The sequence below is a fragment of the Ixodes scapularis genome, unplaced genomic scaffold (genome assembly GCF_016920785.2).
Source record: "Ixodes scapularis isolate PalLabHiFi unplaced genomic scaffold, ASM1692078v2 PGA_scaffold7__128_contigs__length_106722199, whole genome shotgun sequence".
Taxonomy (NCBI): domain Eukaryota; kingdom Metazoa; phylum Arthropoda; class Arachnida; order Ixodida; family Ixodidae; genus Ixodes; species Ixodes scapularis.
Window position 1 is genome coordinate 31420630 of NW_024609882.1, and position 72089 is coordinate 31492718.

The window sequence follows — 72089 nt, forward strand, 5'->3', positions numbered from 1 at the left end:
CTCCGGGCGTTCGCCGCTAGTCGCCAAAAAACGGCGTTCCAGATTTAATGCTCTAGGACGAACCGCGGACGTGTCGTCACGTGATCAATCCGTCCGCGGATCAGTCCGTCGTTTGAATCGGCCATAAAGGGCGGCGCTGTTATCGTATTTAGTTTGGTCTCGGTGGACGGGAGTGGACCGGGTTTTCCAACTGAGCGTTTTAGTGCCGTTGACTCAAGCTGAAGGCGCCGCGTGAGCACCGGAAGACTGGGTCAAGCCGCGGGGCCCTGGCTAGTGGCTAGGCTTTGTGACTAGGACAAAAGATGCCGGCAGGTGGTGTTAGCGGTGAACCTTTAGTACAGAGAGTTCCCAAGAAAAGAGCCGTGTTTTTCGGCCCGGGTAAATAAAATATTCATGGCAAAAACCTCGAACTCGATGAGAATGTGATCGCTAGCGGTCGGGATAGAACGGTAAAGTTTGAGTACACGACGCTAGCTGCATCAAAAGAAAATTGAGAAGAACGAAATTTCTGTATAAGCCGACGTCCACCAAAGCCTAATATCATCAAAACAATAAATGACAATGCGGGCGCTAAAAAAAAAAAAAAAAAAAAAAAAAAACTTTTTTTTAGCGAGAAAGCAATATTACCTTTTTGCTGACAAGCTATTTTTCAAATTAAAATATGTGCTACAGGCGCCCACAGTGTCATTTCTTATTTTGACGATATTAGGCTTCGGTGGACGTCGGCAGGAAACGTCCTGTTCTCAAACTTTGGCGTTCTATCCCAACCGCTAGTGGCACATTCTCAGAGTTTGAGCTATCTGCGATGCCGTGTTGATTAAACCGTGCCGAGGTTTTCCTTTCTCGGAAACTCCCCTTATTACCGAGCGCTCGTCAGCAAATACGATACGCACGCAAGGAACGCAACCGAAACCTTCACTTGGAGCAAAATCGTTGCCACATATCAGTAGCATAGCATCCGTAAACATCGGAAGCGATTTGAGCGCCGAACCAAATGCTACGGCAGTGAGACAAAGCTTCGCCACGAAGCCAACGAAGCCCCGAAAGCCTGGTTTGAGGCTATGTCGTTCTCAACATGGCGGCTGAAAATCTGTTCGATCCAAGATGGCGCACGTGCGCGACAGCGACACATCTCTGTGGCTACATAATAAGCTTGGGACAAGCAACGACTTATGGTCCGGCTATTCCATATGTTCCCAGTTGAACCAAGACGTCCTGAAAAACATACGAGAGTGTTTCATCGACCTGCAGTCCCAGGTTAAGCTGAAATTGCTCCTGTCCTTTTTGCACATTCCGCGGCGCAATGTCGAAGAGGTAAGCTGGATTTATCGTTCCGTGATCTCGGACTCCGCGGCGCATTCCCCGCTCGTGCCGTCGCGTAACGGCGCCCTGGCGCTCCGGCAACGACGCTTTCGGCTATAAAACCTATTTTGGTGACACGGTTATCCATTTGCGGCTTGTAAACATACCAGCTGTGTCTTGTGTACGATCACATTACAAGCTTGCGGACAGCCCAGCCGACTGTTGCATCTTGCACACGGCCACACGGCCCCGACGGTCCTACACCGCGGCGACCGCAGCGATGCTTGCGCCTGTAATTTCTGCAGCTTGCTCTTTATTTTCCAGCTTGCGTTTTTTGGTGATCAGTGATTGCCTAATACGCATCACAAACTGTTGTTTTCGCTGCTAAAGTCGAAAGAAATCGCCAGCTTTTGTCAACTTCGGGTATGTGATTTTGTTCAGCGCGCAGCGCGCGGTCGCTTTGCGATCCTGACAAGCGAGAACGTGAGCTCCCGTCTCCGCTTGCTGTTGTGTGCATCCCCACCGTACAACTAATTTCTACGAAGCGTTGACACGAATAATTTGTGCAAAATTCAAATTATATATAAAAAAAAAAAAAGACTGCGATTGGCGATTGCCGTCTGTGTGTGTATGTGTGTATTCGACGGCTGAATCGCGTTATGGCGCTCGGTTTAAATCGTTTAAATCCGCCTATTTCGACCACCAAGCATTTAGCACATAGGGAGCGGGGACCAGCACATTTGGCGTGCTGTGCAAATTTTTAATTCCGAACGTACATACCTAAAATTTTTAACTTAAACGTCTTTTCGTAATAAATTTTATGGCTATTTTTTTTTCTGAGCTTAACTTAGAGGTGTTGAAATATTAAAAAGAAAGCAAAAACAGCGGCGGTGCATTTTCCATGTTTTAACCAGCCTGTTCGTCGTCTGCACACTGGTTTGCGTGCTTACTCCCGGGTGGCTTGCTGAATGCGCTAACGCTAAGAACGACATAGAATCTGGTGACGAGCGGGATAATCGCGATAAGTAATAATTGTAACGAAATAAATGAACGATTCCCACCTAGGAGCAAGCTCACTAACCAGTGTGCAGACGACGGACATCAGGTATAGGACAGTGGAAATACATGGCCGCTATCTTTGTTCAAGTTTTCATATTTCACCACCTCTGAGTTGAGCTCTAAAAGAAATAGACGTATCAAACCTTTTTGAAATGGCGTTTGCTTTCCCAACTTAAGGAGCGTATGTTAAAATTTGATTTTGGCAAGGTGTGCCAAATGTGCAGTTCCTTACGGCCACTCCCGGTATATACACTTTTTTTCTCCTGTAAAGAAAGTGACGTGGTTTGAAGGATTGTGCTCTGCTACCGACTGACATGTCCCTGTGTTTTCTGGCACGGCAGTGGAAAGTCGAGCTGGAAGAGATACTTGAGGTGGCCTCGGCGGACAGCGACCAGTGGGTCAGCATGCTGGCCGAACTGTTGCGTTCTTTTCCAAGCACCGGCACGCTCAACTTCAACATCGAGGAGAACTCTGGCGTCTTCGTGGACCTCTGCAATGACCTGAGAAAGTTTGGTGAGTTATTGACGCCCGCGGGAAGCGCACTACTCTTGCGACCAAGATCCGCTTATTTGGTATTGGCCGGTTGGTTCAGACTGCATGATATTTTAACGGCAGTTGCTTGCTTGCTTGCGTCACGTGGGATGGCCTAATTTTTTGCGCCGTGTGACCAGTTGTGTATTTTTCTGGGGCTGCTAAATGGAACACTGGCTAATCGTCTCAGTCATTCCTAGTTGGTTTTTTTTTGTGGAAATGTGACCTATAAGATCACGATGGTGACCTATCAATAGTACTATCGATAGTACCATCTATAGTATTATCGATGGTTGACTATCAATAGTGTTAGTGCAATCAATAGTATGATTAAGAGTTGGCTTTTAGTCAACTGTAGATAAATATAAATTTTCCTAGCACTGTCAAGTGCTAGGAAAATTTAAGAAGCATTACCCAAAATAGGAATGATGACAGATTTGTACCGGCAGACAGCGCATGGTTTTGGGAAAAAATGAAAGACGTTTACAATCCCCTGTAATGCCGAATTAGAGTGCAGCTCTTGAGGAGGGTAAGGGAAGGGTACTGAGGGGAGGAAGGGGAAACTCCCCCACTACTAACATGGGTGTGGATCGACGTGTGCTTAATGCAAATCGCAGAAAATGCGCATCTTTGGTGAGAGCATCACGTGTAAATTTGGTGGGAATTTAACGGGGCAATTTTTTTCCCTAACTTTAGCGGGGAATTTTTTCCACTATATTTAGCGAGCAAATTTTTTCCGCTCAATCTAGTGGAAAATTTTTTCCCGCAGCGGGGAAATTTTTTCTGCTAGATTTAGCACGGAAAGTTTTTCCGCTAGATTTAGCCGGGAAATTTTTTCCTACAAATCTAGCGGGGAATTCAGCATCATGGTTACCGTCATTGCGCGATTACGTCAACGGCGACGCCGCTCAAGCCGGAAACGGGCACCTAAGAGCTGCGCTCTAAAACATAAAATTGAAAGGAAACAAACCAAAACATGGAGTTGCATTCTCATACAATTAATAGAGGTAAAACAAAAATGGCGGTTTGCTAGTTTTTCTATGCACATATTTTCTATATTCATTGGGTCCAGATATCAAGCTTCACACTTTTGTATGCCCACATTTATAAAACTATTCAGTATATTCAGTATTTCTTTATTTGTCTTGGAACTAGAAAAAACACTTGCTGAAGATATTTAGCATCAGTGTTTTCACAAGTTTGTTTCACATTTGTGTTTCCTTTATGATTCAATTGACACATCTTCCTTTTCATAGCCTTAACCCCTGACAGGTAAAAATAAGCAGTCTGCTGGGGATCATAATTTGTTTTTCTCCTGATGGCCATTTAGATTATTAATTGAGAATATTAATAGCAGATCTTTCATCTGCTATTAATATCCATGTTCCGAGTCGAGTTTTGCGGGTTTCTCCGACTTTCCATATTAATCACATCATCCCAACCAGTTCCACGACCCGTATTCAACACTTCTACAGTACCCTCAGTGGAGCAGATATTAACGTTTTTAACCCAAATTTCCTAGCTTTTAATACTTTTTGTGACTAACCTCTGAACATTTTGTTGTGCATCAGGGCGTCAAGCTGTTTATGAGCAGAGAAAATAAACAAATGAATGAATGAATGAATGAATAGCGAATTCCCGAAAATCAAGAATTAGCTGTTGATGAAAGTGCTGAGGCTTGTATGCCATGATATGTTGGCGCTTCTTGTTTGGTTCTATTTCGGCAGATTTAATAATGTGGGCTGGGAAAATATTTACCTGTTGTATAAAAAGCAATTTCAAAATACAGAAGCAGTCACATAATCTATAAATAAATATATATGAATCAGTAAATATAACATATATTTTGTTGTGCAGACTTCGAATTGAACATTACCAGATAAAAAGCTTATACCAAGAAAACATGGTTACTGATACTTTTAGTTTTTCCATTCTTCTAATACAATAAGTTTTGGAAAATAATGTTAACTAGATCAAAAATAAATGATAAAACGAAAATTTCTTGTGGTACAAGTAACATTATTGTTGGCAATGAGGCAATATTTCAGTGAAAAAGGCTTGGGAATTCGAAAGTTAATTTTGTTTCCTTTCTTTTTTGCAACCTGTATGTTTTGAAAAAATGCCACACTTAACTTTTTATCCGGGTAAAGTCATGTCCCCATACCTGCACATTCTATACCATCGCTAGTATTATACTCAAGCAGGGTTTCTAATTTATGCAAGACATATATAGTTTACTTAGCAAAGGGTGCATCCTGGAAAGCGATGTAAAACAGCAAAAAAACGGACAACCTATCAAGTTGATATCTTTTTTTCATAGTGTTTTAATAATACACAAAAGTTGATTTAATAGTTCCTTCTCAATTGTTCAAGGAGGATTTACTGTTTTTTTATAGTTTTTCAATAGTCTTCAGATTGTGCGTCGATAATTACCGTAGAATACTGCGCATCCGCCCATTCCATATTAAGCGCCCATTACCAAATTTGTAAGATCCGACAAAATGTGCACAGTACATTGATATGTAAAATTGATGACCGGACAAGCGCCCATCCCCCATTTTTTTTGCGATTATCTCCAAAGTTTGAGTGGGCGCTTGCTCGGTGTTTTACGGTATGTAGAAGTCTGTAATCGCAGGGTCGTTTTTCTCCCAGCTACACGACATTTCCTGGACGCTCTTTGTCCGTCACCTAATGAAACCCCAACAATAGCATTCCGATAGTTGGATATCAATAGTTTCCTTATATTCAACCATAGACAATTTCACGATAGCCGACTATCGGTAATTTTACAATAGTCTACTATTAGCAGTACACTTTCAATAGTAGTATTGATAGTTTTACGATAGTCTACTATCAATAGCACTATCAATAGTTTTTTCACTATTGATAGTTAAATTTGGCTTCCTCTATCTATAGTGTCGATAGTACCATCAATAGTTTTGCATCACTATATGTGAGTCGTCGTCATTTGTTGGTGCCACATCTGTGCTCTTGAACATACACCGTGCCGCCAAAACTTAGCTTGGCGCATAACGAGAAAAATTGAAAAAAAGAATACACACCGAACAGCTCAATGCTGCAGGCCCTATAAAGAAAAAAAAAAAAAAGAACAACAATCATTAATTCTTGATTTGAGAGTGCTGTGGGAGTTACACATTTGCCGGACCAATAAACTATTTTCCTTTCATCACCTGACCCTGCTCCTTGCGCGTGTGTATGGACGGGAACATAATCGTGTGGCTAGAAATAGATAAAAATAGACATAGGACTGGTCCTACGAGAACTCAGCTTCCACTGTACCGTCAGCTTAGGAATGAAATAAGTACATGGTCCTTCCTAAAAAGAAACTCTCGAGAAGTGAAAAGGAAATTGGAGGCGAAAATTAAAAAAACAAATGAAGAGAAATCTTTTGCCAGGAAGAATTTGTTTTTGTGGGTGGGCTTTAAAGGGACGCCTACAGGCTGTTTATGCTTGGTAAAATTTTTATTGAAACAATATGTGTAAAGCCCCAACTGCTAAAAAGATATTTGTGGTTTGAATTGATTCTGGGTCCCGTGCAGCAGCAACACAAAACCCAAGCTATGTTCGAAGTTCTGAGCTATCTAAGGCACATATTCAGAATTAAGAGTAATGTTTATGACCACTGAAAACACCCTAAACACTATTACTTAAAAAGAAAAAAAAAAGTTGAATGCTTTAGAAAGACAATAAAGACGATTTAGGAGTTTGGTTTATTGATTGATATACAGTCTACGCTCATTACAACAGACCTGATTACAACAGACGTGTGGATATAGCATACCGATTTGTGAATTTAAGTTGGTTTTCCTCTACATTCTATTGACTCAACTTCATATTTTCATACAACATACTCCTGTTACAACAGACCAAAATCTTGGTCAAAATCAAGGTCTGTTATAACGAGCTTAGACTGTATCGATGTCACGTGTGTCCAGGTAATGTCGATGATATTGAGGTATTTAGCGCGCAAGGTAGAGAGAAGAAGGACAGTACAGAAAAGAGAGCTACTCACAACTATGTTTACTGACAAGAAAGGAAGAGAAAAAAACCCAAATAATCCGCCGCGGACTCGTGCATCTACCACAGCCCCGTGAATGATAGCGGCTAGTTTATCCAGGCTCATGTGGGCCCTTCATTGTTTGTTCAAGGAATTCCCTTTCCTTGTTTGATAGTGTTACAGATTCAACGCTAATACAGTTCCTGTCTTCACAAAGGATGTAGAAGGCCTCCAATACCTCGCGGGTCAATTTGTCTTTACTATTGTCTTTGTTCTTCCCCAAGATGTTGGTCTCATGGAATAATGGTCTCTTCCTTTCTTGTCAGTAAATGTAGTTGTGAATAGTGCTCTTTTCTGTCCTGTCATTCTTCTCTCTACCTTGTGTGCTAAATACCTCAATATGTTAGACTACCAACTAGCCCAAATGTCAACTTTACTAATGTCGATGAAGTTGTAGCCCGAAGATACACTTGCACACCGCACAAATTAATTTAACAGATCCAGTAATAATCATGCTGGGATCAATGAACAGCAACACCCGAGACTTCGAGAAAAAGACAGGCTCGTCAGATGATTGGTTGAAGTGAACGGAGTCAGCTCATCCTTGTTTTCAATTAAGAGTTGTTAAGATATTCTTTTTTTTTTAATTCAATAACAACAGGATTTATATACTTTTTAAAGAGGTTTACTGCAATAGAAATACAACACTATTTCAGTCCGTGGAAGCATGGACTGAAATAGTCGAGCACCTATTATATTGACTTAAGAAACATTTAATGTAGAGACAAATTTTTTTTTTTCTGGTGAGAAAAACAAAGTTGGTGCATCATTGTATTTTTCTTGTTTTTTTTTGTCACTCGATTCTTGGTTCATACATGAAGGGAGCTGCACGAACTGTTCCAGGCTGATGCGCTGCAGTTTCCAGTACTCATGTTAAAAAGCTTCCGTCAGACCTCGTCAGCACGCCACAATTTTTCCTGCACATCCATCTAGCCTTTCATCCAACGAGACCTTCCTGTACCTGTGGTGTTCTGAAGTGTTATGAGTGAATATGCAGCTATGAAAACATCGGCATGCGCCGCTGCTCAAGCCCGGGACGCTGCTGCGTTTACACCGAGCCTCCTCAACCAGGGCCGTACTTGTGTGAGGTTTGGGGTGGTAAAGCTAATGGCGTCCTCGTTAAGCCTGTCATGGTATTCTGTCTTACTTGGTATGTAACAGTGACATGCAACAATGATCGTTTTTCGTAATGTAACAGTGCAAGCGATGTCGACAACAAATGAGGTGTGTACGCACAGTGGCGTTTGACGCCGTTGTGTCGACAAATGATTGCGAGTCACCTGGTCATTCATGCTTCGTGTGATGCGTTACAACCATTTCAAGGAGTAGTTTGGCAGGTGGTTTTTACAAGTTTGTGCAGTTGCAAGGAGGTTCAACGCTCTCAAACCGCAAAGCACCGCTACAACTCACTGCGCCAGCCGCGCTCACAACCGCTAAATTCTGCTGAAACAAACGGTTCGTCGTCTACATCACTTCTTCTTTAGGAGAGGTCGTACAGCGGGAAGACTAAACATCAGTTGCTGTTTTGTCAATTTATTTTCAGCAAAATAATAGGCTTTGGAAAATCATATAAAAAGATTGAGCACAGTGCTAGGTCCCTACAGGTATGAAAAACACCCTCTTCTAAAAAAAAAAAAAAAAAAAAAGTTCAAAATTGTTTTTTTGGTCACTTTAAGGTTGGTTCACATGCTTGAGACGGCTTACTACCGAATGCTTACAACCTCTTGTGATCTCTTACAAGGATAGGACACAGTGGGGCCGTGGAACACTCGTGATTTCTGTACATTTCTCACTTTTCTTGCATGCGCCATTTTTTCTTTATTGGCTCGAAAAACTTTTGACAATGGCATTAACGACCCTCTCTCATGGACAGTACTTACTACATTTGGTCTCGTAAAGATTGCAAAACCTTCGTTTCAGTGAAATGCAGTTCTGGGGCCAGCTCATAGACTGTGTCAGTGTGCCAGCGCCCTCTTTGGGCCTAGGAGATCGCAAGAACTCGGCCGTAAGCCAATGCAAGCGTGAGAATCGCCTTTAGTCGTTATGACTCCCGTGGCTGCCGCACATTCCTACGTCACCAAGCCCGTTCTGGTTTCTCAGTTCCAGTTTTGACTTTTGATTATTTCTTTCTTTCGACAAATGTTCAACTGGTGCAGTGAAGAAGCACGCCGACAAGAATATCCTGCCCCTCGAGTGCCTGTACCTGAACAAACATGCCCTCACTGCCCTGGTGGGCCAGCTCCCACAACCCGTCAAGCACTTCGCTCTCAAGCGCAAACCCAAGTCTGCCGCCCTTCGAGCCGAGCTTCTCCAAAAGTGTAAGGTCTCTCTCTGTCCTCTTTTGTCGAAACGGTAGGCCATACAATGACAGCAACCTTAAAGGGGTGCTCCGGCGGCTTTGTGAGCTACCCCGACTGACCATGTTTTCTCGATCCCCGGCCTTTACCCTTTCTGGTATGCCATTTGATATTACAATATTCAGAATAGTTTATTGTGAAGTAGGCAAATGAAGGTGATGCTAAGACCAACTTTCAAGTATACCCACACTTTTCAGTGTCTTGTTGTTATCAGCCGGCAGGAATGCTTGGACGTCGAGCGGGCAGTCTAAAAGGCAAAGGGGTACACCAAGCAGCCATTCCGTGCTTCCACACTGAGTGCTGGAGCGAGCATCCAAAGCGTAATTTGACACCATTAAACTGTTTGTAATCAGTTGGGAACAAATTCTACAGTCGAGAGAGTGAACCCCGGCCTGCCGCTGTTATCACTTTTTCATTGTTGCCACTAGAGACTCTCAGTTAAAAAAAAGAACTGTGAGTACCAAATTTATTACTTCAATAACTTTGTGAAAAAAAAACTTATTTTGGTCTAATATTTGGGTTGCTAATTAAGTGATGCTTGGTAGGGTTGGTTAATTTCGATGCACATCGGGGGCCATGAAAAAAGAAAGGCCGGAGTGCTACTTACAATGCTGGAAACGTCACAACAAGTGCTGTAATACAGGGGCAGTGCAGCATATTCCCAACGGGTTTTAAGAGGTTTGATGGTGTGAAATAAATGCTAGGGAACCTCACGCCGGCAAAACAAGCAAAGTGCTGAGTTTCTTAGACTGCCTGCTCAACTTTCATGTTTTAAAACGCGTGACGTCGCTCCTCTGAAAAGCGTGGGAGAATTTGAATGTTGGTTTTGGCATAACATTCATTTGTCGTTTCCTTTGTACCTATTTAGATTTTACAGGCAATAAACAGCTTGCTGAGAAGTGTAAATCCAAGGTATTCTGAATATGTATCTAATTTGCGTAGCTAAAAAAAAATGCCGCCTGTCCACAATAGATACAGCTTCTGTTACGCAGGGCATTTGCCGGCTACAATTTGATGCAATTCCTCCACTTCGGATTTACTTCGGGACAATAAGAGGTTTTGGGGAGGGGGGAAGGGGGGAATGGGGGGAAGAAGGAAGGCAGGGGGTAGGGAAGCAACCCTCTGCTTGCGTTTTCAAAAGATGCTCATGACTAGGGTTTTGATTTTTGCAGCAATAGCTGCTATGGGCTCCTCCCACCACTCGAAACGACGTCTGTTGTAGTTGGCGATATAGGGCATCCGTCGCCGACGTTGCAAAATCCTGGAAAACGATTGCCTGCCGCCCACAGGGATCGAACCTGGGTGCGCTTCATGTGAAGTGGAGACGTTACCACTGAGCTATGCCACAACGTTAATAACTTGCTCTCTACTCTGGGTTTTTGTACTACCCAAGCCTGCTGACTGTGCTCTCTGGAAACAAAAAATAGCTGATAACAAAATGCTGTTGTAGCACTGTCAATGTCGAGAGCTCGTGCCAGAAGATGCACTTTTATGTGCTCTGGAACAAAAAAAGAAATGAAAACATTCGGAATTTGTAGTACCCGATGCCTAATGCACGCGCTCTTTGGAAAAATACAGAGAAATAGCCGATGACAAAATTCCGTCGTAGTACTACCAATGCCAAGAGCTCGTGCCGAGAGACGTGCATTCACGCTCTCCGGAACAAAGAAGGAACAAAAGGGTTCGGAATGGTGCGGAAAAAAAGGGTTAGTGTCTATTTTGTTTCGAACGCTTTTATTTACGCACTCCACGGTGTGTGAATGTGACGCCGATGCCCAACAATTTAGCCGCGAAATGTCAGAGCTATTGCTGTGACTCTACCATGGATTAAGACTGCCTGTCTGCGGCGTCACGCCAGCGCAAAGTGTGAGGAAATTCTAAATGTTGGTTTTGGCATTGCCTTCATTTGCCATTTCCTTAATAATTACCTGAAATTTTGGAATACTACACAGTATACTGGGAAGGGGAAAGCAAGGGTATTCAGAAAACATTGTTTGTCTAGCTGAAAAAATTGATGGAGTACTATATCCATTACCAAACATGTGAACGACGAAAACGGGCACAGTGCGACACCCGTTTGCATTGCTCGTTGCCTGTTGACAGTTGTTGCTCTTCTTTCTGTTCCTTAGCACAAGATGCCCTCTCCAACGCCAAACGCAACACCTCGTCTTCCTCGGTGCCAATCCGGTGTCGGGGTCTCACCAAGAATCTCAACGACTCCAGTAAGTATAAGGGGAAGTGGTGTGCTCTTTTCCAGAGGGTGACTCGGCCTGATTCCAGCAAAGTTAACTTTACTGGAAGGGCTATATTATTTTGTATAATTAAAATGTTACGTAAAGGGGGATGTGAAGTGTGATCCAAAGGTTGAAGACTAATTTTGCAGCATAAAAAGAGAGCGCAGCACAGTGATGCGTGCACAGCACTCGGAAGGCAGGGACCTTCCTGCAACATTAAGCCAAAGGGCGTCCCTTTATGGACATTTGGAACTGTGCTACACGAGTTTGTTTGACCACAAGCACGAGCACAATGGCGATCTCTCCATAGACTGCAAACCAAAGCGAGAACAAACATAAATTTCAAGTCAAACTCGGCAAGTCTAAGACAGACGTCCGAAAGGATTTAGAAAGCTTATGTAAAAAAGCAGTGAGTGAAGTGTGCGAGGTGTTTTGAGTGGCACTTGCATCTCAAGGATGGCAGAACGTCACTGGACTAAAGGAGAGGTTGGATAAGGTCGCCCCACTGCTCTTCGTCTTTCAGTAATGTTCTGATCGTTCCTGAAGTGTGAGTACAACTTGGAACACTTCACAAAATTCACTGCTTTTTGATGCCAGCCTCCTGAATCATTTCAAAAGTCTCTGTTTCACATTTGCCGAGTTTGATACAGAATTGGTTTTCACTCTCGCTCTGGTTTGCACTCCACGGTGAAATCGCCATTGTGCCCGTCCAAGTGGTCTCAGAAACTCGTGTAGCACAGCTCCAAATGTTCAGAGTGACGCATTTTGGTATAATGAGGCACGAAGGTCCCTATCTTCGACTGCTGCACGTGCATCACTGTGCTACCCTCTCTTTTTACGCTACAAAATTAGTTTCAGAACCATTTGATACCTTGTAAATCTGAAATAATAAAAAAAAAAGAAAATTTTTTAATGTTATTTTTGTTTCCAACATGTGATGTTTTGTCACTTATTTTTTTTTAATTTTTTTTACTCTTGCATGTATCAGTGCTACTTGTGGTGACAACATTTACTAGTGCAAAAACCGCCAAAGTTTACAGACCAGTAAGTGGAGTGTCCGAGGCCGATGGTTTTACTGAAGACGTCATAGTGAGCATGTTGCCAATCGTAGAACCCTTTTGGTGCAGCACCGTCACCACTGGGGGGGGGGCATCAATTAGACTTGTTTGCAGCTTTAAGTCTGGCTCACACACTTGCGTTCGCATGCTGGCGCCACCTGTAAGGTGGCCGTGGAACTGCGTTTCTCTAAAGCGAATGTTTTGGTGCTATTTGCGAGATCAGATGCATGTACCATCCAAGAAATATGGTTATATGTCACTTTGTCGAAAGTTTTTTTTTTTTTTAGCCAGTAAAGAAAGAACAATGTGAGAGAAAAAGAAGAAATACACGGGAATCGCAGGTGCTCGGTGGGTCCCCGCAGATTGCACCAGTGTGTTGTCTCTTCATAAGAGATCCCGAGGGGTTTTAAGGCACTCGGTCGTTAGCTGTCACAAGTCTTTCTGACCGGCCTTTACTCAACTGCTTCGGCTGCCTCCTTTGGAATGGCCGGGGCGCGCGTGTGTGTGGGCCATGGAACTTGGGCTTGATACAGTGCTCTTGCCGTGGCCCCAGGTCCGCTGCGTGGGATCCCGAGCCGCGTTCCCACGGGCGGCTTTAAGACGCCCACCAGCGCAAACAGGATGAATTCGGGAACGCCGCTGAGTCGCTCCCTCACCAAGCCTATGGGGAACAAGAAGGACGGAGGGATTAAGGTTGGTTACGCGCTACGTCGTATCTCTCGCGAAACAAACTGCGGAACGCAAAACAACTGAACTCCTAAAAATATATTTTTTTTCGAATTAGTATATGTCACAAAATGAAAACCTTACCCCCCTCTCCACCGCACTAAAAAAATAAAAAAATATTAGGGCAATGTTTGCCTTGTGAAGCTCTTTTTGAGTTAGGATTGATTCCGAAGCACACGTCAGTTGTGAGACGTCGATGCCAAGGTAGTAGAAGATTGTTTGTAAATTGCTCAAATGATTCCCGCACTGTAAAAAAAAAAGTTGTGTGAGCGTTCAGTGTCTCTTTACAATAAAAATGCTGTAACTATTTTATTTTTAATTTTTTTTTTATTTGAGGACTGAAGTTTGAGTTGTGGGGCTTGAACAGGGTTCTTAAAATTGTCAAACTTCCAAACTGAATATGTTAGTTAGGAAACTTAACGTTTTTCAAGCTTTAGAATTATTTGCACAAAGAAATTTTATTGTTTTCAAACTTTAGAATTTGTTGTGCTAAGAAATTTGACAATTTTCCAACTATCATGTGTATTATTCTGGTAAATTCTGCGGTATTCAAGCTTTTGAACCTGCAAAGTTTAGAGGTTGGACGAACTTTGGACGTTTGAACGAAAGTTTGAAAAACTTCAAACTGACATCACCCCCGAGGATAGAGTTACAAACTAAAGGTTTAAGGTACAGTATAAATAAAACAAAGGTGCAAACGGAAATATGGCACCGAAGATTTACTTTGCCGATCCTAGGTGGTGCCACGGACGACTCCCTCTGAGATGGCCTTGGTCTCTTTAAATTTTTTCCTCCCGGTTTTGCACAGCACCTCTCAGCCTCTCCCAGATAAAGCACCATAGGTTGCCTTGAGGTAACATGTGGGTCAATGGATTTCTGAGCTGCAGGTTTGAAATCCGACCAAGGTCCCATGTTTTCGGTGTGCACCGATAAATCTAAAAAAAATAAACTTCAGAAATGGTTTTATTGAAATTTGGGAAAACCGAAATACCCCGAAATTAATGCCGTCATTGAAGAATAAGATCCCAAGCTTCGTGGAAAGGAATCTCTATCTAGAGCTTCTTTTCTTTTTTGTGGTGACCCAGAACACGGTTCACACTGAACCGTCTGCAAGGCTGTTTCTTTCGTCGAGGGCCACACCCCTTACTTTGTTTTGTTCTTATCGGTACCAGGACGTTTTTCAAGCGATGGAGCCATACCCGCATTCTTCCTAGCTTGAGGAATCGTGTCACCGTGCCCCATTTTCTTTAACATACGTTCCAACAAATGCCGATTTCTTGGTCCGACACTGAAAACAGTCACCCAAAAATATTACATCTTTTTGAAAAAATATATCCCTTGTGCGCCTTGTTGGCACACAAGGGATATATGCACCTTGTTGTGTCCTGTTCTCTTCTTTTGTCCTCGTCCTTGCTGCGCACAAGATTGTATAAGATGTCAAACCAACTCGCCCAAACAACCACTCTTCTTGAATCCCCAAAAAACAACCACCAAATTAAAAAAAAAAAAAAGAAGGAATGCCGTAAACGCAGTATCCTGCTTGGCTATGTCTGTTATTTCCAGGCCGTAGAGTTTCCAGTTTTTATTTATGAGAAAAGAAAAAATTGTTTCTGTGTTTTTTCCTTTTTTTCAATGATATAGCTGGCGTATTTTGGGGATTAGTTTCAGACGAACGCTAAAAACGGCAATTATTGGTGAAAAAATTTAATGAAAAAAAAATACCGAGAGTTTGAGTTTAAGAAGGGATTTGACAAAGACATCCTAACAGGAGCAGACGTTTCCAGAAATGAATGCTTTTCGGTTTTAGCTAATTTTGTATTTTTGACACCTAACGGTTCTTTTTCGGTTTAAACTGATCTTGTATTTTTTGACACCGACGGATGCTTATCGGTGTTTTACGGTTGAAACCGGAAAGTGTACAGCCAATACTCCACTTCATGACACGTCCAGCTGCATCGGAGCCAATCCAAGGCCGTGTGAGTTTCCCGTGAACCTAGAGAGGAAGTGTTGTGACATGCGGAAAGCATAGTCATGTGCTACAAACAGAGCTGGATTGGCTGGGACGGCTTGGAGCATTCACTGCGGCCGGACGTAAGGTGAAACTGAGTATGGTTTGTTTTGTAACACGAGTCCGCCAATCTTCTTCTTGAAACGGCTCACCTGCTCTTATAGAAAAATCACATTTCTCTCAAACCTTTCTGGTTTGAAATATAAAATGTTGTTTCCAAGTACATGTGCTGCACACCATGCCTCTAACGTCTGTTCTTTGCACGCAGCTCCTGGACATCAACGAGCAGCCGCTCGGCTATGGCAGAGACGCAAAAAGAAGGAAAAAGCCAACAGGTGAGTGGTCGCCCATCGCGGACCGTTTGGCTGGGTCGTTCTTGCTACGTCAGCGGTTGCCTAGCATGAGCTTGACAAGGATGCATCTTTGCAGAGGAACTTCCCGACATGCAGAAGAAAGAGAAGGAAGCCCCGGCGGTGCCGACAACTTCCGCCGCTCCTGTCACGCCCGACTATGCGGCTGGCCTTCTCTCTTCGTCCCAAGTGAGTGAAGCCGTGGAGCATTTCAAATGCATCGTCTGGCTAAGTTAGATTGGCACGTGTAGCCACCTGCGTCGGTAACGTCTAAGGCAATGCCAGTTGGAATGCGAATAGATTGGTGCAAGTGTGTCAGTTAGGCTGCCGCCTTGTATAAAAGTCCTGCACTTTCAAGGGCTGGACTTTTATACAGCTTACGTACAGCCTCAGTGAACACCTTTGGCGGCGTGGGATTGAGCCACCTGATCGTGGCATTGGATATTGGCCATTTCCCTCTAGTTCAAGATTATTAACAAAGTAATTCTTGTTACGAAGTTCTTCAAACTTATAGGTTATAAAATGAGTTGTAACAAAAATCTAATTGCGACTGAAGTACTTCTTTTTATGTTTGGCTTCTGCCCATTCTCAAGTTTTTTTTAGCTCCAATTTAACTGACAACAAACTTAACCCTCTAACATCAGTACAAAACAAACCATACCATACAAACCCCCCCCCCCCCCCCACCCCCATCTCCTCTCATGTAAAAACCTGTATAGTTTAACGAATTTGAGCCATGCCTAACTCAAGCATGCTTCACCCATCCCTAGCTGGGGTATAAATAGGGCGACTTAAATCCTGAGCAGGATCCCAAGCTTTTTTTTTTTTGGTGCAGGCATACGGGCCACAATTAATTTCTGCTTTTGCCTTTTGTTAGTACGGAAGTATATTTTGCCCTTGCGTAAGTATTGAAAATGCCAATGCTTTGGCAAGCCGGAGCTCAGCCAAGAAAGTGACGGCTTCTTTTTCTACGTAGATGCATCCATCGTTAGTTTACGCAGGTCACCCGACGCTGCCTTCAAGATGTGGATGGGTTTGTTTGCCATGGTCGTTTGTTTACACCGACTGTCTTTCTGCAGTTCTTCTTGTGTAAAAGTTGTATGGACGACATGCGGGCTATTCTTAGAGCAAGTCATCTGCTTCTTGCGCAGGAGTTGTGGTGGTGTCAGAACGACATTGAGCTTTGATTGGCTTCGATAGAAAGGATAGTGGGTAGACCTCAATGCAAGATGCCTTGAGGTCTACGCACTATTCTTTTCAATCGGTTAATAAGAGCTCTGTGTTTTGACATCATTGCAACTCCTGTGCAAGAAGCAGACAAACTTGCGCTCTGTATAGTCACTGACCAGGTGAGAACGGCAGCAAGGAGCTTCAATTGTCCAGCTTCCAGAGTGAGCCTTTTACCTTCAATAATGCTTCAATGTCTCGTTTACGCTGTGCATGCAAGGCCAAAGCACAGTGGAAGGCATGGAGCACATGCTGGAGGGCAGGCACTTCAAAAGGGTTGCCCTGCCGGTCTCGTTTTGTCGACGACTAAGCATATTTTTTACAAAAGCTATCGTTTCCCATTAAGAGGAGATGAGGCTCGAAGAAACAGAAATATTTTGCAAGAAAAATGTGATGTAGTGTCATCTGTGTTGTCCCTTTTATGTATTTCTTTTGTTACTGCGTAAGTGTTTATACTTGATGTATAAAGATACTAATGTGGTTCCGATCGCAAAATTAAGTCAAATGCGCATTTGAAGACCTCCCGGCAGTTCAGAATGGCATGAATCTGAGCCATTTTTCTCTGTGTGTTTCTTGCGGAAGTTTATTAAGAAAACATTATTGGCTGCATCGTCAAAGGGTATATTATTTACACATCTATGGGAACATTCGAACACGTTTTTGTTTTTATGTAATTTTAAGGCCTCTTTGCAGTTTGTGCACAAGAATTTCTGTTCCTAATATTGTCCTATCACAACCGAATTTGGCATGTGTGTACCTTACAATATGTAGAATGCAACTATCTAGGTTGCATTGCAGTGTACATTTTTATATTTATAAATAATTTAAGAATCATTTGTTAGCCCCTTGAAATGGCATTTTTGTTATTTCTAAAATTTTTAAAATGAAGCTTCACACACATTATTTTTGTGGTTCATTTCACTCGGTTTAAAAGAAGAGAGTTAATTAATTTACTGGGCTTTCTAAGTGTGCTGCCACGTGTCGCATGTGCACAAGAGCACTTTTTTTTTTTCTGGACGTACATTGGATTGAGAACTTAAAAGACAAGCTACTGTAAAAGACTTATTTTTTGCGGGCTCAATATTTCGTGATTTAGGTCAAAGCTGAAGTTTTGGAATAATTCGCGGGTTCTAATTTTCGCGATGCGGTGGAATCTCAATATAAATTCCAATATGTTTGCATTTTACCGGAATTGTTTGCGGGACCTATTCTTCGCAAATTGTACGTGATTCGCGAAATTCGCGAAAATTAAGTCGTTTACAGTATATCAAATCTAACATCAGATTTATAAAGAGGAGATTAAGCACCATAAAGTGTAAAATTTTTATTTCAATATCGTAAATAATAAAAGAACATTTTCCCCCGGCACATGTTTAATGGTACGTTTACACTTGCGGATCCGCCAGCGAATCCGCCCAGCTTTTGCCGCTGGGGCGAAACGCTGGGCGGAAAACGCGGCGGCAAGCCGTTTAGGTCCGGGATCTATTTCTGCCGCCGAACGAGGCGTTTCGCTGACCGGATATGCCATTCTTGCGCTGTGCGACGCTGCCTACGTCACGAGTACGCATTCTTCCAGGAGCAGCAACGCCGGGAGAGAGAGAGCCGAGGCGGGAACTCTCGCGCCTTCTCGTCGTATTTGACGAGACGTTACGGGAACCGCTGCCGCAGCCGGCGCTGCCGCCACTGCTCGAAGGAAACAGATGTAAACGCAACCCGCTCGTCGCCGCCGCCGCCGGGAGCGGATTCGCTCCCGCGGCAGCGGATTTCTTCTCAGGTGTAAACGTACCATAAGAGAGGCTGCCCGAAAAATTGCCTTCAACGAATTGGAGTAGTAGTAATATGCAGTGAGATATTCTTAAGTCATGCAGCTCAACTGTAGCCCTTGCTTATTATAGGACCCTCCCTGACGGTCATACTTAGAGATTTCGCTGTATGCCACTCTATTTAATGTCTTCCCGATCGAGTTGCTGCTCTGGCTTGAAAAGTTGAGACCATGTTGATTTTTTTTTCCTCCAGCTTTCTTCGGTACCGGCATCCCCAGCTGCGGCGTATGGTCTTCCAGCCACCAGCGCAGCTCTGCCCACAATTGCAGCTAAGACGAACCCACCTTTGCAAGGTAGTTGATTTCTGCTCATAATTAATGCACCGTTTCTTACTGCTCCGTAATCAGGAAATAAGTAATTGAAGATATCATCCGAATAATATCTCCAGACAGGTTAGCATAATTAAACCAGTTCTACTTAATTTGAAGATGAACCAAAAAGGACATTTTTGGTTGGGTTTTTTCTTTCTTTTTTTTGCTTTGTGGTATTGTCACGTGAAAGAGGCTGGATGCGGTAGATGTCCGTTCGACCGTAGGTTGCTCTTCGGCTCGACGGTCTAAGTATACTTTTTATATTTTACAGCAGTCAAATATAAAATTTGTGGGGGGATCGGTGGCCAAGTGGGCTAGCGCACACCAGCTTGGAGCACGTAGAGCGAAAGCTGGCGCTGCAGAGCCCAGGAATCCTGGGTTCAGTCCCCACCCCTGCCCGTTTCGATCTGGATGAGCGTTGTACCGGCGTACGGTCGTGTATCAGTACTGCGTGGTGCACGTTAAAGACCCAATGCTAGCGGTTGTACTGCACTGGCTAAATTTCCCATCTACAGCTGGGAGACTCGTTGCCCGTTCAGGCAGACCAAGTTCTAGGCTCTTTAAACATACGCACAACCCAATTCATAAAATGTGTATTTTTTGAGCTGGCATTGGTTCTTGTGTCCCGCAAATGTCAGCTTTCGGTTCGCTCTTGAGCTTCGGCTTGACACTGGCACAATACCATGCGAGTCGAAGGGATCAATGGCTGTTTGAAGGGACCGCATAAATCTTTAATGTATTGCGCTAGGACTTACTACTGAGGTGCCGGAAGGTGGTAGAAGCTTTCGCTAAAATTGTGTAAAGATTAACTCACCTGAGTAAATTACGAAAAAAAAAAAAAATACTATGTTTTTCTTATACACCAACTCATGTTTACAAACAAACCGGAGCGCCCCTAGCGGACGCCGCCGGCGCCGCGCATGCGCGATGGGGGTGTGGGCAAAAAGCTCGCCGTCGCCCATAAACAAACCATTGAAATGCGATGTTGTCGGCGCCGGTGTGAGTCCCCGCGCTCTTTTTCGCGTGGGAACTGTTGATTCTACGTCCTCCTAACGATGTCTGACTACTTGAGCAGCGTCAGCGAAATTAACGAGGCTCGTTACACCGCAAAACTTTGCGTGAATGATCTGACATGCGGCGATTCATTCCGTGTGGACGCCGCAGAACGTGCGCTAAAGCCTGATTCACGTGATGAGATTTTGCTCGCAATTTTCAGTAGCGACGTCGCTTGGACTGCAAAAGCGTGAACCGTAGCTGAGATGGTCGACGTCGATACTGAAAATCGCAAGCAGAATCTAACCAAGTGTATCAGGCATAACAAGTCGGTGATGGCCACTGGTAACAATGATCAACATCTCCTTGTATCTACTGTTTACGTCGAGCCCGCTTACCAACCTTCAAACTTAAGTCTTTTAAGGCCTGCACTTAATTCTTATCGCAAGTACCAGGCCCACGTTTGGTCTACGGGCCGGTGTCCTCTAAAAAGAGCAGACGACAAGCAGAAACGTTAGAAAGAGCAGACGACAGTTCGAACGATCAGGCGACCGTTTGAACTTGAAGACGCACTAAACGTAGTCCGCAGGTGGTCCGTACAACTTGACGGTTTTACGGCGTTCATTTTGGAATCAAACAAATAAATTTGATGGCCAGTAGTATCCGTGAATTTAACCCAAAATGCTTCCCGCCCAAGCAATCGTGGTCCGACGGCGTCTGGTTTTCCCTTTTCACGGCACATATCCGCGTTCTCGGACGAACCGAGCGCATGAAAACTGACCTTCAAACCTTTCTCGACTCTCTTGGTACAGCCCCAGTCGCAGCATTTTGACGACAAGGCAGGTTTTTGTCTGGTTCCTTTCAAAACAACGCAGGAATACACGTCTCAAACGGGCACTTCCGCCCACAGCCCCAGACCGACAGTGCGTCCGACGCGCCACCACCGCGCCGTGACGTAACAGAGATGAGTTTGTGTATACATTGCGTGTAGACTTTAAAAATATTTTGTATCACTGTGGCACTTATTTGAGCCAAATGAGGTGAAGAATAGGTAAGCCAATTGCGTTTTCTTTTCATTTCACCAGTTTTTCAGTCGTAATAAATATCAGGATAGCCGAAAATGATTTTCTGATTTTGAGAAAAAAAGGCTTGGCAATAATTTTTTCAATAACAATACCAAGTATTAACATTGTAAAACCCGAGACTTAGGACAAAAGGAGAAGAAAAAAGGGCACAACACAGACACAGGTCTCAAACTCAGCTGAACATTTATTTCCCCTGCCTCGCTTATGAGGACACCTAACCACCATCCCTCGGCGCATGACGTCACACTGTCAAACACTCTACTCTCTCACCCACGCTTTCCACTGCCCCCTCCGCAGTTCGTAAACACGATCAACAAGCCAACTCAGACACAGACTGAATCACTTTCCCCAAACTTCAAACTTGACGCCGACACCAGGCGGGAAGCAACAACCGCTCTACAGATATCTTGACCAAACTAAGCCCATAATTTTCACCTTGAGGACGTCGATCAAACGCGACAAGGCGTGTGGCCACCAGCAGCGGTACTTTCTAACCTCTCCCCCCCCCCCCCCCCCCCGCTCCTAATCTCCTATCTCTTCCCCCCCCCCCAAAAAAAAAAAAGTTTACAACAAAAACATTTTTGAAGAACCTTAAAAGAGATGCGTGCAAACACATACTCCCAAAAAGGAAACAAAACTGGGAAACTCTGACTCACACAAACAAAACACACTCAAAGGCTTAGAAATCTCTTCGTTGCCTCGTTTATAAATGTTGACGGGTTACTAACACAGTTGGCTGTACTGTTTATTTTAATAGTCTCGATAAGGATTCTTTTAGGTGCATCTCTCTCCCTTGCCAACATCGTTGTCTTATTCCACAGCGGCTTGCACTCGTCGCATTCATCTATGTGTTTTGCAATCTCCGAATTTTGCGAGTTAGTTGCGACTGCCCTCTTGTGCTGAGCAATACGATCATTAATACATCGCTTTGTTTGGCCCACATACTCTGCACTCGAGTGGAATACTGTACACGACTTCTGCCTCACACTCCACCTCTCTTGCCCTGTGTTTCTTTACATATCCCACAAAAATTCTTGTAAAAGGCGTCAACTTACTTAGCTTAAAATCAGATTTAAATACTACCGAAACACCGAAACGATATGCCACCGCTTTCAAATTATGAGAAACCGCATGGTAAAAAGGTACAACGACAAAATTCTCCAGCTGTTTTTTCTTTTGTTCCTTGCCACTGATCCGATCTGTAAGCCCCGAACAAACTTTTTCAACCAGCTCTGATGGGTATCCTGCCAGCTTTAATCTTAACTGCTGGCTCATCAACGCTGATTGTAAACGATGTGCACAAGACTTCCTCAAGGCGTTGTGCAACACCGACATTACGACACCTCTTTTTACTGTTTTTGCGTGGCAGCTTGCAAAAGGCAACAACGGTTTCGGCTGGGCCTTCCCGTAATCCCAGCACAGGCCACCCTCTTGAAATAATCTAAGATCTAGAAACTGTAAGCATCCATTGCTTGGCCCTTCCATTGAAAACTTTAACTCAGGCATTGAGTCTCTTATACACTTAACAATTCTTACTTCCGAGAGGTCATTGAAAGTGCAAATCAAAATATCATCAACAAACCTTTTAACAATCGCGGTTCCTTTCTGCATACCACTTAAAAACATCTCAACCTCTCGATCGAGAGTCCTCAAATAAATTTCGGACAAACTGGAGCAATCGCCGAACCGGTGCACACACCCTCTTTTTGCACGTACTCGCATCCCTCATACCCCACTGTGGTCGAACTCAAGTACCTTTTCAACAATTCAACGAAACTTCCCACGTCAATGCCGGTCGCTGACTGGAATCTAACTAAGTTCTCCTCTAGCCATTCCCTTACGCTAAGAAGTAGTTTTGTCTGGTTTAATGAGTAGTACAGGTCCTTTATGTCTAACGAACACATTTTACACGGCCTGCCATGAAAGCCATTCAACACCTCTACCAACTCATCCGAATTCTTCAGTACCAATGGGTTCACTAATTCCACGGCTGTCAAACATTTTTGCAAAAACTTAGCCAATGCGCCTTGCCAAGTTCCCAACTCATTCACGACGATCCTTAGTGGAAAGCCTACCTTGTGATCCTTTAGGAAGAACTTCACTGAAAGCAAACTCTGGGCCCTCTCTCCGAGAGACTTCATTATGTCAAAAAATTCGCAGTCTTTCAGTATGCTCATTACTTCTTTTTTCAAGTTTTTCACGTTCAGTTGATTGATTTTGAATAAACCATCAAACGCCTCTTGCACCTGTGATTAAAACACTGCTCTCGGCAAAACCCCAAACTTCCCCGACTTATCTGTTTGCAACAAGGCCAGATCATTGTCTCTTATTTCTTTTTTGAGTGCAACTATGCCACGGAAGTCTCTCTTATCAAACCTTGATTTACAATGTTGAAAGTTCACCAGCTCGCTTGCATCTTCTCTGTAATTTCTATACCAAGTATTATTTTCTTTTTTCTTTTTTTTTTACTTTAGAGGTTTTACGTATTCATACTCTCAATTAATGAATGCACTGCCTCCAAGCACCTTCGTAGTAAATCCCAGCACAATAAGTTAAAAAACCTATTTATGTGGTCCCTTCAAACCTGGTAGTATTCATTGATTCCTTTGACTCACCCAATAGTATTCACCTCAAGAACCGTAGTAAAACTACCGCAGTCCAGCTGTTCACGGAACGTCACTGATTTCCTTCTTTATGTGTTGAATTAAGCTGTGTGTAGGTGCATCTCAGATTAGCTTCTCATTATTTCATCGAGACATATACATTTCGAACGCCAAAAGCATTGTTTCTTCCTTCAACAACCAAAGCCCGTAAGAACTACATTGTGCGGCGCACGAATGAGTTGCAAAGCTTCCTTTTTTCCTTTCTGCGACGACGAGTACTATATGTACAGTGAAAAACTGAGGGCGAGGAGGAAATGAGAGTGCACAGGGACGCCTCGGTGCCGATCTCTGATTGGAATGATTGGTAGGTAGGAGCAAAGGCTAGCGGTTGCTGTCCCTACTCAGTGTTTGAATGCATTCGAGCAGTGAGCGGAGACACGCTACACCACTTATAATGATACCACATATAGCGATGTACCGCCTATAACGATCTGTTTTTAGAGTTTCTAGACTAGAAACAATCAGTTTCTCGCCCAGATGCAACGATAATCGGTTATAACGATTTAATTTTCTGGTTTTCCCATTATCGTTTTAAGTGGATTATGCCGTATTACATGCCAGAGATGATGCTATGTGCACTAACTGCTGAGGCACCACTTGGAATGCAAACCTACAGCCTTGCACAGTCCGACTCAGAACTTGCAGCCATGACAGAAATGCCTGTCTTCTACTCTTCGCTACAATGAAATAATGAAATGGCAACGAGTAATTCTTAGGGAGGAGGGTAGGGGAATCAGTGTCAGTACGAGTTCAAATCTTACTTCCGCTGGTTTTGATGCGGATGGACGTTGCGCTGATGCGTGTTTGTGTAATTGTCACTGCGTGGTGCACGGTTAAGACCCAAGGTTGGCAGGCATACTGCACTGGCCATGTTGCCTCTCTGTTGTGTGAGTGACAGGTTGCCTTATTTGGTGGCAGTCTCTAAATATCCTTACAACCAAATTCACTTTTTGTACTCATTCCATGTCTTGAGACTCTTACAGTGTAATGTAAAGTGTGGAGCTTGAACTGAATACCATACTTCGTAAAATCGTGGGTCAGGTACTTGTACTTCACCAGTGCCACACAAACATATCGGTCAACGAAGCATCCGCAGATTAAATTATCAGAAAGAATAAACAAAAAAGATGGACAAGACGAGACATCTTTCGACTCAAAACAAATATTTAATGAGAGGCCAGCCTCTCATCAAATGTTTGTTGTAAGTCAAAAGATGTCTCGTCTTGTCCATCTTTTTTGTTTATTTTTTCTGATAATTTAATCATCACCAATGCGCTCACCATAACTATAACCATCCGCAGAACATCTTGAAAAAACCTGGGCAGGCCATTTATACGTTAACCAGAGGCAGAAACTCGTAAGCCGATATTTAAATGCTTGATTTACTTTGATCCTACGGTTAAATTTCGTGTACACAGAATGCGCATGTTTCGCCCGCTTCCCCATCCTCTTGCGGCTCTTAGAAAGTTTTTTCATAACAATAAATTATGTGACATGATTTCGTCGTGCAATTGCTTAAACCCTTCCCGCCCTCGGCATTGTGGAGTAACTGTCGCTTCGCAAGTCTCCCCCTTGGCACAGTGGTAGAGCACTGCGGGCTCGGATTTGGGGGGTCCTGCGATCAACTAACATTGGGGGACGTTCGAAATTTTATTTTAGGGGCGAAGCTCCTTAGGGAATCCTGTCGCCTTGTCCGTCCGGCATCCGTGCTCACATTCATTGCCATCCCATCTGTATTCTTAAAAAAAGAAAAAATGTTTGCGCAGTCAACAGGATTCTAACCTGTGCGGGGAGACCTTAAAGGGGTCATGAAACGCTTTTCCAACCTTTTCCTGTTTCGCTTTCCTCCTCAACTCATAAATCGCGCATTCCACCAAACAGTTCAAGAAGACGAAAAGAAGCGAGGCCCCTCTCGCTCTGAGAGAGCCATTGTCCCCCTAGAAGATTAGCCCGTCGCTCAAAATTCGGAAAAATGTTTCTTTCCCTACCCCGTTCACCCCTAAGCTGACAGTGCTGTGAAAGCTACGTGCTCCTTGGGCTAGCCGCACTTTTGCCATGTAAGCGTGACAAATATGGCTGCAGAGAATGAGGTCAGGTGATGAAACGGAGGCGGCTGATTGGTCCGGCAAGCGCGTAACTTTCACCACAATATCAGCTCGGGGGTGAAGGGACTAAATGACGTCCGGTTTCGTGCGACGTCAGTTTGGACCCGATGACGCGCTTTTGGGACCGCGGATGTATCACAGTGAAACGGCAGAGAGGTCACGAAGGGGAGGAGGTACGAAATAGCCTGCTGTGTTTTCAAATTTTCACACTAAAAGTCAGGTTTTTGACTTTCTACCTTTTTTCTTTTGGCCCACTGAACGATGTGCTATTCGTAAAATCCCAATCTAAAATGATTTATCCCAACCCAAAATCCGTTTCATGGGCCCTTTAATGGATTTCTAGTCCATCGCCTTAACCACTCGGCCATGACTGCGGGATGAGTAGGGGGCTCTGAGACGTGGTATTAACTCAAGAGCTGGGGATGTCACGGATGAAATGTTGCATGAAGCCGCTCAACGTCTATACAGGAGAGGGCGCTGCGGTCAAATGCGTATATAATCGCGTTAAACTTTGCATGCATTGGCACAATGTTTATAGACAAGAGGGCGCTGCGGTCAAATGCTCAGATGCGTATTTAACCACGTCCCATACCACACATTCTCTTTCTGAGATGGATAAAAACGAACGAAAGGCTCGGCATGCTGCGGCTCAGCGTCTACGCAGACAAGCACCACCAGAGCTTTGCCCCAATCAACATCATTCACCACGTGGAGATGTTTGTCTACGGCAAACTATAAATGTTATATTCGAAGGTGTTTTGCTTTGCTGGATCTATCTGTAGTTTTGAAACCAGACATTCTGCGCACGTGATATGCGCGAGATGTCCCACTTTACATGTCAGCTGCTCCGGTGCTACTAGTACATGGAACACACGCTCTTCCGATTCAGACTTTTTAACACTTATTCAGAATCGAATTCGGAGGATGAGAGTTAACCAACCGATGGAGAAGCCCTGTAAAGTACCTCCTGTTCAGAAACCTGAAGCTGCCGAAATGTCGCACTAGTGGATGCACCAAAATAAAACTGAATGCAAGAAAACTGACAATTTTTTGCGTTTAATATTTTCACTTGATGCTCGTAAACATGAACAGCTTGCAAGGACCATGCATTCTCCTGCCAGGTAACTAAAACAATAAACTACACATTTACCCATCATACTATTCCGTTGGAAACAAAAACCCAACCACTAAAAAGCACCTTTTAAGGGGCAAAAAAAAATTTGACCGTCAAAGGGTTGACGTGTTGTCTCGTGTCTTGCACGCAGTGACCACGAGCGGCCAAGTTGCGGCAAAACGCGATGCCGCAGAGCAGCCAACGTCAGCTGCGGCTTTGGCTGCGCCAGTCCAGCAGCACGAGTCTTCCCGCGCCGTCGGCGACCAGCAACAGGGTGCCTCCTCGGCCAATCAGCCGCCAGCGGTTCAGGCGGAGATCGTGCGGCGCACCACGGCGACGCTGGGAGACTTGGCGGCCTTGAGCAGTGGCGGGGGCATGGTTCAACATATTGCGGTGCAGAACGTGGCGCCCGCGGCCCAGCAGACAGCAGTTGTCGTCACCACACAGCCGCAGCAGCGTCCAGGCCTCTCCCTGTCGGTGAGTGATCTCCAGGTCGAAAGCGACAGAAATGTTTGTCGGTTCCGCGGCAGGGGGTAAAGATGAGAGCAGAGCGCGGCGAATCGTGAGTGTCGGCGTCGATGGGTCTAGAGCAGTGGTTCTCAACCATCGATGTTTTATGGACCTCTGATGGATCGGCGGAGACAATTGAGGACCCCGTTTGTGATGAGGGGAGGGGAAATGTATAGGTTAAATATAATAATTATTGACTAAATGGATATAACTAAGGGCTAGTGCGAAGTAGACCTCTCTTATGACATACACACGAGAAAACTTGCCCGAAAATTGAAACATTTCTTCTCGACCTGAGGAAAGACAACTTTTATTGCCGGGCATGACTGATGAAGCAAGGCTTCGCGGACCCCCAGAATGCCTTCACGGACCCCCATTTGAAATCACTGACAGAAAAGAGGAGAAAGAAACTGGGCAGTGCAGAGCTCAAGTTCGTCTGCTTCTTGCACAGAAGTTGCGATGATGTCAGAATGCCAAGATCTTATTGGTCGATTGAAAAAACAAAATAGTGGGTAGACCTCAAGGCACCTAGCATTGAGGTCTGCCCACTATCCTCCCAATCAAAGCCAATCAGAACTTGGCGTCGTTCTGATATCACCGCAACCCCTATGCAAGAAGCAGACGGCTTGCTCTCCAAATAGGTTAGGCGTTTTTGTTTTGAGGCGATGAGTTGAAGTTGCTGGAGTGCTCGTAATTGTTGTTCATTTTAATACGATGTGCAATGAGAGCGTTTTCCTGCAAATTAAAGCTAGAAAAGCTCTAGCTACGGACCTTGCGAGTGATGTTTTCCTGCTTCTTGGTGTATATCAAGGCGTTGCCAGAAATATGGTCCCGTCACAACCGCCGATGTTCGTGTCTGTGCCCTCCCGTTCCGAAGCGATCGAAATGTATGGAACCTTTCCCTCTAGATTGTTATATATTGACTCTGTGTTTTGCAGTGACCTTTGCCCGGTTCAGCTTGTGGGTTAGGCTTATTTTAAGCAGTTAAAAACGTGTACATTCTACACTTTGTTTTGCCGTAGCTTGGCGAAGAGCGAACGCTGTGGCCCCCCTGAGCCAGTTGGAGCGACGGAGGCAAAGCATGTGTCAGTCCTTACCAAAGGTACAGGGCTAAGAGAGCAGTTGGAAAAGAAAATGAGGAACTCCCCTCTTATCCAGACCCTCTTTTGTGGATTCCAGACATTGCTTCTGTCCCCCTAGAAGATCAGCCTGTCGCTTGAAATTCGTACAGAAGCGGCTTTCCTCTTTTTTGCGGTCGTGGCTTTGACAGCACTGCGTGCAACTAGTGAGATAAAGTGTAGTCATGTGTCTTCCTCCGATGCACCGTTTGGCCCACTGGGACCTTAGCCTTTGCTGTTTGCCAAGTTACGGCGAGACAGAGCATACTTGCTGTTGCTCAAAACAGAAAGCAGCAAGTGTATGGATATAAAGATATTGATGCTAAATAACAGACATTTTTTTAAATGACGCATAGATTATGTGCGGCCACCATTAGTTCATCATGCATTGTGAGCACGCATTGGACACGAGCGCTTCGTCAGTATTCGAAGTGCACTCGGATTAAAATGCTGAATGCTGCGTCAGTGCTCGGCGCAAACTCGGAACCAATCACGGGCTTCATGCTAGAGGCAATTAGACCAACTATGGCGGCTGCGCATAATCTGCATCATTTCACAATTTCGGAATGGGTCTATAACAGAAACCAAAATGCATCGTGCTTTTGTCCAGAGCGTGTAAAAGTAATTTATTTATTTATTAGTTTTTTGATTACATACTGGGGATTGCATGGGTCCAGGCAGGAGGGAAAAAAAAGAGGAAAGCAAGATAGCACATGCATCACAGTCAGTGGCTGCAATGACAATGTGAACATCCTTATTTGATGCTGCAAGTATTCCGACTTCGTACTCGAGCACACAGAAAACAAGAGACATCACTGCCGAATCAATTCACATAGTATTCAAAGTATTCATGAGATTGTTGCGATTGGCGTCGTCATGTCTTTGTCCCGCCAGTTTTTGTTTGCAAAGTCACTGCATGTGTAAAAGTGCTTTTTTGGGGGGGAGCTCGCTGTATTTTGCGGAGCAATGAGTGGGTTAATGGGCAACATTATTAACCGGTTGTGGCTTGTATCACCTTGCCAGAGGCTAGGCCTAACCTTGTTATGTACCACCGTGTGACCACATTAATCTATTTGGTAACGGCTTTTGCCGCAACTGGGCAATAGGCTCACGCCGGGGCCGCTGCCGCCTTCTTTTGGTTGTTGCACCAGCCCAAGGGTGCGTGGACAACTTCAGGCACCTTTATAGTAAATCGTAGCGTGATACATTACCAAGCCGATTTATGCAATCACTTCAAAAAGATACTGAACCAGTGCTCAATTTTTTTCAGAAAAGGTCGTAGAAATGTTTGACTGGACCGTACAAAGCTAGTAACACCATTTGTGTAACAGTATCTCAAACAAAATGCTGTATTTCGTGAACAAAATATTACAATCGAGCTGCGTCCGCAACCTTGGCCTGCAGTCCCTTGCGCAAGCCTTCAAGGACACACATCACAAAGCTCGCAATCTGGTTTTTCACCTCTTTTGCCTTTAAATGTATTTTTACTGCATTATTGTTTGAACTACCGTCACGTATGGCATGTGCATATGTTATAGTTACTACTACGAGAAAATCACACCCCGAATTTTCGGTTCGGCATCTTTTTAAAGGCTTCCTTCGGATTTCTGGGCATGCAGTAGTATTGCATCAGGTGCTTTGGAAAGCTGCCGTACATGGCTTTCCATACCAACGGATGATGATCCTTGAACTGTGCCTGGCAGTTCCATTTGCAATAAATTATTGACAATCAACATTTATGTAATTTCGCAGGGCTGTGACTTCTTAGTCAAACTCTCCAAAGGCTCAAAATAATCTGGGCAAGCTGTGACATTATGTCCTGCATCCCAGTTTATTTGGCTTTCCTGACCGCATTAAGAAATGTGCACTATTTCACCGAGCTCTCCTATTAATGGGACTGCCATATAGTTGCGCTTTAAGCTTGTCTGAATAGTTGTTCATCGTTTGGGGCACAGGAGAAGCTGAAGAATAAACCACAGTTTCGACGCTTCTCATATCGGTATGTTTCTCTGACAATAGGAGCATTCTCGAGGTGACTCCTAGCAATGTAAATGAATTTCAAGAAATGGTTGAAAGTAAAAGTGAGGCTACATTTCTGTTACTTTTACTCTTTTATTCAATGTTTTTATGAACAGCCATGTACCATGATGCATGGGTTCCCCCAACTAGTGAACCTCAGGGGTTCTCCGGGATACGCTCATAGATTCTCCAATCTTCCTAATTACCCCAAACTTTCTCTGCTCCTAAGCGTGTATCCTTTCAGTGTAAGCCCCTTTGTTGTGACTTCTGAGCCACCTATTGATGCTTAGCTATGATCCAAACACTCCCTCGTATGTTTATTATTGCTCGCAAGGCCCGTACACTAATTTATTTCGTGAACGCTGAAACCGGGAGGGGTTCATCTGCTGCTGTTCGAGGCAGGTACAGGTTCCTCGAGATGGAAAACATTAGAGAGCCCTTGCCATAAGGAACTGAAGTGCTATGTGTTGCATTGCTCTTGGCATTATTCATGTTGCACTGAGTTACGAAACCTCTTCATTTTCTGTTCTCGAAACAGCTGGACCAAGTGTCGGAGGCCCAGGAAATGTTCAAAAACTCCAACAAGGTGTCGCGTTCCGAGAAGGCACTCATCCTGGGCTTCATGGCTGGATCCAGAGGTGAGCACTCAATAAAAACGAGTGTCATCCCTTTTTTATTTTTTTCACACGACCTGTTTTGTTAAAGTGTTGTGGTGAATTTTGATCCCAGATTTGGAGCACGCCAAGAGCGCCCATTTTGCAGCACGCGTCTTCCTCTGGCAGATCCGGCTCAAATCGGTCGTCTTCCGCTCGGAGCATTGTGGCAGAGTATTCCGACCCTGCCAGAGCTTACCAGAAGCGGGCAGAAGCACGCCACGTCGGTCCCTTTCGCTTGCCTGTGTGTGCGCACGTCGAGTCCGATCCGTTTGGTCGTGTCGGTCGTTTACGTAGGGTTGTAGCGGCCTCAGCTCTCTTACCTTTTGTGGATCAAGGTTGCAGAGACAGGGCTAGAGCGTGGGTAATCTCAAGCACGGACATCAGCCACCTCGAGAGAAAGAAGGAGAAAAGGGATGACAGAAAATCTGAAGAAAGAAGCGGAAAGCAAGGTTGGACACGTTTATTTGACTGCTACCGATTGTTTACTTCTGTACACTGCTTGCCAGCGTTTTCTCGTGCAGTAAAGCGAGAGCAAAGAGGCAGGTGATGCTTTGCTACCTCTTTACGTTTATTGAAGTCTTACGAGCAATCCGAGCTCCACCGACGACGATCGCTGTGTGTGCCCCGCCGTTCCAAGGCAGCCGAAAGGTACAGGACTGTCGCAAATGCGGACCTCGTCCTCTCTATTTGCGACGTGGACCCCATGGTGTGCATGGTGCGCCCGATCTGCGTCGCATGTTGCTTCCACAGCCGGAAGGCTACGGTAGTGATTGACCATTAAAGAGCCGAGTCGGCACGCCAAGTTGGAGCTCGGCCATGTTGGAGCGGCAGCCATTTTGAACGACAGATAGTCTCCTGCGGGTCGCTCTGAGAATGTGAACCCATCTTCCGCCCGTCGATTCGGAGCGTGTCCCACAGGAGCTGGTTTTTGCCTCCCTCGCAGACTTGGATACTGCTCCGTACGTACCGGTGGAGTTCACCATTAGTTTCAGGAGCAGGGAACCTCGAGGATAGCCTCAATAGTGCCTTTGCAGCAGAGCTGCCTAGAGGCCTGGTCGAAAAGACTACGCGGAATTTTTGTGTCGCGTTTGCTTGGGTCTGCAGCTCAAGGCACGCAAGGTTCGTGCTCTAAAGGGTGAGCCCACAAGCTATACTTGTCACACTTCCGCTCAAGATAGAGGGACCTAGTTGTTGAGTTATTTATTGGCTTTTCTGCAGTCCCCGGCAGCTTAGGAAAAACAGGGAGTGGCCTACCTACTATCTTCATGCTTTGCCATTCATTCTTTACCATTCTTGTTTGCCAATGCCGCAATTTCGTTTGCTGCGGAGCGATAGTAAGGTGTTCGGGACTCGCCGCACCCTGCAATTCTTGAGCTGTCGGCAACGTTACTAAAACACTCAGTTGGGAAACTCGCCGTCGAAACCTGGGCCGCTGGCGTCCACCGAGACCGAGCTAAATACGAGAACAGCGCCACTCTTTATCATTTGTCTGTACTGTGGTCACCTTGAGCTTTTTGAAAGCCTGTTTTTGCGTAAAAGCAAACGGAAAAGACTCTTTTTGTATGAAATTTATTGGAGTTTATTACCAAATGATAGGCACGTGATGTTTTTATCATCTTTAGTTCGCAAGGTTTTGCGGAACAATTAATATTGTTTTCATACAACCATGCCTCAGCGGGCCTTTCAGGTAGCGCGTCCCAACCTAGGTGCATTTTAACTTCGGCAGTTGAACGCGGCGCGTCCTCCGGGGAGACGGGGGTGGCACCCCTGTAACCTCATCCGCTGTATCCGTTCTTAAAGCCAAAATAGAACTCACGTGCAGTTCTTCGTGTGGCCGCTGCGGGAGAAATGGTGGCGTTGTGTTCGTCATTAGCTCGGTGCTCGGAGACAGATTGGGGCCACTTTTTCAAAGCTGTCTCTATGGGAGTTTCCCAACTGAGTGTTTTAGTAACGTTGGCTGTCGGTGACTGCGGTTACAAAATGGCAAGTGCAAGAGAGGCTTCCATTTGTGTCTCGCTAGGAGGTCCACCATCTGTTGGGAGGGCAGAGAACTTCCGCCGTTGGGGAGAGAATGCGACCGCATTTGTTTGGCAGGTCATAAACACTGCGTCGCCAAGTACCTAGAAGTTGTGCGGTCCCATTGCGGTTTATTTAAGGCCGGTTCGCACACTTGCGTCTGCTTAGGACCGACTTCTTGCAATCGCTTACGATAAGAACTCTCTGGCACCATTTATGAGGTTACCCGGAACTGCGTTTCACTAGAGCGAAGGTTTTGTGGTATTTTCGAGATCAAATGTGCCTACTGTCTATGAGAAAGGGTTGTTTATAACATTGTTAGGCTTTTTAAAATAGTGTTCTCTTAGTTTGACGTGAATTCGAAGCGAATAGTGAATGATGCCGAATAATTTCTAAGTGAATACTTTGAATAGCTGTTAGCTACATATAAAAGGCAGCAGTAAAGGCATCCACTCAGCCATTTATTTCCTAAAGGTTTACAGATTTTCTTGCAAGGAGACTGGCTGCTCGACGTGTTTGGTTAGGAGGTGCTCCCTTCTGCGGCTCACACAGCCCTGGCAGTTGAAAAGAGCCGTTCGGTCCTCGTCTGCATTGCTGGGACTGAAAAATACCTACGGGTAGCCCCAACCAGGGATGTGTAGAGAAGGCTTCCTTGACACTGCCACCACACCAAAGGGTCTTATGACCGAGGAAGGAGGGGGGTCTTCGACAGCTTCATCTGCCACTATAGGGCCCCATTGCGGAGGTGCATTTGAATTCAAACTTGCAAAGACACTCCACACAGAGTCTCCTGCTGTGTCTTCCAAGCACTGACTGGCACTGCTTGCTGCATCGTCATTTTTATTACATTCATCATGTGTCATTGTGTCCTCTGCTGCCTTTGTGAGTAGATTCAGAGCATACATCTACTCAGGTTTTTGGATGTATCAGGCATCATTGTATTGTATCTTGGATCCACCAGCATTGCCAGGACTGGGAGGTGGCGCATTTTGAGGTCCGGAAACCGCGTGTTCATGCTTCTTAAAATGCTCAAGGAAATTTATGCTGCCTTTTCTGACTCCGCTGAATGTTGTGCAAAGGTAACTGCAGTGCATTGCAGCAGGGTAATTACTTGCGACAGTGTTGGATAGCAGTCCCCAGATAGTTTGGTCGTGGCCTGCTCATGTGGATGCAGGACCTTTGCAGCCGCAGTCATAAGCTTTCCCTCACTTGTACTGAGGCCCTCAATGGTATCACAATCTGAAAGTTATACAGTGAAGGACACACAAAGCTTCACAAGCCTCGCCATCATTGCGTGCTCACTGTTCCACCGCGTCGGAATATCTTGTACAACTTTGAGAGAATCCATGCATGTTCCTTTGGATCTTCAGAAGGTGTCCTCGGGCCTTCACGCTTTCTTGTAATGGCTGGCAATTGCTCTGGCCTTCGTGTACAGCTGAGAAAATCCAGCCACTTATCTTCAAGCTTCGCTAATGCAGAGCTGAAGCGCGTGCCCAAAGCACTGCACACCAATCCAGGCCGACTGTGGAACCACTGATGTGAAGTTTCTTCCATTGACCGTGACGGCGTAGATCAGCGCGTTCTGAGATGGCAGCTCCCACTCCTCAATGACACTTGCGATGAAGAGCGCAGTGTGCGAGTCTGGCATCGCAGTGCACGCCAATACACGCACGTCTTGCACAAATGTTGTGTCCATCACATGGCAGGCTATGCACACGTAACTGTTATGCGAGGTCCAGCTGTCCATTCTGAGAGAGAGGCACTTTAATCTGCTGGCAAAGATATCCCCAAACTCCTTTTGCACCTCTTTTTTTTTTCGATTCGTAGGGCTTTGGAATGACGACCCTAGAAAAGTTGTTTGTGATGGCACAACGTAATCCGGCATGGCACAGTTCATCAGGTTGAGGAGGAAGCCAGCTTCTTCAACCACGTTGTACGAGTGCATGCCGCGTGCAATGAAACGATCGATGATCTTTGTCATTTGTTATGCTTTAGGTGCCGAAGCTTTCATTTTCGACTTAAAGTTATCGGCAACCGAGGGATGAGCACTCGGCATGCTTGCCTGCTTGAGATTTGTTGCACATCCACGTGCATGACGCTCGTCCAGGTAGGCCTTGTGCGAGTCTGGGTGTCGCTTCAGGTGTGTGGCCAGCATTGTCATAGTCCCTTTGGGGTCTTCAGAATCACCTTACCTTGCACTTAAAGGAGCTGTGCACCGATTTTAACATTGAAAGAATTTGCATTTTCTACTTTTGACATTGTTTATCTTGTCACAAAGGACAAAAAACACTTCCTCCATTCAAAATGTTGCAATTCCACCATGTAATCGCGAGGCAACAATTAGAATACTTCCCAACCTGCAGCCGCGAGCGGCTGCCATGAGAACCATGCGGCATGACGTCAATGGGGGACTTGTAAAAAGATAGGAAGTTGTGCAAATACCTGCTCGATAAATGGTAATTTTTCTATAAATCTTGTCGTTCTAACATAGATATAAATGTGTCAAAAACCTGGTATCATCGACAAAACTTTTATTACACAGAGTTTTAGTGGCGCCATCTATCCGAGGTCAACAAAACCGTCAGGTCTATCTGCTTCCGCAAACAGCCGCCAGAAGCTGGAGGGTTGCAGGGACAGAGCCAGACGTGGACGGCTGGACCCAGATGAGACTTTCCTCCTTTTGCCATGGTCGCAAGTGGATAATTTCTTGCTGCTTACTGATGGCTCTAGAGAGAGAGCTTCACCGGAACCCCGCGCGTCCCCCATTGACGTCACAGCGCACGCGACCCGGAAGATGGTGGAGGAGTTGAGAGGTGCCAAAAACCTTAATCTTTGTCCATTTTTAAAATAAAAACTAGGACATGCAGGAAAAAGCAGTGTTTTGTTCTTTACTTCAGAAGGGTCGAGACATCAACTCCAAAATTATATAAGCAAAGCACTGATATTGTTGCATCGCTCCTTTAAAGGGCCCATGAAACGAATTTTGGACTGGAGTAAATCAATTTGTATTGGGATTTTACTAATAGCACATCGTTCAGTGGGCCAAAAGAAAAAGCAGAAAGTCAAAAGCCTGACTTTCGGTACGAAAATTTTGAAAACACAGCGGACTATTTCATACCACGTTCTTTTCGTAAGCTCTCTGCCTTTTCACAGTGATATATCCGCGGACCCCGCAGCGCGTCACCAGGCACCCGCAGCGCGTCATCAGGCCCAAACGCACGTCACACGGCACCGGACCTCACTTAATCCCTTCAGCCCTAAGCTGACATTGTGGTGGAAGCTACGCGCTTGCCAAACCAATCGGCCACCTCCCTCTCATCACCTGACCTCATTCTCTGTGCGTGGGTATGCGCAAGAGAGCGTGATCACATGGCAAAAGTGTGTCTGGCCCAAAGAGCATATAGCTTCCACTGCACTGTCAGCTTCGGGGTGAATGGGGTGGGGAAAGCAACTTTTGTTTGAATTTTGAGCGACGGGCTAATCTTCTAGGAGGACAATGGCTGTGTCCGGCTACACAAACGAGATTCCGAGCAAGAGGGACTCCCCCCTTTCCGTCTTCTTGAACTGTTTGGTAGAATGCGCGATTTATGAGTTGAGGAGGAAAGCTAAACAAGAAAAAGTTGGAAAAGCGTTTCATGACTCCTTTAGGACATCGGGCTTCAGTACCCAGCATAGTTTTTATAAAGTAGTTCCAGATCGGGTTGCCGGCCATAGATACGTCGGTCATGTTAATCCAAGACCAGTCACCACTGTTCAACGTCGCCAGTCGATCTGATTATTGGCTTGGCTTGGCTTGGCTTTGCCAGGCCACAAGGCCTGTCGGTCAATGCGGCATTGGCGGAAAAAAGGTAGCTGGTGTTGATGGCGCTACTACTTGCTAAACAAAACTGGAACCTCCAACAGTGACTGCAGCAAGACTCTCTATTTGCTAGGTCAGAATATTTCGAAATTTTCGAATACGAGGATTCGGATTGAAGCAAATTTCGAATAATATATTATGCGATTGAATATTCAAAGATATTGAATATTCGCACAAGCCTAGACAACATTGTCAAACTTTTTTTTGAGCCAAGAAAGAAAGAATGATGCCTCAAAAAAATGCCTAGCAAATGGCCCGGCGATTGCGTTGCACGTGAGACAGGGAGTTTCTGCCTGATTCTTTTGGGATTGACGTCTACGGTCTTGGTACTCTTCTTCGCTTAGTTTATAGTGACTGGCTTAAGTGTGTGGCATGTATGCTCGATAGCAATTTGTGAGATGGAGATAGCGACACTGACGGGGGTTTAAAGCCCGTGGCACTTTTCCAGATTCCTCCGTAGCCGTAGATATCTTTCTGACGACATCCAAGCGCCGCCTGGAGTGCGAGCGGTGTGGCGCGAGTGATTGTGCGATCACCAGCCAATCGGCGTCGAGGAAGCGCGGCCTCGTACATGATGTTTTACCCGACCCAGCCAATTGGCGTCGAGCTAGGGAGTGTGACATCATCACCTGGCTCAGTCAGTCGGCATCGAGTTAACAACGGCTTCACTTTTCGGCTTCATAAATTTCTAGACCCCCCACAAGACAAAGCATGTTTCGTGTGAAAATGATAAATATATAAAATAGTCAGTGTTCTACTAAGCATTTGCAGGTGTGTGAACCAGCCTTTACACTTTGACTAGATATCATGTGTTGCCTTTTTCAGCCAATCCGTGTCCAGAGTTGGGCAACCTCATCACAATTCGCCTGAGCGAGAACAAAGAGGACATCGTGCAGCCGGGAGGTGCCGTGAAGCAAGCGATCGTGGAGACCCACTTCCAGATGAACTACAACACAGGGGAGTGGAAGCGCGTCCGGAAGATCCGCGAAATCGAGGACTGAGAGCGCGCCCGCCGAAGACGAGGTCTCGTTTTTTTCTCTCTTGCAGTTGGTCGGTTTTTGTTTAGTCTTAGCATCTGGCATCACCTCCCTTACTCACTTTATTTTTGTGCCACCTCGATTTGCAGTTTCTTCGTTCGAGCCATCTCTAGAACACTGTTTCTGACAGTGCAGAAAAGTTTGTTGATCCATGCTCTGTATTTGTGGTATCTAGGGTCCAGGCAAAAGGCATAGGCTGCACACACTCTTTATTTTTAGGCTCTTTTGAAGGAAATATGTATTTGATGGGTGCATATCGTAAGGCTAGATGACACTTTTGCAACTGCTTTCTACAAGTTTTTTTTATGCCCACAGCTGGGGTTGTGGGAGGTACAAAACATGGCTGGATGTCTGCCTTGGTGGTCTTTCTAATAGCGAGATGTACAGCCTGGCTCGTCACAGAGCCGTCATTGCCATCAGTCAGCACTATTACGCTTCTGAAGAGAGAAGAATGCACATGTACCATATGTATATCCTGTTTTGTATATACTAAATGCATTTAATTTTTTTTTTTTTTTCATCGCAATTGTTTGTCACATTTAGAATGCAACGTTTTGTTTCTTTTTCAGTTCTGCCGGGTGTTCTTTGTAAAGTTGTCGGGGATTGCCCCGTCGCCCGTACTCTTTGTATCCCGTGTTGTGTTTCTGTTTATTATGGCGGTGCTTATGTGATTGCATTGCACAGTGGAGCCGTCCCTTATTTATTCCTCGTGTCACGTCAGTGGGTAAATATATGCCGTGAAATGTGTAAGGTAGCGTTTGCACATGAATGGACAGGTTTGCATGATATTATTACTTCCTTTTGAAGAGAACAACTAATGGAGGCTTGTCATTTTTAATAATGATTAATGCGGTACCCCGACACCCACCGTGCAACGTTTGTAAAATGTTTGCTGCATATGCTCGTAATCTGCTGCTGTAATTTGCAATGCTTTGTGCTTGGAGCGTGGCAATTTCATGTTCAGGAAGAAAACAAAATAAATATTTTCAGTACATTCTGCAAGTGCTCTTTTGATTAATTTGTTAGTACCATACCGCACGTATTGGTCTTGGCCAGGGTAGGGGTAGGGGTCCAGAGTCGACAGGTTCGCTTGAGGTTTGCAGCGATTCTGGATTGGTTTATTCTCCAGACCATGGCTTCTCAAATTTGGTTCCGAGGAATTTGGGGGTTCCTCAGGGCACCTTCAAGTGTTTCCTGAATTCCCAAATACCCTTGACTGTGCCAGTCCGAAAGTAACTTGTTTTCCCAAATTAAGTACAGTCTGTCCCAAGAAAAAGTTCCACACAATTTTTTTCACCACAAAAATAAACTATGTTTCGCGAAACACTCATTCTCCGCCTAAACGTAGCACTAGCCGTCTGAACCAGATTCCAAGGTTTCAGAACCAACCGTTTTCTCCATCAAAAGTTAAGTGATCTTCTGAAAGTTTTAGTGGGAAAATGGGGCCCGATTTCGCTTGCCTTTGGTAACTCGTGGCATTCAGCTCATGTACTATTCAAGAGCTCCTTCAGCTGCCATTTTCCCATTGAAAATTTAAGGAAATCCCCTATATCTTTTGATTGAGATGGCGAATCAGTTTTGGACCGCTAATGCATGTGCCTTTGGGTGGAGAATGAGCATTTGGCAATGCATAGTTTATTTTTGCAGCAAAAAATACCCTGTAAATTTCTTGAGGCGACAACCTAGTACTGTGTTAGCAAATCTGGATCATTCATTGTATCATAACTGTGAGCCAAGCACTCTGTAGTATGTGCATAATTGTTTACAAGGACTGTTTACTTTTGTATTGCTTTATCGCATGAATGCTGAGAGCAGAAGGGATTTCTCGGCTTTCAGTCGAGCCATGTAGTGGTTCCTCGAAATCAAAAATGTTTGAGAATCCCTGCTCCATGCAGTTCATTTTATGGCTCGCAACAACAATCGCAAACATAGGTAATAGACTCTTTCACAAATTCAGTGCCATCTAGTGGCTCAATAGTCAGTCTAAATTTCTGTACGCCAATGGCGGTCAGTCGAGTACAGTGCAACCCACTTATAACGATAATGAGAAAACCCAAAATTTCAATCGTTATAACCGATTATCATTGTATCTGGACTAGAAACTGATTATTTCCAGTCTAGAAACTCTAGAAACTGATCGTTCTAAGCGGTACATCGTTGTATGTGGTATCGTTATAAGTGGATTGCACTGTACTTGGTGAAAAACCCGAGACTGAGGTATTGACAGACGACGACAAAGAAGAGAAGGAGAACGTCCCAACGTTCTCCTTCTCTTCCTTGTCGTCGTCTGTCGATACCTCAGTCTCGGGTTTTTCACAAAAATTTTTGATATACACCAGCTCTCTTGCGCCCTTACCTTCTGCTCGAGTACTTATTTGTAAACGACACGCTTACGAAAGTTGTGGTTTCCTTGCTGTACGGTTATTTCTCTATTTGTTTGAGTTTTGATGGTGTGTACCACTCTGTACGAGGCTCTTGGTTGAGTTAAACTCGATAAATTTCACCATATTCTATTGTCACAAGATATCTGGGGCATACCGAAGCCGAGCACTCCAAGGTTTTACATGACACCCTCAAATGCGTGTATAGTGCATAGAAGCTAATAGACCGAGACGCGGCACGGCTCTGTTTAACTACATGGCCTAAAGGCCACGCATGCGCAGAAGCTATGTGGGCAGAAGCAGCCAGGCTCTCTGTGTTTCCGCCATTGCGTTCTGTGGCATGCACTCGTTGTTGGCTTTGTAGCGACGCTTTTAGCTTTATTTGTACATTGTATTTCCTGCCAACGTATGTCGTACGTCATGCACTACTATTTGAACTCGCTACCCGAGCTTGGAACGGCAGCGATATCGAGACAAACTGTGCATCGACGGCATTGCCTTCGACGATCTGTCCACCGTAAACAAGGCCTGCTGGAGTTACGATGTGAACCGATGTGAGCCATCGACGTCGGCTCCCGCCGACGTCGACGGCTCACTTTGTTGTTTATTTAGTTTTTCCGCCAAGCCAGTTCACCGCCAACACGGTGCAGGCGTACGAGTCTCTCGGGGCCTACGATCACTTCTAGCCGGTCTGCTGAAGTGTATTAATTAATTGATTAAATACACACAGCATCTTCAAGTCAGGGTATGCCATTTTTCCTACCCTCAGGACCATAAGGCACGACAACCTGTTACGTTATGTCCGTTCTGCAGTGTTGGCGGTAACGCGTTAAAAGTAACGGTGTTACCGGTAACGCGTTACCTCTTTTATAAACATAGTAACATACTCGTTACTCTCTCAAAACAGTAACGAGTAACATACTTAAGTTACTATTTTAAGTAACGTGTAAATATAGTTAATTGTTACTGGGTGATTTCAGATAAGATCGACCAAAGGGTGGCTGGTCGACATTTTTAAATCAACTGATGTTTTTATATGACATTGTCTAGTGTCTGGTATGAACGAATCCACACTTAGTTTTGACCAGAAAACAAAATTGGAGACAAGAAAAATCGTAAGGCAGGGAGAGGTGGACAGTTGCAATAACGCACACTGATGGAGGGGGAAAGTTTGAAAGTGAATAATTAAAACAATAAAATTAGGAGAATTTTAAAACTTTTTACAAACAAACTATGGGTACAACTTGCTTGTAATATAAAGTAATAATATTTATTAAAAATTTATTTAGTTTTCTAAAAATTGCCAAACATGCCTGCTCGAACGACAAATGGCAAACTTTGGAAATCTGTATCTCATGAAATAATTTAATCATTATTACATAACTTGCAGACATTATTTTACTAATATATGGCTATTATTGAAAAAATAAATAAGGTATCTGAGTGACACAATAGTTACAATATATTTAGGCAAACATGGGAAAAAAAATCAAACAAAGAAAAATTCCAATGCGAATAAAAAAAAAACACCACCTTCGATTTTTTTAAAATTTGGGTACCCTGTTATACTCTATTTCGGCATTCATTTCTATTAAAAACATGTTGCATCATTGCACTGTGAAAGAAGAAACAACTCCCCAAAGTAGGGTCCTTTTTCAAAGCCTACACTTAGCAGTGTCCTATACAAGAAGTGACTCTGAGTTCCAGTTTCATGAAACTTGCACAAATCTTTTATATACATTTATTCAGATGAGGTCATTGATAAAAAGAGCGATCGGTCACACAGTAAAAGGGAGGAGAAACTATATACAGCATTTTACATAAGCGTACAAAGTGTTATCATATTAGAGACTAATGATTTGAGAAAAGATGATGCAGTGTGAAGTTGTACCTTCCGGTATATTTTACATCTAGAGTAAAATAAATAACTTTACTTCCACACACAAAAACAAAGATATAATAGTAAGATATTTAGGTTGGCTGTGTATTTACGATTACAAACAATTTCAGGTGACGGATGCCATAGTGCCTAACTGGAGCAGCTTCGATGCTCTCGGTGTATGAATGAATCGTGGCAAGCCGATATATTTTATCCTGCTCGAGGATAACATTTTGGGATTTTTTTTATAGTGATCAGATAAAAATTATTAGTAACCACCAACAAAAACAGTAGGTTAAATACCCCGTGAAGAAAAATGTGATAAATAAGATGTCCCTGCATTCAAAATGAGCAGTCCTTGGGAAATCAAATTCGGCACTTTACGCTAAGGTTTTCCTCGCTGTACCCATTTAATAAAGTTGCTTCCAAGCAGATCCGACTGTCCGTGCTACATATACGTCACAGGTCCCTTCTGTTGATGACTTGCTGAGCCGCCACGCGTGCCAAGACTGAATGCCAGGGAAGGCGCGCACCGTCAGCCACTGTTCTTTTTTTTGTTCACGATACCGAACAACCTCATTTTCGTCCAGATATACAAGATGCACGCCTTTCAGTTTCTTTGATAGAACGCTCACCATTGTCCTGGCCGTCTGAATTGCGCTTACTGAACGTTCTCTCAGGTTGTTCAGCGTGGCCTGGTGCTTCACGAGTCCGCCAACTCCGTCACATGCATTTTTCCCATGTCCAGATGCAGAAAATAACCACTGGGCTTGTGGGCAATCGTCCTTTGCAAATTGGTGAAGCTGGTAGCGATTCTTGAAATGACTGGCGGCGCCGTCACTTACGTACGTCACGTACGAGTATACCGCAACGTTGTCTTCAACCCACTCCTTCACTTTTTCTAGAGCCAAGCAAGCGTGAGCGGCGTCGTGACACAGGTCCTCACTGATGATGGCAAAGCTGTTTGTAGATTTTCTTGTCGTCACTACACATGTAAATATCGAAACTTGTTTTTTTTTTTTTTCCAGTGATATGCTTGCACTTCGTCAGGAAGCACGATGGTCCAGTTTTCAGCAAAGTCAAAATGAAAGACAATGCTCCCGCGTTGCATGCACTGTTTTTCATCGTAGATCGCTTTACCTTGCGTTTGCCGGATATGGTTGTGAAGTACCCAACTTCCAACCGTCACTTGGATGACTTTTAGGAAAGTCTCAGGTTCCAAAGTTTTTTTCACAAGGTCGCCGGACTCCCATGTTGCAAGCACAATCTCTTCATCCTCCGGGATATCAAGTTCCTGGAGTGTAAGAAACTGGCCTTTTGGGCAGTGATCACAGTCTCCTTGAAGGCACAGTTCTGTTGCTGGGTCGCACAGAAATGCCGAGTTCATTTCACCAGTGTTGAATGTTGAGCCTGTAACGTTCTCTAGAGCGGCAATACAAAGATAATAATTGGCGCAGCGCACACAAACGCACACTTCCTGGTGTGGAATACATTGGACCCATCTAGGGCGCAACGAATAAAATTTCGTTAGCCCAACGCCGGAATCGGGATGCTTGTCTTTGTATATACGGAAGGCCTCTCGTATTGAGCGTGTCATGAAGCGCTTTGGCACGAACGTCTTCTCTCCGTTGAGCATGACAGAGATGACGTCCTTCTGGTTGGGACTTTGGCGCGAACATTGTAGCTCGTCTTTCGTGAAGTACTCTAGGGCAGCAGACAGGTTCTCAGGGCTCACCTTGCACCTCGTGTAAGGATCCGGCTCATACCACACGCCATGCTTTTCCTTGAGTTTTCGGGATTTACTGATGAGGTACATTGAGGCCTGTGGAATCATCTTTTGAACCTCATTGTTCGTCAGTGTTGGCGGCAGGAGTGTAAGCAGTTGACAACGTTCCCGGAGAGAGGTGGCGGTTTCAAAGGCCTGCCGAAAGTTGTCCACCCACTCAGTGCATGTGGAGCATGTTGGTTCGGACGACCCCGATGGTGCGTCCCTGTCGTACGCAATACGTAGCCTTGAGCGTATATTCTTGACAGCAACCTGCTCCAGTTCTGTCTGCTTTCTCTTGACATAGGCAGGCCTGTCCCGACTTCTTACGACGCTTGGTTGTCTCAGCGGCGACACATCTGTAGGTAGTATGCTGCGATTTAGATCTTCAATTGCTTCTTCAGCTGGCACAAATATGTCAGGGCACTGCTCTGAGCTTCGCAGCGAGATCTCCTTAGTGATGTGCATGAAGCAATGGTAGCACAGGTAGTCCGTCGCACTCAATTTGGTGGAACAGTCAGGCGGAAGAATTTGCTTCAACGAGTTTAGGTCCAACTCGCCAACACTTCGAAAATTCCGCTGCTTTGGTATAGTCTTTCTGTGTTTGCAAAAGTAATCTGCACAAAACACTCGTTCGGAGCTCCAGGACGTCTTCATAATGTATACATAAATAATAGAAATTAAACCCCAACTGATGGCATATAATTGCCAAGTGAAAGAACTACTGGGTGCACAAGTGACAAGTCCGAGGCTGAGGAGCTCACTCACTGCAAACGTACATTTGAAAAGAGAGGTCACAACTGAGGCTGTCGGCAAAGCTTGATCCACGTCAAAGGAAGAAAGAGGGAAAGTCTCCAGACAAAAAATTGTGGTCAGCGGCCTTCGAAAAAGACTTTCCGGAATCGCACTGTCGTCCCTCCACGCGCTGATATGAAAGCACCCGAGCTTCTACCACGTGGTTCATGACACAGCCTGAGCCATGTCGGCGACCGGTTCGCGAGGGGTTGGCGGTGGGGTTACGTTGATGGTCACTCGGATTAGCCCTTGCTGTACTGAGCTACCGCCTGCAGTGCCTTATCGCCGGCCGGTGTCAACAACGAGAACACACACACCCTGTCTACACCAAAACTACAAGCGTTCACCGCACACGCGTCGCCGCCGCTTTTAAGCTTTTGTGAAATTGCTTTCTTTTGCCGCGGAGAACCGCCTTATCTTAACTACGCGCCTGAAATCCTTCCAGGCGGGCGTACACAATATCAAGCGTTTCGAGAAATGCCCGTGGAGTAGAACTATGGGAAAATTCGGAGCCCGCGATGTCGATATCGTCGCCGTTGTGTTAGTACGCCGTCGCGTACTGCAGTCCCCCGTTGGGGGAGGGAGGGGGGGGGCGGTCTTACTACGATAACATGGCGACAGCGTTTACACTCTATGTATTTACGCGAGGCTCGAGTATTTGGGGATAATGCTGCCGGTTGGTGTGCCCCTTTGTGCCTGATATTATCGCCCGTGACGCCAGCGAGTGAGATGGCGACAGGCATGACTGCTCAGTAAACAGGCGTCGGCGGCCATGTTTTGCTGGTTGAAGCGAACCCCTTTGTCCTTGACAGCGAGCGGGGAAATGCGAAAAAAAGATTGTATCGGCCGTTTTGCCAGAACTAGCGACGAGTGTCGTCTGCGGTTTCCGGCAACTATTTTGCCATAATCGTGAGCTTAGAGAGGAAATGATTTTTGCTAGCCACAGAACACTACCACGCAGAAAGGGAATGCTTGATCATGTTTTTGTTCTGGATATATATCAGGGATATATATGAGAGAGAGAGAGAGAGAGAGATGAAGGTAGAGCGGAAGAGGGAATAGCATATAGTGTCGCAGGGGAATAAAGTAAACAAAGTTCCTAGTGGCCGATGGCTGCATGATCTTTTCTCGGATCACTAGTCCGTAATATGATACCTCTTTGTACACAGCAGTTTCTCCTTAATTTAAGTGTGTGAACGATTTCTTTAGTCATCATTGGCCTCATCTGAATAAAAATATATAAAAGATGTGTGTTGGTTTCATGAAACTGGAACTCAGAGTCAGTTCTTGTATAAAACACTGCTAAGTGTAGGCTTTGAAAAAGGACCCTACTTTGGGGAGTTGTATCTTCTTTCTCAATAAAATTATGCAACATGTTTTTAATGGAAATGAATGCCGAAATAGAGTATAACAGGTTACCTTAATTTAAAAAAAATCGAGGGTGGTGTTTTTTTTTTTATTCGCATCGGAATTTTTCTTTGTTTGATTTTTTTTCCATGTTTGACTAAATATATCCTAACTATTGTATCACACAGATACCTTAGTTATTTTTTTAAATATTAGCTATATATTAGTAGAATAATATCTGCAAATTATATCATAATGATTAAATTATTTCATGAGATACAGACCTCCAAAGTTTGCCATTTGTCGTTCGAGCAGGCATGTTTGTCAATTTTTAGAAAAATAAATAAATTTTAAATAAATATGATTACTTTATATTACAAGCAAGCTATACCCATAGTTTGCGCCTAAAACGTATTAGAGTTCTCCTAATGTTATCGCTTTAGTTATTCACTCTCAAACGGGCCCCCTCCATCAGTGCGCGTTAATGCAACTGTCCACCACCTCATGCCTTACGATTTTTCCTGTCCCCAAGTATTTTTTCTAGTCAAAACTAAGTTTGGATTCGTTCATACCAGACACTAGACAATAACATATAAAAACATCAGTTGATTTGAAAATGTCGACTAGCCATCCTTTGGTCGATCTTATCTGAAATCACCCTACTACTACTTCCCAAGTTGTAAAGAAATTACACTTCAATTTTTCCCGTGTTTTTAGGTGTCAAGCCATGTGAATTTCGGAGTTTTCTGCATTTTTCTTTGCATATTTTCTCCTGAGTATTTAGGTGAAATTGTTTCTGCATGAACATAATGTTTCTTAAAATATGAGTTTATGCACAGTTGTACCGACAAAACAGTAAAACATGTTAATTCATAATTTAAAAAGAATGCAAAAGTGGCGTACGTTACTTTTTACTGTTGACGGTAACTGTAATGCCTTCCTTTTATTTTGGAGTAACGTAGGTCAGTAACGGCGTTCCTTTTATTTGCAGGTGACGGGTAACTTGCCTCGTTACTTTTTTTCGGTAACGCCTACAACAGTGCCATTCTGTTGCCGATCTCCTTCCGCTTGCTAGCACGGTTGTAGCGAGCCACCGACAAGCGCTTGGCCGGTGCTGCGTGCACAAACACCGTGAGAACAAAATCTGGGTGATATCAATCAGACGACGGTATCTGTGCACATAAACAAGCCTCGGGATTGAGATTGAAATGGAAACCACACTTGCCTTCAAGAAAGTGCTTGCCGCACAAACGGTCGTTCGCGCGAGGCGACCATTCTTTTCGATCCACGTATATTACCCACCTTCTGCGCCTTTCAGAGCCTCCCGGGAACTTGTGGAAACTCGCTCCGCTACTTTTTCTGTACCTTTCGGCGCAATCAACGGCTACACAGCTTTGCAGCGTGCTGAAATGCTATGACGCCCATGCGTCGTAGCATGGGCGTCATAGGCATTTCCTACAGCGTGCAGTTCGTGTAACGAGTCTATGAAATGATTGTGTCGACGAAACGCTTACCGATGAAACGTGTCTATGAAAAGTTGTCCACGATACTTGAGGCATGTCCACGGATAATTCAGTTGTCCTGTATGCAACGGACACTGAGTATGATGTGTGAACAGCGTAAATGCAGCTTATAAAAGTTGACTGAATGTGTCAGCATTTTGGTCTTTAGCCTTGGGCTTGTGCCTGATCTTGTGGCTGTATGCTTCCAGCAATGAAGAGCAGTGCCAAATATGAGCAGCGACCATGAGTGCTGGTCTACACGAAAGGACCAACGAAGGGCTTGTGATCGGTCGCTCCAATAAAGCCAAGTAGCTAATCGTGGAACTTCGGCACTCTGAATAGCACCGCTAACATTTCGCAATGATGATATTGCCACGCTCGGTCGGCGAGCGACCGCGTGCGTGTCCGAGTGGTTATCGTGCTTGACTGTCGCGCGGAAAGTCTGGGTTCGATTCCAGTCAGTGGCATGCTCTTTTATTTGTTCTTTGAACATTGCGTTCTCGTGTGTTCGAAAAACATTCTCGTATGATCGAGTTCCAAACGTTCCAGTCGCCGAACAATCTAGGCCGATTGTTCCAGAACGCAACGCGCGTGCATAAGGGTCTCCGCGTGTTGATCTGCAGTCAGTTTCGCCCCAGCGTTCGACTCTGCTGCTACGCCGACCTTCGACGCTCTGTTATTATCTTTTGTACCCTTTTATTTTTGGCACAAGTTCGCCACATTAAACGCTTATTTCTTCCTGTTTATTTATTGTTTTTTTGGTCACCACCCGTGACAATATAGTTTCTGTCAGCTTTCAATGCACCATGGCATTGAATATGGCCCGCCATATGTTTGTATTCAGGATCGGAAGTCCATAAGCTCGTCATCCCTCCCAACCTAATGAATAAAGAGCAATACATTGTTGTCAACTAAATAAATAAGGATCGTGAATTTTTTTTTTTTTTTTTTTTTTTGGGGGGGGGGGGGGGGGCACGGACTTTAGGTGCTCCTTGGCCGTTCGTTATCTGTCTTATCGTGAATGCTTTTACAGCGAAGCTGTTATGCGCTAGAATCTGGGCAAAAATGCGTCCGCGGATGTTTACGGAAAACTCCCCATTGGTCCTGGCAAGTATGAATAAATAAGAGCGTTCAGCCTTTCCACTCTCGTAAAGAAGGAAGACCAGCGGAGCTCTACTCAATACACTATGTGCTTCTTTGTCGTCCTCTGCTTTTTACGCTGTTTCCAACGATGAATTCCCACCAACGCACCCGACTATCCATTCTTCTACTATAGCTGGAAAGGTTGCCGCCATCTACCAGCGACGGCGGAAACCATACTGGTTGTGTGCTTGCAGCCGTCGCTTATAGATGGCGGTAACGATCCAGGTAGGTTTGTGTCGACACACGGAAACGATCCTGGAGAACCTAGCCATTAACAGCTCCGCTGTAAAATAACAAGAGGGGTCAACCAGCAAGAGTCAGCTTTTTTTGGTACTATTAGATAGTGAGGTCCTGATCCCTAATTAATAATTGGGGTTTTGTGGATATTATTAGTCATTTCAAAGTTGTAACAAGTCACTTGCTGTAGTACAACCGCTAGCCTGGAGTTTTTAACATGCACCACGCAGGAGTGATACACGGCCGCACGCCGGTACGATGCTCATCCAGATCGAAACGGGCATTGAGCCCAGGATCCCTGGGTTCTGCAGCGCGAGCTTTCGCTCCACGTGCTCCGAGCTGGTGTGCGCTAGCCCACTCGGCCACCGATCCCCCTCCTGATCCCTTGTTATCATCTCTAGGCACCGTCCTCAAGGTTGTCCTAGAAGTCGTCCTTGAGGTCGTCCTAGACGTCATCCTCCAGGTCGTCCCAGAAATTGTCCTCGAGGTCGTCCTAGAAGTCGTCCGAGAGGTCGTCCTAGAAGTCATCCTTGAAGTCGTCCTAGACGTCGTCCTCTGGGTGTCCTAGAAGTCACCCTCGAGGTCGTTCTAGACGTCGTCCTCTAGGCGTCGTCCCTGAGGTTGTCCTATGACGTCGTCCCCTAGGCATCGTTCTAGACGTAAAAATAACAGCTTCCCTGGTCCTCCATCTTCACTTGAAGTGGAAGGGCTCTCAATTTTAGAATGAGTGGTTTCATTTGAAAGCAATATAATTCTCTCCTCCCTGTTTTGTTTTCGGTTTGTGGATATTTATAGCGTCGCGAAGAGGGAGGCGCGAAGTGCCATTTTGTGAAGGGACCAAATAAAGGGGTCGTGCAACGATATTTGGTAGAAATGCTTCTTGTTTTGCACAAGCTTACTGGCACTAGTGGGACCCAAGTACACTCGCACACAACGCCGCTGACCAAGCTTCCTTGTCGCCGCGTAATTTTAAGAATAAAATCAAATGTTTTTTTTCAGTCTCTCCTTCGCAAACTTGATGACGAAGTTGGCGTTGTCAACAATGTGATCCTCAGGATTCCGTCATCAAGCTTTGCGAACCTCATGCCTCGCACCTACGTCACATGATGACGTCGAACACTGGTATCCACCATGCTGGTGGTTGACTCGACAGCCCTTCGCAGCGAGAGCAATGGTAAAGTGCGCCGTGCTCGGCTGTAGCAATTACTGCTTATCCTCACGATCGTCCGATCGTTTCGTCGGCGAGCCCCGCGAGACAGAGTAGCCGTGAAGTTAGCGAAAGTACGAGCGGCAGGAAGGGGATGCAGCCGCGGATTACCGAGTTTGCGGGACGGATTTCGTAACGGCGAGCGACGGCACTTTTCTACCGTTGCTTACGTTCACGCACGCCTTTGCATCGGCTGTTGCCCGTTCGCGGTGTAGATGGCCTTAGAATTTCGTTACACAACGCCGTTTCCACGCTTCGAGCGCACTTTAGGGCTCCCGGGCCGAGTACGGGTGATTGTCGCGAAGCGAGCCCGGCCAGACGGCGAGCGGTCGGCGGCGGCCCCCGTGTGCAAGCTCGCCGAGACGCCGCCGCCGCCTCGAGGCATCGGTTTGTGCCATCTGCAAGAACGGTAATCTTAGCAAGGAGCGAAAGTATGCAGGCGAGCCGGTTAGGAAACATCATAATATAAACCCTCCATTATTTGAATTGTCCTTGTCTCAGGGTTTAGAATATGACGGTAGCCTTGCGTTGTTTACCAGTATTTCGCAAAATCGTAACAATTTTTCTGCAAGCGACTCTAGAGCCGCTCGTCAAATAATAAAACAAGCAATTCAGCATTTTTTTTTTGCGACACCACAGTTTTTATGTTTTAAAACTGCGTCGGCGGCGTATCAAAACTATCTGCTCGCAGCGCGATCGCACCAATGCCGAAAAATTCTGCACGCACTCAGGGCCGGATTAAGGTACGGGCTAAGGAAGCTGCAGCCCTGGGCCCCAGGCTGTCAGGGGGCCCTATGCTGGCCCCGAAAAATTTAAAAATGTTAGTCGTTTTTTTTTTCTTTATTTAAGAAAGTTTGGGCAGAAAGCAGAAGAAACACTCCGAAGGGCCTCTGGCGCAATAAGCTTCTTGTTCTCTTTTCCTCAACGAGGAAACAAGGATGCCATAAAGTTCCCGTCTCTAGATCAGCTGGCGTTTGTGAGCTCGTTGTGCAAGAGCGTGCCAGAACTACAAAATTTAACACGACCTCCCATGCCCCTCGTTAGATTCTTTTTTTTAATTGGAGCTTGATGGAAGGACGGTTAAGGAGCTTTCTTTTGTACTGGGGCCCCCTTAGCGTGTTTTACGGACAAATGTGGGCAGGAAGTTAAGCAAGCGTTAAGCAAGCAACGCAGATGGTTCACACATGTTGTTTTAAACCTTTTCGCGAAACTCCATATGGAGCTCATTCCAGAATGATAAGTTTGGAACAAGCGAAAAGGTGCCCGTAAATCTTCCGGACACCGTCTCTATAGCCACCAACAAAAAGGCGTTTCAAGGAGCCGGCTCTTAAGACGCCCCTCAACTGTTTTCGATGGGTACTGACTGCAAGGAAGTGCTCTAGAGTCGATATCTGGTCTGCCAGTGCAACTGGACACTCTTTCTTCCAGCGACTGATACGAATACATGCAATGGTTTCACCAACCTCTGAGGTATAACCTCTTATTTTTTAACGTGGAGTCACAGAACAAAATGGTCGCCGACGGCTAAATTACTGCATTTAAAAAGAACAAGATTAGTACTAAATCTGATGCGAAACATTTTCCCCATTCAAAAAGACAGCGTGTAGATACAAAAAGAAAACATCTTCTCGATTCTCATGATAAATTCTCTAAATGCAAATGTGTCCGAACGACAGCGGTCGATGTCTTAGAATCGCACGCAGTTTCTCCTATGCTTTAAATGTGGAAGTCTGTTTGTTTGCGAAACGAGGGTTCAGTTATTAGAAGAGCGTTTACGAAGTAGCTTGATCCCGATAAAGACTGCTTCAACCAACGAAATTTCTTTCTTGCCTATGTCACTTCCTTCACTGCTCACACCAGTAATTAATTAACAGAGGGCTAGTTAGAAGTTAAAACACTTCCAATAATTCGAAATAATTACAAGAATAAGGGCTCTAGATTTTCGTGGCAGTTGTCGATTTGCGAGGCATGCCATTTAGGGGAAGCGAAATTAGAATGGGAATTTCGCAGGTACATTTTCGGTCGCTGCATAACTCAATTCATGTGTGATTAATAATGTCACTCGACATGTTAGCAAGAGGGTCACCTGTGCTACAAGTCGACATCGTGACCAATTTGTATAAACTGGCCCGGGCATGTACTCTATGAATCTAGCTGTAATTCTAGTCAAACAAATTCATGAACGGAGTCAACATTTTAAACGGAAGCAATTTAGTGTTGTTTCTTTGTTGCTGTTGTTGTGGTCAAGTTGCTGGATGTGAACGACAAATCCTAATAATATACGCAATGTTTATTTGATTTCATTTTTGTACCTCAAAATTACTATATTGTAAATTGCTAGAGCGGTTGATTATTTGCGAATTAGCTTTTAAACAATCGCATCCGCCTCAATGCCAGCAAGGAAAACTTGAATTCCATTGAATCTACGGATCTAAACAAGGCTCGACAATAATCATACGATGAAACATATCTAGATTAAGTTCAAAAATTTACATATTTCCGTCGTCATCGTTACCTCCACCACCACCATCATCACCATTACCATTATCATAGGTAGAGAGGCCTCATAACAGCCTCAGCCCAGGGCCCCCAAATGCCTTAATCCGGCACTGTACGTACTGGCTGAACGTCATTATCGTAAGCTCGACACGTTTTTCTAAGTTCGCATGTAACCAAATGGTACCTTTGTTGAAGATATGGTGCATGTCAGCGCATGTAAGGGCGCTTAGCGGCATCCTACGCCTTGGTAAGCGCATCCGCGCGGTGTGAAGTCAACCACCAGTATGATGCGGGGCCCGTTCTTCCCTAACATGACGTTACTTGCAAGGCACTCGTAACAATCAGTGTCTCGACATACATTCAGATTACTCGTGTCCACCCAAAAAAATGTTTTTTTTTTGTCTAAAACGATGCAAGTTGTACTCGGAGACACGCAAAAAGATACACAATGCAAACATAGCTCCCCACGCGCGCGCGCGCGCTTTTTTATCTTTAGTGTTTTTCTCTTCTCTTTTCACCTCCTCGCTTCTTTTTATTTGTGACGTAATCGATTATGAAATTTAGAAGCTTTCTAAGCGACATTTTTGTAGTATTTAAAGGAGCTGTGCAACAATTTCAGGGCTTTGCTTAAATTATTGTGGAAGTTGATGCCTGACACTTCTGAAGTGAACTACAGAAAACAGATTTTGCGTGGATACCCTAGTTTTTATTTTAAATAAATGAAAAATATCCAGGTTTTTGCCGCCTCTCAACTCATACGTCGTCTTCCTGGTCACGTGCGCAGTGACGTTGAGGGGGTAGGCGCGCGGTTCCGGAAAAGTTCTCTCTTTAGAGCCATCAGTGAGCAGCGAGAACTTATCCGCTCGCGGCCGCGTGACCACGTGCTGGCGGGCGCCGCGCGAACAATTTGGTGAAAGGAGGAAAAGTCTCATCCGGGTCCGGCCATACCCGTCCGGCCCTGTCCCCCTCCCCCTCCGGCTTCTGGCGGCTGTTCGCGGTAGCAGATAGAGCTGACGGTTTTGTGGACCTATGATAGATGGCGCCACTAAAACTCCGTATAATAAAAGTTGTGTCGATGAGACCAGGTTGTTGACGCAGTTATATATATGTTGGAACGACAAGATTTATAAAAAAGTTACCTTTTATCGAGCAGGTGTTCGCACAACTTGCTATCTTCCTACAATATTCCCGATTGACGTCACGCCGCGTGTTTCTCATGGCCGCCGCTCGCGGCTGCAGGTCGGGGAATATTCTAAGTTTTGCCTCGCTATTACGCGGCGGAATCGCAACATTTCGATGAAAGGAGGTGTGTTTTCTGTCATTTGTGACAAGGTGAACAATATCAAAAGCAGAAGATGCCAATTCTTTCAACGTTAACATCGTTGCACACCTCCTTTAATAACGGCATTGGCAAAGCATGTTTTTTAACACAGTTGAGAACGCACTACCGATGCTTTCTTTTTGAAACACCGAAAATAGGAGACCCGATTGTTGCGCAAACAAGAGTTGTGGCGCAGGCTAGCTGGCAAACGTCCATACATAAATAAAAAGAAAAAAAAAAAAAACGTACGAAGATGTTAGATCGGAGCGGTTCCAGTTCGAAGCCGCGCGGTTCTAAACTTGTGGACAGTTCAGATCCGCGCGAATCCGATCTGGTACCGCGCGGTTCTGGGTGTAACCGGTCGGATCCAGTGAGACGTAACGCACTGGAACCGCACGATGATAAATGGATCCGGTCCCTTCCCCTGGGTTCCAGTAGGGTCTGCTCCTAGCCAGCGGGCGCGCACATGAGTGACCGGAGGAGGGTGGAGGGGGGGACGGCGGGGAACTTTTGTGGTCTCTCGCAGGTCACGTGTTAGGGACAGGCGCATCCGCTACGCAGGCGCTGCGAGCGGGCGTTCTCCGCGCGCGCGCGCACCTCACTTTGGCTGTTGCAGTCGGCGGCAGCGCTTCGAGAGTTTAGGTTCTTCGCTCTCGTCGGAATGTCGGTCGGCGCTCGCCCGGCGGCGACGTTCGCGCTGCGGGCGCACGAATACTGACGCGCCCATTGTTGCCCTGGATGGATACCCACTTACCTGGGCTTTGGATCTTCATATAGTGTGAAGCTGTTGACCCATTGCACTTTGGCTCGGCATCTGGATGCGCTTAGCGCTGGTGTGCTTGGTGACAATACTTGGACAACTCGGATACCGTTTGCCCACCGGAACTTCCCGATGCACTCAGCACTGGATACTGTGCTTGTGCGTGCTGTGTCTGTGTTCCGTGCACCGTGTTTGGTGACGACGCCTGGACGATCGTGTGCGCCGCCAGAATTACCGCTGCGCTCACCACTGGACTACAAAAGTATTTCGCGCGCTGCCCTTAGCCGTTACATGCGAGAGATCGTCTCGATTTCAGACCCAGTCCGGCTGGGTCTGAAATCGTGACGATCTCTCGGTTGTAACGGCTAAACGCATCGCGCGAAATATTTTTGTAGAGTACAGTGGTGAGCGCAGCGGGAATTCGGGCGGTGCACCGCCTGGGTCTGAAATTGGGGCACCGCCACTGGACCCAGCCGGTTCCGCCTGGATCTAAAATTGGGGCACCAGTTTGTATCCCGTCTGGAACTGCGCATTTCCGAGCTGGATGCAAACTGGTGCCCCAATTTTGGGTCCAGGCGGAGCCGGCATTTTTTATTCCGGCCTGTATCTGACATTTTCGTACGGGCCGAGACAGGTGAAAAGGATTTGAGACTTCGTTGTGTTTGTTGTCGGTTCCTTTTCGCTTGTCGCGTGTTTTAGAGCGCAGCTCTTAGGCGCCCGTCTCCGGCTTGAGCGGCGTCGCCGTCGACGTAACCGCGCGGTGCATTATGGGTCAATTTCCCCGCTAAATCAAGCGGAAAAATTTCCCCGCTAAATCTAGCGGGAAAATTTCCCCGCTAAATCTAGCGGAAAAATTTCCCTGCTAAATATACCGGAAAAATTTCCCCGCTAAATCTAGTAGAAAAATTTCCCCGCTAAATTGAGCGAAAAACTTTTCCCGCTATATTTAGCGGAAAAATTTCCCCGCTAAATCTAACAGAAAAATTTTGGTCACGTGACCGGGGGGGTCACATGACCTGGGGAGTCACGTGACCCCTCCCCCTAGGTCACGTGACACCCCCAGGTCACGTGACCCCCCCCCCCCCCCCCCCGAGAACACGTGGCCTTCAGTACCCTTCCCTCCTCCTCCTCAAGAGCTGCGCTCCATTTCGGCATTACAGGGAGTTGTAAACGGCTTTCACTTTTTTTTTCAAAGTTAACCGGAGGGATATTGCCTCCTGGCTTGAGGTTGAACCTTGCATTTGCTTTGTAACTACTGAAGATGCCTCCCGCATTGGAGGCGAAACGTCTAATGAAATTGTTTTTTCTGTTGTGTCAAGTCGGCGCTCTTATTTTAATTATGACGTCTCCCGGCTTTTGGAGTATTTTGGCATTTTTGGCTTTTTATCCTCAGAAAACATGGCGGCGCCGTGGCGCTCGGCAGATGCAGCACTGGATGTTCGGCGGGTCGGGGAATCGGACGAAGTTCTCTTTTTTAGGTGCCAGATGACCTCACAGACTTCGAAAAGGAAATCGTCAAACCATCAAAAACAGCTTGGTTTGGTGTCTGTGTACCGTAGTTTCGGCTGTGACTCCGCCGGGGCAGCCTTTTACGCAGAACCGGCGGGACGTGGCCCCTCACGTCGCCCACAAGTCTACCTTGCGTTCTCTTCGACCTTGCACTGTTTCAACGAATTCCAGATCGCTGAAAGGGGCATTTCACCCTACCGCCCTAAAAGAACTTCAAACTCGAAAGTGAAGTGTCATCTGCTCACGACAATATGCGGCAAAAAAAAAAAAAAATTGTGTGCATGCTTATACAGCCTGAACTTAGTCTGCCTCAACGGGCGACTTGTCAGCGATATGCGGCTCGCACGGAGAACACATCCAAAACCAAAGCACGCGATGTATCTCCTTCCGGTAAGTTATTATGCACCACTAGAAAGGAAGCTCCCAGAGCACTCTCAACATTTATTAAGTGTGGGTGGCCGCAGTGTTACACTTTAGGAGCCGAAAGAAGGGGTTCTGCAGTTTTCTTATCTGTCGTTATTCCTGGGGGATGAATACGTGAGTTGGTATTTTAATCCCCGGTCGACGAAAGCAATCCTGGACCTTAGGTCAGTCCATTTGAATGTGGTGAAGAAGGGCATCGCGGTTTCGCGTCTTGGCTCGATGCAAGTTGTAGTCATACCTTGGGGCAGTCATCCCCATACATGAAGAACAGCAGTTTCTTGCCTCAGTCAAGAGACTCAGGGAATCGCGGGTTCCCGCAAGCATTGTTGACGGAGGTGGCGGGCTCTCTTCTCAAAAAGGCTAAGGGTAATGAGAGGAGGAGTGTTGATTTTGACGAAAGGAAAAGTGTGGTGGTCCCGTAAATCCGCCGCCGGTTTGCCATAACATGAAAAAGATTGGAAGTCGGTTTGGAGTACCGACGGTTTTCTCAGCCCCATAAGAAATGAGCCAGATTCGTAATAGAGTCGGTGTCAGAGCGTGCGAAAATCAGATAAACCCTCCCCCCTCTAAAAAAAACAAGCAAAAAAAAAAAAAACACACGTAAAACCGTTTTTGTCATGTGTTTCGTGTGTTGTGTACCGAATTTCCCTGGCTTGTGAAAAGTTTTATATTGGGCAAACGGAGAGGAGTCTGAAAGACACACTCCGAGAGCGTGCCTATTCGCTCAAAGCAACGGTGCGTAGCCTTCTCCATTTGTATTGTAGGGACTGTTTGTGCCAGCCTGCCTTCATTGATGTGAGGGTCTTGGAAGGGCACAGGGAGGTCACGAGAGAAATTATCGAGGCTTTTTACATTTCATGTTTGGGGGCCAGCTGTGTGAGCGAGCCATCTGTTGCGTTGTCCCAAAAAGGGCAGACGTTCCTGGCCTCATCAATGGAGTGTCGGTAGATTATTGACGTAATGTGAAGGCGCGCTTTTCCTGATGAAGAGGAGCTGGGATGACGAGTGTGTTTGTGTGTAAGGATACTATCTCGTGAAGATATAATTTGTGCATATACTTTTTCTTTCTTTCGTTTCAAGTAATACTTTTAGTTGCGAGTTCAGCTCCGTCCTCTATGTTTGTTCCTTCCTTCGTCCCCGTTTTGTTTTTTAAACGGACTTTTATCAACCTTGTTTAACTATTACCGATTGGCCCAGCTTACTACTTTGTTACTACTACGAGGTGTCATTTGCACACGGAAATAAAGCAAGAAATCACCTATCGCCGTCTGCTAACGGAACACAAAAAGAATAAGCGGATCTGCTGAGTAGTGAGCTTCATAACAAGCTTAGATTTAAGTGCCGGGTATTTCCCGAAGGAAGAAATTGACAGCCCATGCTTCCTTTGCAAATCTCGAGCCGTTTCGTTTCGATGCCTGAAATACAACGGTGGATAAATAAAGGCTCAGTGACGGCCATGATACCTTACCATCAGTGTGCGGATGAAACGTCCTAACCAAAATGCTGCCAGATTGTATAGTTGTGAACCGAAAAAAAGCCGTTTTTGGTTAATAACGGCACAGTCGGCAGCCAAGAAAGGTTTTTCTGAGAGAAGAGTAAAAGTACAGGCAAGCTGGTGAATTGCAGGCAACGAAACCTGAGACACCGGCAGAAGGAAAAGGACACGAAAAAGAGGATGACACACAGCGTCTCGAACACAGCTGTAGCTTTATTCTACCCTTTTATAGGGGTACACCGCAGTCAACGCCAACAACCCTCACACCAAGTCACACCCCCAGATTGTCAGCAAGGTCGAACAAAGAGGAACTGCCCACGTACCAAGATCAACCAATTGTAAAAAAAAAAAATCACATTTGTAAAAATGTTTGTACTTGTCAAGCACCGTCGACGGGACACTTACACAATGTACAGCCAGACGAATACTAAGAGTTTCTTTTACTACGCGTTTAAACTGATCGCGCTCTCGGCTTACCACCGTGGTGGCCGTCCAATCCGGGTGAAAATTGTTGCGAAGTCGTAAATGTTATAATTTCTGAATTTGGGGGCTGCAGGAGAAAACACCCTTTGTGCTCCACGAGTCGCTCATTAACACAACGTCCAATTTGACCAATGTATGGAAACCCACTTGCGAAAGGAATATTATAAACAACACCTTCAACCGACAAAGGAAATTGTCATCTTCCCCGAAGTTTACAGTCGGTGGGGCTATCCTGCAAAGCCCCCATGCTGTAGCGGAACTGCTCAGTGCTCGATTTTCCTCAGCATGGACTGTCCCCGGCACCCCCAAGACCGCTGACACTCTTCCACCCTCACATGTGGTGCCACTTGGAAACATAGAAATAAATGTGGACGATGTAATTGAGGCAGTGAGACACTTGGAACCTTCCCAAAGCGCAGGCCCAGATGAAGTGCATCCTATGTTGTTGAAAGCCGGCTGTGAACGTCTCAGCACAGTCCTTGCATGGCTTTTTACGAACTTTCTGCAAGCTGGCTCGGTTCCCCACCAGTGGAAACTGGCTCTTATCGTACCGGTGCTCAAGAGGAATGGCGCTCCAACATCGTCTGTTGCCTCATACAGGTCCATCTCGACGACCTCCGTCGTGTGCAGAACCATGGAGCGGATTCTGAACAAAATGCTTCTCCAACATCTGGAGCAGCATGACCTACTCTCGCCCTGCCAGCACAGTTTTAGGCCAGGACGAAGCTGTGAGTCAGCCCTAGCCTCCACCGTTCACATTTCGAGCTCGTCTCTGGACGAACGCATACCCTGTCAACTCCTGCAACTTGATTTTAGGCAAGCTTTTGACAGGGTTGACCATACAATACTTTGTAAGAAGATGTTCAAGATGGGTATCACCGGCTGCCTCATGAACTGGATATCTGACTTTTTGCACGATCGCTCCCAGAGGGTTATATTTGAAGGAGCAATGCCAAGCTCAAAGCAAGTGTTGTCTGGAGTCCCACAAGGGAGTGTCCTGGGACCAACTTTTTTTAACATCTTCATAAACGATGTAACATCTGCGCTACAGTGCACATCTCTCCTTTATGCAGACGATCTGACCATAATTCATCCAGTCCAGTGCCCCGTACACGATCAGCGACTCCAACATGACCTTAAAGCTGTTCATGACCGGTCAATAGAAAACAGGCTCCCACTAGACATCAACAAGTGCACATCTACCTTCATCAGTACATCTAGAGGCCTCATCACCGAACAACGCAGCTTCCTGCTGAACGGAGCGGCGCCCCTTGTTATTGATCGCACAAGACTCCTCGGTTAACAATAGACCCTAAATTAACTTTTGCTGTTCACATCGGTGAGGTCATCTCAAGGGCCCGTAGGCTGCTGGGGTTTGTACTGTGGGTCAGTCAGGGAACTGGTCCCAGCACACCGCGGCACCTGTACACCGCACTCGTGCTACCACACGTAAGGTGCTGTGCTTCGGTTTGGGACTGAAGCACCCTCGAAAGCGTACAGCGGCGTGCAGCCTATCAGTTCTACGTCGGCAGGCTTCCCCAGGTCTGCCACGTTACCGCGATCTACCCACGCAGGAACTCCTAAATATGGTTGGATGGAGCCCATTGTTCCTCCGCCGAAAGGTTGCATCACTCCGGCTTCTTGCAAGCACCTTCCTCCCAAGCAATTCAACACTCCCGCTGGTGGAAAACCTATGCCATACACGACCCGGTAGATTGCAGCCACTCTTCGGCCGCAGTATGCGACACCGGAATTCATTCCTAGTCAGGACTGTAGCACTGTGGCGCTCACTACCGAGGCAGCTCACCAAGTGCCCCCCCCCCCCCCCCCACCCCCCCGAAGAGAAAGAGGACATGAAAGTCCGGTGCAAGGAGGCATTACACTTCCTCCGGCAGTGACGGACACCTTCGTTTCCGACTGACATATACACCATCCCATATGACCTTTGCGTTAAATCGTAATTACTGTTAATGTTCTTGTTACTGTTGTGTTAAGCTTCTGTAATACTGCGGCACCACAGGCCTCAGGCGCGGGCCAATGGCCTTTCTGTGATGCTGCGATCCTCCAGGGTCGAATAAAGACTATCTATCTATTCAATGGCAAGATTCCCCTGCTTTTTAGCGCAACTTTTGCTACCTCCCGTGAAAGGAGCGAAGTCATTAGGGAGTTTTAGTAGACCGTATTTCCCGCTCCGCTAGCCCTCCGCTTCGAAGAAACCGCCACTGCGCCTGCGCGCCGATGGCCTTGGCTGTAGAGTTCCGGGTAGCGGAGGGGCTGAGCGGAGCGGGAAACACGGTCTACTAAAACTCGCTATTCTTGAACGCTACCCTAACGCTAAAGTGGGCAGCTTGACCTTTAAGGTTATGGGATATTCTACTGCATTATAAAAAGGCACGCACACCCAATTGTCAGCTTTTTGCGTCTTGTTCCGAAATCAACCAAGTGTTTTCTTGCAACACTCAAAAGTACATCTAACGGATACCCCGAGTTGACCAAGCGTGAGAACTGCAAAGAGAACGCTTCCTAAAGGTGATGAGCACAAGACTTTTGTAAGGCATTTCTAAAAAAAGAGAGGAAACTATTCCCTTCTTCACAGTTTTCGGATGACAGGTCAGGTAAGGCAGAACAGGATTAGATGCCTCCTTCCCGTAGCTTCAGCATAAACCAGCCGAAGTAAAAAATAAAAGCCGTTTAAAACTCCCTGTAAGGCCGAATTAGAGCGCAGCTCTTGAGGAGAACGAGGGAAGGGTACTGAAGAGAGGGTATAACCCTCGTCCCTCCTCCTCATCCTGCCTGCTACTCCTCCCTCCGAGAGGCGTCGCCGTCGCCGTCGGCGTAACTGTCAGGTCACGTGACTCTCGTGACGTCGCGTGACCTCAGGGGGGGTAACGTGGGTTCCCCAGGGGTGTCGCGTTACACCGCGAGGACGCTTCAGCACGGTGCCGAAACGTCGCCGCGGTTATGCCGACGGCGACTGCGACGGCGCTCAAGCCGGAAACGGGCGCCTAAGAGCTGCGCTCTAAAAACCTTCAGGTCGAGAAACTTGAGGCAGCCGCCAATATAATCCTCACGAGTGAAAGAAATTTCCTTAGCCTGTACTTTGATTAATGCTAGCCACCAATCAACAAAAGCCCCCCTCCCAACACGCAGGCAAAAAAAGTCAACGTATCGCCTAATTAGAGCACAACCCTGCGGTAGCGACTGCAGCTTCGCGTGCACGGCCTGATCGGGAGTACTAAGGTAGATCTCTGACAAAATAGGTGTTAAGGAAGAACCTATGCATACACCTTGCTTCTGCGCGTAGGTAAACATCTCAACCTCAACCGCTGTCGACCTAAGATAAAGCTCAATTAGAGACACACTGCTGCCCACATCGATCCCCGACGCAGATTGGAACCTTATCAAGCTGCTTTTTAATCAATCACAAACCCTGCGGAGAAGGGGAGTCTTGTCTAGCGAATGATATAGATCCTTGATATCAAGTGAAGCCACCACACAGGGTTTTGAATGAAAAAGACCCAACATCGTAACCAACTCTTCTGAGTGCTAGAGCTACAGCGTGTTATCAGTCTTCAGGACATTCAAGCACGATTGAACAAAGTTTGACAAGGCACGCTGCCATGTACGCTTTTCATTAATGATACTCCTCAAAGTAGCTGCGGTTTATGGTTTTTCAGAAGGAACTTCAATGACGAGGCCACCCCTTTTGCTCTGGTCACCTTCTTAAGGACAAGCTCAATTCACAATCCTTGAGAATCTCTACAACATATTTCTTAAGTTTTTGCAAGTCCTCCTTGCACGGTTGGAAAAATGTTTTTAAGGTAGCATGGTTTTTCTTTGAAGGACTCAACGTGTAAAACAGCAAACCTACCGGTCTCATCGGTTTCAAGCAGCACCAAATGCTTCACTGCCAACTCTAATTTTCCATTCTTAATTTATTCGGAAATCCCTGCTGTCGAAACGGTAAGAATCATCAACCAGCTTAGACATCACTTCTAAGGCCTGGTTCTCAAAGGGGGTCCCTATCAGTTTCGCTACTCATTTTCCTGCCAACCGCGTGAACTGAAACAACTACGTCCAACCTGGACGGCTTAACAGTTGGGCAAAATTTGGGTCCATTGCCCAAAACCCTTTTGAGAGGCACTAGACAATTCCACATGCGACAAGTTCACTACACTAGCCTCCGAATGATGACAAACCGGACACACATCACTGGCACATGAAAAGCTCCATTTGAGTCTAGAGCCTACCCAACCATTATACAACTCATGCCTGTGGAAAGCCCCACAATACTGAAAATGCTGCTCCTTCAACTTTACACACAACACGCACTCAAAAGACAACTTGTAAGTAGTTCCCCTGTAGATTGTCCAAATGGTACCACGCACATGCCGGAAGTCCTTCACCTATTGAGTCGCTGCGTTCTTGTACGCTTGGAAAATTTTTTTCTTATAAGTCCAGAGGTAATCAGATACAGAGAGGTGCTTGCAGATGTTTGAATCCACATACTTCTTCCTGAAGTACCAACAGAAGACAGACACATCAGAGTCCAACGCGGCAAGAGCTTGGAATAACTTGCTGTGGACTAACCAAATGTTCTAATCAGGTTTTTCGGTCAGCGAACTCGGACCGAAGGAGTAGGAGATGTCTAACCATGGACCATTGGTTGTGAACGAATGTCACTTCCTTAGTTAGAACTTATCAGTACCCCGGCGCACACAGATGGCGGGTGTTCAGACGAATAAGGACCTTAACTTTCTTTGTTGTGCGCTGTGAATCAATCATGATAATGATTTACAAAGCTGCACTTGATCCACGGTATTCGTAAGCCAGGCAGGGGGTGTTGCCTGACAGTTCCGAAATTTGCTGCTGCTCCCTGATACGCGTTTCTCCGTTAAGTTTCTCAATATACAACATAAGTAATCTGCGAGGCTTTCAGTATATACAGGGTTATGGTAAATACAAAAAAGCAACCACGAAGGTCTTTTTTTTTTTCCAAACCTTGGTTTAAGATATTATTGCTATTATTATTATTATTTCTTTATACGAGCGACTCGAGTATACGCCGCTTTAAAAAAAAAAAAAAAAAGTCGTAAGGGAACCATACGGTCTTGCATTATATTATAGACTTGCATATTTGCCTAACTCTCTTCAGGCTTAACTTTAAGACGGCGGCGAGCTGAGTTCCTTCTAACATTCGTAAGAGACATCAAAGCTTATTAAAACTAAACCTATATATATGTGCACATATTTTTTATCTTGTTATTATTATTTTAGCCAGAGAAAAGATGGACTTCGTTTCGTACACACTCGAACGGAATTCGCGGTATTTCCTGGCAAAGACCGCACGGTACTTGTTAATGGATTCCGGCCTAATGGGTTCTCCACGGCGGTTCTTTTTACCCGCTCCTGTGCGCGTTGAAAGAACCAGGCTGCATTAGCGAATGATCATGTTACTTTATATTGTCGCTGATTTTGGAAACAAGGCAAGTAGACTCCTCTTTTTTTTTTTCCTTTCTTTTTCTTCCTCCCCCACTTTGTGGAGGCGTGTCATTTTCTTGGTATTTGTGTTGTTTTTTTATCCATAAACAAGTTTTTTTTTTTGTTGCTTCGGAATCTACAATGAAGGGTGTATCGTATTGCATCACTATTGCTGCGATCAATTATTTATGCAAGCACAAGCGAGGCTTTCAAAGCACGAGGCAGTTTGCCCGTACTTCCCACCTAGCCTTCTGTTACCTTCCTGACACGGCTAAAAGGCAGAAACTCGGCGGGGTGTGGAGGCGCACTGTGTCCGACACGTGCCGTACGTGGTAACGTTCGGTTTTCGACTAACGAGTTTGAACAGAATACGGCCGAGCCCCGGTATTGCGCTCGCGTAAACCGCGTCGAGCGCCGTGCTTCTAAAACCGAGGCGGATTTCGGGAACACCGCAGCGCGCATTTTATTTTATTTTTAGTCAAGCTCGGAATTTCCTTGTCCGCTTATCAGGTTCAACGTTGGGACCGAATCGCGCTGGAACGGCGGGCAAAACAGGGTTCAAAAGATAGTGGGCAATCGCGGGAGCGTGGCCGGCGTGGCGTCGTTGGACACAGCGAAGCGGGGTTGCTGACTGAGCCGACTGGTTCGGAGACACTTGGAAGTTTTGGCGAAACTGAAAGTTCGACATTTAACCAGTGTTGATCGACTTCTAAGAAAACGAAACTTTAGTCTAAAAACATTTTCCAGAGGAGTTCCCTTTAAAATTTAGAAATTGAATATATATATAGCTGGTGACAAGTTAAGAATACAGGCTACGTGGTCTGCCTAAAGCGCACGCCCTTTTCATGATACTTGCGCTTGCGAAGCCAAAGCCCGACGAAAGACGACGAACGTGTACTGGAGGTTAGCTTTTACCCGAATTCGTACAGGTGGCGTAGGTTCATCCTAAATTTCCGTGTATGCGCATAATGGTCAAACTGCTTTTTAGCTGCGTTCAAAGTTTCTAGCACGGGAGGGTCCTGGATTGAAACACTGTCTGTTCCACAGCCGTGAAAAGCGCTCTCTGAGGAGTTCCCAGCAGTGACGCCTCTTTGTTCTCATTAACACACGCAATGTTCATTTCTGCCAAAAAAAACAATTTAAATATATTGCTTTTGATAGTTTTCAGTGTTGTTTTAGGAGCAAGCTTATATGCTTATTAGCTGCGTTCTAAGTTTATTGCCATATACTTATTATAATGTACGCCAGAGGTCCAACTGGTACTATACCCGTTCTCACCTCAAGAACCGTAGTAAAAAAAGTCCGGCTCCAGGCGGAGCATTACTAATTTCCCTCTTTATCTTGATAATTAAGATATATGTAGGTCAATTTTAGATTATATACATGCTATCTTACCAAGACGTAAGCGTTTCTAACGCTAAAAGCATCGCTTTTTCCCCTGACAACCAAATCTCGTAGGAACTACTTCGCGTCGCGTATGAACAATGCGCAAAACGTGCTTTTTTCGTGAGGTGAAAACGGGTATAGTGTCTACGCGACTTCCGGGTTGCAACATGCAGCGGATACAGCAAGCAGTTTAGTTTTGCGACGCTCCTGTACATTACTTTGGGAAAACGAGCGTCAATTTTGTCTCTTCGCCGGAGAATACCCGGGAACGTCTTTTTTATTACGGTTGTAGCGAATAGTACGCACGTTTATTAATATCTTAAGTGTGCAATTGCTTTAGTTACAGTCTTTTTGTTTATCAATCAACGACGTTAAACTTAGTCATATATTAGCCACAAACCTCCTTCCCACAGTGGGTGTGTAAAGACAAGCGACGGATCTAGGCGAAATAAAAATTTGAAAGTTAAGTAAAGTGTGTTCAACGTGTGCCACCATTCCGATGTCACTAATAGATTGCTAATCTGCCTGCCCTGTCACTCCATGAAAATTAGCCTGTAGACGTCTCCTTTTATTGCGAAAGCATTTTAACTGTCTCATGGAGCGAAGCCGGCGTTATCTGTAACCGTCTGTAGCAGCGAAACGGCAGTTAAATTCCCATTGGCCAGAAGCACCGCAACGCAGATGCTTCGTCACGGTAGCCGGCTGGGCGCTTAATGTCAAAGTGGACGCGCCTCAGAAATAAAACATAAAGAAAAGCACAGCAACGCAGATGCATCGTCACGGAAACCGTGGAGGAGGTGGGGTTCGCCGCGCCTGCGCAGTGGGGGGAATGTGACGTCACCGCCGGAGTGCCGTGTGCGATTGGAAGACGTGGCGCGTGGATGCGTATGGATTGAAACAGCGTCCACTCACGTCCACGGAAAGCCCTTTTGAGGAGTGTCCACCAGTAGTGCCCCTCTGCTCGTTAACAAGCGCGGTGTTTGCCCGTTCGTGCTTGAAAAATCTGAAACATGCGGCTCCTGATAGTATTCAGCGTTGTTGAAGGAGCAAACCCATATGATTACTAACTTCACTCGATGTTTTAGGGGCGAAGCTCCTTAAAGGGGCCCTGCAATCATATTTAAGCGTCTACCTTTTATGCGGTTTCCACGTCTTTTGGGGTGCAGGCAAGCCAGCGGACACGGAAAGAGTAGCTAAATATCAGTGCGCCATATTTTAACCGGACGACACGGAAACCTCCTCCACCGACGAGGGCGACCCGCGGTACCGAAAGCGCGCAAAATGTGACGTCTTTGGTCCTGGGCTTACTACTGGTCAGAGCCACTAAAAACTTATTTTTGGTCGAAATACAAAATATAAGTGGCGCCGAACCGTTTCAGTTATTTATAAAAGTAGTTTTTGTTCACTATTATAGATGAAAAAAAGAAAGAAATGCAGTTTATAAAGTACGGAAACAAGAAATGACCCGTCGACATACCCGCCGCCAAGCGGTGGAAAAGGCGGCGCATACTAGAAAGGAGTAGTGGGATAAGGCGCCGACACGGAAAAATCCCGGATGTACGCGGTGGCGCTGCAGTCGTATGGACAGGAGGATACGACCCGCTCCGAGCGTTCCGCAGGCCTTCGGCGAGAGGCTTTGCCTTGCGGTTTGGCTGTTTCGCGGTATGGCAGCGCGAAGTGGCTCCCATTCTGAACTGATCTTTACCCCGCGTGTTTGCTGCCGTTTGTGGCCACCAATGAAGTGTCATGCCGAATTAGTGTTTAATCGCGCAGCAAACGCAATGAAAGCCGCTTTGGCTGCCCGCTGCATACAGCCTATCCAGAATATGCTTTAGTGGCGCCCTCCGGCGCCGTCGACACGGAGTGCGGCGGCCGTCAGCGCTCGATGAGCTCACTATTCCTCCTCTAGTTCATGGCCACTCAAGCCAGGACCTACGACGTCATGAAGGAGGTTATTTTTTGCTTGTTTTTGTAATTCTAAATTGCCTATAACTTTTAAAATTAATCGAATTTCGCGAAAAGAAAAGTTTCACTAGGTTACTACGTTCAGTGCGCTCAGGTTCGGTGGAAATTAAAGAAACAGTAAAAAGTCCTTGCAGGGCCCCTTTAAGGGGTATCCACACGAAGGAGAAATCCGCCCCTTTCCTCCGCGGAGCGCGCATCACGTGAGACATACGTCATCCCTTTTTGACGCCTCGCGGCGACGTTCTCCTCCGTGGCGGAGGCGCGGAGCCTTCGTACTCAATGGCGAATTCGCGTGGTTCTTTCTGCGCGCTCTCGAGCGCTCTTTCCAGAGCGCGCGAGATCGGGTGGTTGAAAGAGAGTGCTGCGGCCTGATCGGGTGGTTCATTCCGAGGACGCCTCTCCCTCTCAGAGCGCTCTTTGGCACTCCGTGTGTAGCCGTCGGAGTGCGGAGTGGCGCAGGCGTCACGTGGTACTTGGACGGGGATCACGTGGTTTTGTTGACGATCGCCGGCAGTGGTCTGTGGTTCGGTGGTGGTGTGCGGGGTACGGCATGGCGGCGGTTGATATGTGGTTCTACGAAGTGCTTGTGAATTCGACGGTGCGAGGATTACGACGGACGGGACGACATTCCTTTGCGACCGTAACAGAAAAAGTCTACGAGTGAAGTATTCCCAGTGCTTTCACGAGATCGTTCATCTCACGGTGGTGAATCCGCTAAGCCTAACTGACGAAGAAACAGCTCGCAGGGCTCGCCGCTGTTTTGCCGGGTTTTGTGGTCGCTTCAAGACATTTTCAGGTTTGGTAAAAGTGCGTTTAAAGGTTTGTGTTCTAAAATAAAGGGAGAGCCGAATATAATGCACAGTGATTTTGGCCACATGGCGATGCTTGCACGATATTTCGCCGTGACAAAAATGCGGTTTATTAACCATTTTATATTTGCCTGTTCTGTCGCACGCATGACCGCTATCGCTGCGCGTTCACGGACGAAACCGCGATGAGTTGACAACTCTTTCCAAGCGTTGGCTTTCGTTCCGTTCTGCGAAAATCAATTCGCATACTGCCGTTTTCTTCTTTTTTTCTTTTTACATGTTGATGCGTAAACCAATTTACGTCCCAACAGTTATTTCATCACGTTGCGAGCGTAAAATTTGCTCAGTCGTCCAACGTACGCTGTAAGATCGTGTTGTTTTTAACGCATTACCAATGTCAAGAAATATGAATTCCGTGACTGGTCTGAGAATCTCGGAGCGCTCTGAAGCCAGCAGTTGTGATCGGCTGAAAAGGATCCCGAGTCTCTCTGGCGGAGAGGAGGGGGCGCTCTGCTGAATCGAGGTCAGAGGAGAGGGGCGACCACGCGAATTCGCCAGAGCTCGGCAGGTGCACGCGGCGGAGCCGGGACGGAGTTTCCCGGGTTGTTGACGTCACGACATCCGTCCGCGGAGTTCTCCTTCGTGTTCCGACACGGAAAACTCCGTCGCCGGCTCCGCCGCGTGCACCTGCGGAGCTTTCGTGCTGCCAGGACGAAGCCTCCGCGCCTCCGCCACGGAGGAGAACGAGAGAACGGCGCCGCGAGGCGTCAAAAAGAGATGCCGTATGTCTCACGTGATGCGCGCTCCGCGGAGGAAAGGGGCGGATTTCTCCTTCGTGTGGATACCCCTTTAAGGGGTATCCACACGAAGGAGAAATCCGCCGGTAGATACCCCTTTAAGGGGTATCCACACGAAGGAGAAATCCGCCGGTATCCACACGAAGGAGAAATCCGCCCCTTTCCTCCGCGGAGCGCGCATCACGTGAGACATACATCATCCCTTTTTGACGCCTCGCGGCGCGTTCTCCTCCGTGGCGGAGGCTCGGAGGCTTTGTGCTGACAGCACGAAAGCTCCGCAAGTGCACGCGGCGGAGCCGGGGACGGAGTTTCCCGGGATGTTGACGTCACGACATCCGTCCGCGGAGTTCTCCTTAGGGGCTAGCCATGTCCGTATGTCCGTCCGCCGTCGGGTCACGAACACGTGAGCACGTGCTCCCGTGCTTGTGTAGGGCAAAAAAAACAAAAAAACAACCGCATCTCCACGTGGTGAATGATGTTGATTGGGGCGAAGCTCTGGTGGTGCTTGTCTGCGTAGACGGTGAGCCGCAGCATGCCGAGCCTTTCGTTCGTTTTCATCTATGTCAGAAAGAAAATGTGTGGTACGGAACGTAATTATATACGCATTTGAGTATTTGACCGCAGCGTGACATGGCCGAAAACGAACGAAAGGCTCGGCATGCTGCGGCTCAGCGTCTACGCAGACAAGCACCACCAGAGCTTCGCCCTAATCAACATCATTCACCACGTGAAGATGCGGTTGTCTTTAGCGTAGATGTGTATGATTGAAACAGCGTCCATTCACCCCCACGGGAAGACCTTTTGAGGAGACTCCACCAGTAGTGCCTCTCTACTCGTTAACGAGCGCAATGTTCGTTCCTGCTTGAAGAATCTGAAATGTACGGCTTTCGATAGCATTCAGCCTTGTTGTAAGAGCAAACCCATGCGGAGAGAAAGTCGTCTGCTTCTTGCGCAGGAGTGGAGGTGACGCCAGAACGACGCCGAACTCTTATTGGCTGATTGAAAAAGTGAAAGCCGTTTACAACTCCCTGTAATGCCGAATTGGAGCGCAGCTCTTGAGGAGGAGGAGGGAAGGGTACTGATGTTCACGTGTTCTCGAGGGGGGGGGGTCACGTGACTCCGCCGAGGGCACGTGACCTTGGTGGGGTCACGTGGGGGAGTCACGTGCCCCCTTACAAGGTCACGTGAACTCGGTAGGGGTCACGTGACCTCGGGGTATCACGTGACTCCCCGGGTCACGTGACCCTCCAGGTCACGTGACCAAAACTTCCCCGCTAGATTTAGCGGGGAAATTTTTCCGCTAGACTTAGCGGAGAAATTTTTTCCGCTATATTTAGCACGGAAATTTTCCAGCTAGATTTAGTGGGGAAATTTTTCCGCTAGATTTAGCGGGGAAATTTTTCCGCTAGAATTAGCGGAGAAATTTTTTCCGCTATATTTAGCACGGAAATTTTCCAGCTAGATTTAGTGGGGAAATTTTTCCGCTAGATTTAGCGGGGAAATTTTTCCGCTAGACTTAGCGGAGAAATTTTTTCCGCTATATTTAGCACGGAAATTTTCCAGCTAGATTTAGTGGGGAAATTTTTCCGCTAGATTTAGCGGGGAAATTTTTCCGCTAGAATTAGCGGGGAAAATTTTCCGCTAGATTTGGCGGCGAAATTTTCCCGCTAGATTTAGCGGGGAAATTTTCCCGCTAGATTTGGCGGGGAAATTTACCCATAATGCACCGCGCGGCTACGCCGACGGCGACGGCGACGCCGCTCAAGCCGGAAACGGGCGCCTAAGAGCTGCGCTCTAAAAAGTGGTGGGTAGACCTCAAGACATCGAGCATTGAGTCTACTATTTTTTTCAATCAGCCAATAAAAGCTTGGCATCGTTCTGACGCCACCGCCACTCCTGAGCAAAAAGCAGACAATTTGCTCTCCGCATATGCTTACTAACCGCGCTCAATGTTTTTAGCGCAGATGCGTCTTTATTGAAACAGCGCCCACTCACATCCACGCGAAGCCCTTTTTAAGGTGTCTCCACCACTAGTGTCTCTCTGCTTGTTAACAAGCGCGGTGTTCGTTTCCGCTTGAAGAATCTGAAAAATACGGTTTCCGATACCATTAACGTTGTAGCAGGAGCAAATCTATACACTTACTAACTGCGCTCGATGTTTCTGTTTCTTGCGTGCATGCATCTGAATGAAAACATCGTCCACTCTCGCCCACTGGAAGCCCTTTCTGAACGGTCACAAAAGTAGCGACTCTCTGCTCTCGTTAACGAGCGCAGTGTTCGTTCCTGCTTAAAGTATTCGAAAAATACGGCTTTCGATGGCATTAGTGTTTTTGTAGGAGCAAATCCATATGCTTAATAACTGCGCTGGATGTTTCTAGCGTGGATGCATCTGGATTGAAACAGCGTTCACTAACGCCCACGGGAAACCCTTTCTGAGGAGTCCCCACCATCTGCGCCTCTCTGCTCTCGTTAACAAGCGCGGTGTTCGTTCCTGCTTGAATATTTTGAAGAATCCGACTTCCGATAGGATTTCAGCGTTGTAGCAGAAGCAAGCCGATTTGCTTACTAACTCCGCTAGATGTTTGTTTCTAGTGCGGATGCGTGTGGATTAAAACCTTTTGGAGCTGCGGGCCAAGTTGTCATGAAGCCGACAGGGGGGGGGGGGG

General features: G+C 46.0%; 1 protein-coding gene across 1 annotated transcript; it reads left to right on the plus strand.

Moving 5' to 3' along the window:
- The first annotated feature begins 1042 nt into the window (after positions 1–1042).
- LOC8053225 (negative elongation factor A) lies at positions 1043–39236 on the plus strand. Its single transcript, XM_029975667.4, has 11 exons — positions 1043–1314; positions 2703–2874; positions 9127–9288; positions 11457–11549; positions 13173–13312; positions 15622–15688; positions 15783–15892; positions 18947–19046; positions 27176–27501; positions 31210–31309; positions 38028–39236. Exons 1-11 carry the CDS (start codon positions 1105–1107, stop codon positions 38201–38203), a joined length of 1656 nt encoding a protein of 551 aa, XP_029831527.2. The 5' UTR covers positions 1043–1104; the 3' UTR covers positions 38204–39236.
- Positions 39237–72089: the final 32853 nt, after the last annotated feature.

Coding starts and splice junctions, on each gene's coding strand:
- LOC8053225 (XM_029975667.4), top strand. CDS start 1,105: ATGGCGCACGTGCGCGACAGCGACACATCTCTGTGGCTACATAATAAG. Junction 13,313..15,621: donor AGAAGGACGGAGGGATTAAG/GTTGGTTACGCG, acceptor CTTTGCACGCAG/CTCCTGGACATCAACGAGCA. Junction 27,502..31,209: donor GTCCAGGCCTCTCCCTGTCG/GTGAGTGATCTC, acceptor TTCTCGAAACAG/CTGGACCAAGTGTCGGAGGC.